This window comes from Patiria miniata, unplaced genomic scaffold (genome assembly GCF_015706575.1).
Source record: "Patiria miniata isolate m_02_andy unplaced genomic scaffold, ASM1570657v1 HiC_scaffold_1, whole genome shotgun sequence".
Classification (NCBI taxonomy): Eukaryota; Metazoa; Echinodermata; class Asteroidea; order Valvatida; family Asterinidae; genus Patiria; species Patiria miniata.
This window is the reverse complement of record NW_024037047.1, coordinates 26,322,460-26,378,051: the sequence shown is the minus strand read 5'-3', so window position 1 is coordinate 26,378,051 and position 55,592 is coordinate 26,322,460. Positions and strand designations below refer to the sequence as shown.

At 42.2% G+C, this 55,592-nt stretch overlaps 4 protein-coding genes across 11 annotated transcripts; 2 read left to right on the top strand and 2 right to left on the bottom strand.

Moving 5' to 3' along the window:
- Positions 1 to 1,447: 1,447 nt before the first annotated feature.
- On the bottom strand, positions 1,448 to 7,873 carry LOC119726936 (gastrula zinc finger protein XlCGF26.1-like). 4 transcript variants are annotated; one of them, XM_038198806.1, is made up of 4 exons: positions 7,800 to 7,873; positions 4,517 to 5,054; positions 3,325 to 4,432; positions 1,448 to 2,417 (listed from the first exon to the last, which is right to left on the bottom strand). In XM_038198806.1, exons 2-4 carry the CDS (start codon positions 4,898 to 4,900, stop codon positions 2,326 to 2,328), a joined length of 1,584 nt encoding a protein of 527 aa, XP_038054734.1. In that variant the 5' UTR covers positions 4,901 to 5,054; positions 7,800 to 7,873; the 3' UTR covers positions 1,448 to 2,325. The 4 variants fall into 4 exon arrangements, with proteins under 4 accessions (XP_038054734.1, XP_038054711.1, XP_038054725.1 ...); XM_038198783.1 differs by having other exon boundaries at positions 3,325 to 5,054; XM_038198797.1 differs by having other exon boundaries at positions 3,325 to 5,054; positions 7,807 to 7,871.
- Positions 7,874 to 10,705: 2,832 nt separating this feature from the next.
- Positions 10,706 to 27,869, bottom strand: LOC119726914 (uncharacterized oxidoreductase YjmC-like). Of its 3 annotated transcripts, XR_005270863.1 has the most exons (12): positions 27,633 to 27,869; positions 26,481 to 26,635; positions 25,537 to 25,725; positions 23,786 to 23,901; positions 22,209 to 22,307; positions 19,861 to 19,926; positions 19,260 to 19,340; positions 18,573 to 18,680; positions 15,090 to 15,185; positions 13,767 to 13,877; positions 12,232 to 13,107; positions 10,706 to 11,641 (listed from the first exon to the last, which is right to left on the bottom strand). XR_005270863.1 is itself a non-coding variant. In XM_038198768.1 (11 exons), exons 1-11 carry the CDS (start codon positions 27,740 to 27,742, stop codon positions 13,057 to 13,059), a joined length of 1,182 nt encoding a protein of 393 aa, XP_038054696.1. In that variant the 5' UTR covers positions 27,743 to 27,869; the 3' UTR covers positions 10,706 to 13,056. The 3 variants fall into 3 exon arrangements, 2 of the variants coding, with proteins under 2 accessions (XP_038054696.1, XP_038054703.1); XM_038198768.1 differs by having other exon boundaries at positions 10,706 to 13,107; XM_038198775.1 differs by lacking the exon at positions 27,633 to 27,869 and adding an exon at positions 27,375 to 27,393 and having other exon boundaries at positions 10,706 to 13,107.
- Positions 27,870 to 28,923: 1,054 nt separating this feature from the next.
- Positions 28,924 to 31,951, top strand: LOC119726894 (gastrula zinc finger protein XlCGF7.1-like). 3 transcript variants are annotated; one of them, XM_038198760.1, is made up of 2 exons: positions 28,924 to 29,002; positions 30,558 to 31,951. In XM_038198760.1, exon 2 carries the CDS (start codon positions 30,708 to 30,710, stop codon positions 31,635 to 31,637), a length of 930 nt encoding a protein of 309 aa, XP_038054688.1. In that variant the 5' UTR covers positions 28,924 to 29,002; positions 30,558 to 30,707; the 3' UTR covers positions 31,638 to 31,951. The 3 variants fall into 3 exon arrangements, with proteins under 3 accessions (XP_038054688.1, XP_038054683.1, XP_038054675.1); XM_038198755.1 differs by having other exon boundaries at positions 28,964 to 29,063; XM_038198747.1 differs by having other exon boundaries at positions 28,964 to 29,118.
- Positions 31,952 to 41,009: 9,058 nt separating this feature from the next.
- Positions 41,010 to 50,102, top strand: LOC119732368 (zinc finger protein 850-like). Its single transcript, XM_038205827.1, has 4 exons — positions 41,010 to 41,028; positions 42,336 to 43,072; positions 47,341 to 47,414; positions 47,825 to 50,102. The coding sequence occupies exons 2-4, from the start codon at positions 42,514 to 42,516 to the stop codon at positions 49,649 to 49,651; spliced, it is 2,460 nt and encodes an 819-aa protein (XP_038061755.1). The 5' UTR covers positions 41,010 to 41,028; positions 42,336 to 42,513; the 3' UTR covers positions 49,652 to 50,102.
- Positions 50,103 to 55,592: the final 5,490 nt, after the last annotated feature.

Genomic DNA, 55,592 nt, shown 5'->3' with positions numbered 1-55,592 from the left:
TCCTATTTAAACCATTGCTATGACGTCACACTATTGTTAAAAGTGTGGATTCGGATCTACAAATCTCTTACACTGGTCACAAAGTGTGGATTTGGAACGACGACTCTTTAGTAAAGTGTGGATTCGGAATTACGAATCCACACTTTTAACACGTCAGACAATTGTTCTCCATAATGAGCCTGAATAGGACCGTCTGCGTGAAAATTTGCTTTCCGAAAATTACCAATGCATCTTCACTGTCAGATTCTCAGCCGTCACTCTGCAAAAACTACTTTTAGTCAGAAAGAAATCGTCGTCTGAACTATCCATTTTGATGTAAGAAGCCTATACACAACAAAATGTTGCAACCCTTCCGCCACTTCCGCGCTTGTGTACAAAGTCTATGGAGAGTCATTTCAAGTATTTCCTAGCAAAATTGGAAACATTTCGCAGTCCCAGATTCATGTCTTATCGTCATTTTTGCAACTAATGACCTTCATTGAGATGATATTTGAAGAAAAAAGTGGCGTCAAGTTGCAACACTCTTTCCAATACTTCTATTGACGCAATGGTTTTAGTCGAAGAATACACTCTGAAGTGTGCATTCTTAATTTACGAATTCACACTTTCTCGTTTATTCTCCTTAACGTAAACCCTAACCCTCACCGGGAGTAACATAATCTTATGTGCAGGTAGTGGGAACCTATGAGTGTCGGAAACTAGAGCAGTCACCTGGTAATAAAGCCAGTAGGCATGGGCGTTGCCAGGGTTTTTTTTCTAAAAAGTACAAAAAATTTCCCAAAAATCCTTGTGCTTTCTCTAGCATATTCTCAATTTATTCATTTTTTTTAGATGGTCGAGGGACATTTACCCACTCCACCCCCATTGACACCCCTGCAGACACCCATTTTGTTAAATAAAACTATTAGCAAATATGATTTTACACCTCTTTGGTTTTTTTCTTATTCTTCCTTTTCCCCCTTTTCTTCCTTTTCCCCTTTTTTTACTTTTCCGGAGGGGGAGGGGGGAGGGGAATGCCCCCATTGCTACATCCTGGGGACGCCCATGTCAGTAGGTGATCGGTATTGAAGTCACCTAGCCTGTGCATGTATTATGAATACATTGAACCACAGCCTAAATGTTTTCATTTATTCTTATTTTAAATAAAATTGGTTATAACTGATATTAATTGTGCATGTCCCTTTTTATTTTGGGTGCTTAAAAGTTTGTGAAACTTTAAATTTAAATTTTATGCTGACCACTTTATGACAAAAATTATGTATCCTTTTAATGTTTTTTTTTTTAGAATTATATTTTCATTTAAATTCTTTGATTTTATTTACATGCATTTGTTATTCATATTGACAAATTTATGGCAAGCTTCGTGAAAATAACCACTAGGCCCATCTAAAATGAAGGTGAAATAAAAGCAGTGAAATACAGACAACATATAAAGTATGGAAATGAATATTAGTGCATGGACATGTACAGATGAATATTATTCGTGTGTGCCATGCCACGAATGATTCTTATTTTCTTAAAAATATTTTCTGTGAGGAATACATGTAATATATATAAAAGGCATATTTGGTGAACACAAAATAAAAACCGATTGCATGTATCTCCTCCATTCGAGGTACATAAGATCATTGACGGCCTTTGTGTATTTTGTTTTCGTTTGAATTAAGCAACAAAATAGCTAAAACAAACGTTTTTGGTTCACCCCAAAGATAAGATGTACGTACAAAACAAATGCAGTGTTATCTACTGTCCTGATTGCCCACAAACATTATGTGGGCGAGACGAGCAGATCGCTGGGCACTGGGTTCAAAGAACATTCAAGCCTGAGGCTAGCCCCAATTAAACAGCCGTTCGTGAACATATCAAAGATCACCAACCCTTCATCGGCTTGGAAAATGTCCAAGTCATTACCAGCGAGGACCAGTTCTGGAAAACGAAAATGGTGTGCTGACATTTTTAAGTACATGTAATTAGGCATTTCCACACTGACGGGGTACAATTAAGTGCGACTACCCCTCTTGCACCCTCGCACACACTCAGAAAGTTAGACCTAGTTTCTCCACTGCATGGGAACCGGGCGAGTAACTTGATTACTCCAATACTCACGAGTAGTTTATGCTACTTGTTCTACTCATGGCTTTTCATCTACTCAAGTACTACTCATCCTGGCGAAAACAAGGCATAGGCATAGCCAGCGGGGGTTGGAGGGGGTTGGGTTAAGGGGTCTTCTGAAATCCTGAAGTGTTCATGTTATGTTGACCTTGATGGTCAACTGAAGTTTGCATGAAATTCTGCAACTATATGTCTTTAAAGGAATGCTGCAGACTATGGGCTGGATGTTTCCTCCAGTTCTTCTTTGACCGATTCAAGATCCTCACATTGAGACTGGATACCGCTGTCAGGGTTGTCAGTGGAGACTGTATTAAAAACACAAACAAATAAGAAACATTGAGAACAAGCTGCAAAATGGTGCTGTATACTTCTAGAATTCTGTACTACAAATTTGGACATCTACAATGTGTTTGGTGTGCACTCGTAAGTACTCGACTACTCACGAGCAATTTCTTTGCGAGTTCTTGTGAACAGAAGTCTACTACTCAACCAGGCCTAAAGCCGGCCTCAGGTGAACCCATGATTTGCTTGCGCCACGACGGAACTGTCGGCATCAAGCACAACAATTATGCTCAGGTCACAAAACTGAGAAATCGTGTGATTGTCGCGGGAACACGTCGCAGAAGTTGAAATTTTTATACTCTTGCGACTGTTGATTTTTTTTTTAGCGCTAACTGATGCCGATCATCTCAATATCGTCGCAGTCACACTCAGGTCGCACAAACTCGGCGACTGAGTTGTTCCGGACGATCGTAGCTCAGACGCAACTTGAACCTGAAAAGTCAGTCGACTGATCCGTGTCATCTCAAGGTCGACCTGAGGCTGGCTTAATGAGCACAGCAGAGGATTTGGTGAAGATTGTCAAAGGGAGGTACAGTAAACGCATACATAGAACATACCCAAGAAAATATCTCCCAGGACTGAAGTTCCAACTGATCCATTTCTATTGATTTTCTGTATAACTTCCACACAACTAGGCAATGCCCAAAAAAATCTGATCATAATTGAACTGAGTGGAGTTAAAATTATTATGAAAAGTTCATAAAACATCCTGGCAATTGTTTTCTCCAAATATTGGTTTATCATGAGCCATGTGGGCCTATTTACCACAGGTCTCCCAAATGAATGCTTTCTCGCCAGTGTATACCCTGTCATGTCTGTTGAGACTGACAAATTCCCTACCACAAGTCCCACAAACGAAAGGCTTCTCACCAGTATGTATCTTTCCATGTTCGCGTAGATCACTTTGCCAAGAGAATGCTTTACCACAGGTAGCACAAAGGAATAGTCTCTCCCCCAAGTGTGTCCTTTCATGTCTGCGTAGATCACCTTGCCAGCTGAATGCTTTGTCACAGATGGCACAAACGAACGGTTTCTCATCAGTGTGTATCATTTCATGAGAGCGTAGACAATTTGGCCAGCTGAAGGCTTTACCACACGTTAAACAAACGAAAGGTTTCTCTCCTGTGTGAACCCTGTTATGTTGGAGCAGATTACTTCGCTGATGAAAGGCCTTACCACAAGTCCCACAAACGAAAGGCTTCTCATTAGTGTGTATCTTTCCATGTTCGCAAAGGTAACTTTTCCGAGTGAATGCTTTACCACAGGTTGCACAAACGAATATTTTTTCACCAGTGTGTATCCGTTCATGTTCGTGCAGAGCATCTCTCCGAGGGAATGCTTTACCACAGGTAGCACAAACGAACGGTTTTTCACCAGTGTGAATCCTTTCATGCGCGCGTTTATCACTTTGCCGAGTGAATGTTTTACCACAGGTTAAACAAATGAAAGGTTTCTCTCCTGTGTGAACCATGTAATGTTGACACAGAACACTTCGCTGATGAAAGGCCTTACCACAAGTCCCACAAACAAACGGCTTCTCACCAGTGTGTATCCTTCCATGTTCATGTAGCTGACTTTGCCGAGGGAATGCTTTACCACAGAATACACAAACGAATGGTTTTTCACCAGTATGTATCCTTTCATGTTCGCGTTTATCACCTTGCCGAGCGAATGCTTTACCACAGGTTGCACAAACGAACAGTTTTTCACGGTCACCAGAGTGTATCTTTTCATGTAAGCGTTGATTAGTTTGCCGAATGAACCCTTTACCACAGGTTGCACAAACGAATGGCTTTTCACCAGTGTGGATCCTTTCATGTTGGCCTAGATTACCTTGTGTAGTAAAGGCTTTTCCACAGGTCACACAAACGAATGGTTCCTCACCAGTGTGAATCCTTTCATGTACTTGAAGACTTCGTGATGTTATAAAGCCTTCACAACAGATTGCACAAACGAATGGTTTCTCACCCGTGTGTACCCTTATATGTATAACTAGACTTTGTTTTGAAGCAAACACCTTATCACAGGTCTCACAAACGAATGGTTTCTCACCTGTGTGTACCCTTATATGTATAACTAGACTTTGTTTTGAAGCAAACGCCTTTTCACAGGTCTCACAAGCGAATGGTTTCTTATCCTTGTGTATCCTTTTATGATGGCCTAGATTACCCTGTGTAGTAAAGGTTTTTCCACAGGTCACGCAAACGAATGGTTCCTCACCAGTGTGAGTCCTTTCATGTAACTGAAGACTTCGTGATGTTTTAAAGCCTTCACGACAGATGGCACAAACGAATGGTTTCTCACCCGTGTGTACCCTTATATGTGCAACTAGACTTCGTTTTGAAGCAAACACCTTTTCACAGGTCTCACAAGGGAACGGTTTCTTATCCTTGGCCCCCCTCTCGTGACAAGGTCCTTTGGTGTCCATTGTTTCTGAAGTGCTCATGTTATGTTAATGGAACTTGCGTCTTTAAGGTGCAGGATATCCTATCAAGGAGTTTGTACAGTATGTTACGGATGCTGCAGACTATGGACTGGATGTCCTTGGCAGATTTACAATCTTCTCATTGGATACCACTGTTAGAGTTGTCACCTGGAGACTGTGTTGAAATCACAAACAAATGAGAAACATTGAGAACAAGCTTCAAAATGGTGCTGTATACTTCTAGAATTATGTATTTCATTGTACTCATTTGGACATCTACAATGTGATAGGTGTGGACTGTTTGAGTACTACTACTAGAGCAGAATGCTTAAAAGCTACCTATCCCAGTAGGCGACTTGCTTGCCCCGCCTTGTGTGGCCGCTGTATTGCTGCACTGTAGTCACGTCTACTGAGCATGCGTCAACTTTGGCAAAGCGCACCACAGCTGTTGCCTGTCATTCCAAAATCTATGAAGCCCTCCGCAGTGAAGCGCCCTCTTGTGTGCGCTCTTCTCCTGGGGCCGCGTATTTTGCATCAGGGTACTTCACAGAGCGCCAAAGATTTTGGAATGACAGGCAACAGCCGCGGTGCGCTTTGCCAAAGTTGACGCACGCTCAGTAGACGATTAAAGCTCTTGTCTGGTTCCCTGACCCCGTTAGCCTCTTGATTATCATTAGGGTGGCCGGGAAACAGTCATGACAGTCTGGTAAATATCACAGACGCCATGCTTTTTCAAAACTGTCTGCATTCTCTGCCGAATTAACTTGATTTTTGGATAACTAGACCTCTGAATGTACCGAATTTAACGATTTTGTGCTATTTAGCAGTCATACTAAAGCTGGGTTGAGTTTCTGAATAACAAAATATTTTCGATCTTTAATTAATTTTCGGCTCCCCTAGCAACGGGACGCTCCGTGTTTATAGCACATGTTGGATATGTGTGACGTTAAATACGGAGGTAGTCCAGTATTTTCGTCACATTTATGGGACTAGCCTGACGAGAATGTTGCACTTTGCCGCTGACCAATAAAGCGCAGCGAGTTTTCGTGAGCAGACCGGGCTTGTACGCACAGGTCTCTCCTCTGGTCAACGTGACCGTCCGTGGGACGGTGAAATCATCTTGTGCCGGCATATGTATCACGCGCGCACGGTGAAGCCTGGCGGCGCGATTCGGCTCAAAATTTGGCGGATGGTTCCACTACTCTGCGCAAAGCACTCGCGAGGAAAGGACCCACCCTTTTACATTGAAACTGGATACCGCTGTCAGGGTTGTCAGTGTAGGACTGTATTAAAAACACAAACAAATGAGAAACGTTGAGAATAAGCTACAAAATGGTGCTGTGTACCTCATGCGCGTGCCAATTTAAAAAAAAAAACAACAACAACTTAGGCCTACTATTAAGACCAGGAAGTATTAACACCTATGACGATTTCAGGGACTTTTCCAAACAAAAGTGGGACAATTAACATTTGGTACACTCCTATTTGGTACTACTGTCCTCCAGCCCTAAATGACACTTGACTTATTGACAGCCCAATGATAAAATTTAGGGCTGGGTAACTCCAGCCATGCTCCAGCCAGGGACGGACCGTGATTTGGGAAGGTCAGGTGCCGAGTTGGAAGTCGGGAGAAAGAGGCAAAATTCGGGGTACAACTATAGAATGCAGGGCCACTTTACTCTACATCCACGCCTCCGTACGGCTGCGTGGAGGCGTGGAGCCGCAGTCGACCTACCTCCGAAAATCAATCGTGGAGTCGTGGAGCCGCAGTCGATATCTCCGAGAATTGCGCCCTCTATCGGTGCGCGTCTCTGCGACTCCGCGACTCCGCGCCTCCGCCACTCCAGTGCCCCGCGTCTCCGCGACTCCGCGCCACCGCCACTCCGAACAGTGCCCCGTCGCCCTCCTCCCTTCCTAATTTGCGAGCCCATTTAAAATGGATACGGATGCTTCGTTCTCAAAAAAATTCCGCCGAGAATTGCCTTTACTCTACATCCACGCCTCCGTACGGCTGCGTGGAGGCGTGGAGCCTCAGACGACCTACCTCCGAAAATCAATCGTGGAGTCGTGGAGCCGCAGTCGATATCTCCGAGAATTGCGCCCTCTATCGGTGCGCGTCTCTGCGACTCCGCGACTCCGTGCCTCCGCCACTCCAGTGCCCCGCGTCTCCACGACTCTGCGACTCAACGACTCCGCGCCTCCGCCACTCCGAACAGTGCCCCGTCGCCCTCCTCCCTTCCTAATTTGCGAGCCCATTTAAAATGGATACGGATGCTTCGTTCTCAAAAAAATTCCGCCAAGAATTGCGCCCTCTATCGGTGCGCGTCTCTGCGACTCCGCTACTCCAGTGCCCCGCGTCTCCGCGACTCTGCGACTCCACGCCTCCGCCATTCCGATCCGTACCGTGCCCCCAACACATTTACAAGCACGCGCTCCCTTCCGATCCTTCATGAGAAGCTTAGAAGACAAGTGCATTCGCTGTACTTAGCACTTTTTGCAGGTATATTACTCCTAGACCTAGTCCTATCCACGCCTCCAAGCAAAATAAAAAACCTTGCTCCGGCGTGGCCCTGCATTCTATAGTTGCTCCCCATTCGGGTGCCGAGTTGGCTAAGTGCCGAGTTGGCAAGGTGCCAAGTTGACAACGTGCCGAGTTGGCAAGGTGCCGAATTGGCAGGTGCCGAGTTGGCTAGGTGCCGAACCGAAGTGACCGACATCATTCGGCCCGACATGCATTTTGTGCATGCCCTCGCGAGGACAAAAGGCCCCCAAAAAACTGATAAAGAGAATACAAATGAGAAAGAAAGTAACCCTGGATAGATCCACACATTCATGATATTCCATAAGACCCCTTGAATTGTTCCAAACAATCGGTAATCTTGAAAAAAAAACGAACAAAATAGTCTGATTTTACGCTTACCGCTCACCTGCTCACAATTACACGCATGACATGCAGTTCCATGACGTGCTGCCGAATTGACTGACGTATTTTGTATGTATAACATGACTGATGCTTAATTCATGCGCGCGCAGGGTGACCATAAGGTCAGAGCCAAATTCTGCTAAATGCACTTCAAAAATATGTCAGATTTATCAAAAATCTGCCAAATTTCCCAGAATTACTCGAAATACACTATAAACACTTAAAATCACATGCAGATTGGTAATTTTGCCTTAATTAAGTTTCAAATTACATTATAAAGTATCTATACTCTCATAAAGATGTTGTGAAATTATCGCGTAAATTTTGGGCAAAATGCGGATCGGCCACGACAAAGTCCGTTTCCCAGTGAACCTCAAGGTCTCAGCATCTAAACCAGCCAATATGTCCCTTTATGCAAGGGTTTTTAAACAAATGTAGCATTTTTTGATTCAAATTTGCTGTTTTTCTGTCAAATAACCATTTTTGCAGAATTCTGCCAGAAATCTGCCAAAAAATCCAGTCAAATTTTCTGTCAAACTCTTTTTTTTAAACAAAAATGCTGTCAAAGTTAGCCGAAAATCGGCTAAAACGGTCAACCTGTGCGCGCGCGTGTGTGACGTCACTATTGAAGGAAAACAAGTTGCGCCTAGTCATTGACTGTTTTATGTAGTCATAATTATGTGCCCCGCGCCGTCTGACAGTGTGGGTTTTGGCACGGGACACATATCAGTACATCAAACAGTCATTGATTAAGAGTTTGAAAATACATGTAATTGGAAAAAGTTTTCGGCAAAAAGTTGTTCCTAGTCTAACAACTAAGTCAATTCCACGTGAACGCCCAAATTCAATTGTTTTTATTTTTATAACGAGTTTAAATGTGACTTTCAGTTAACCATTTAATTAGAGTCTGATCCCCCCCCCCCATGGAAAGAATATTCAGCTTTGATCCACGGTAATAATAAATAGCCCATTGATGGGTCATATTCTATAAACCGGGGTCCACTTTTTTCCCGTCCCTAGCTGTTACATCTGACATCTATGATTGTATAATTCTGATGCACTCCTTAATGCAGTCATCCTCCAACAGTGATTATGAATAGCAAACTACCTACCCAACAAATAAACAATCATTTGAAGTCATTCTTAATGATGCTTGAATGGCAGACTACAAAGTACCAAGGTAACAGGGACGGGGAAAATGTCAAACTTTGGACCCCAAATTTATAGAATGACCCTAATAGCAGCTAGTTGGAAATATTCCAGCCGTAATTTCCCTTTTTAGGGAAAGAGGTCTGAAATATTCCATTTTCCATTATAAAATCAGGAAAACGCGAACAACCCTCCATGCAGAAAGACGCATTGTAAGTCCTGATGACAATGTAGAAAGTTGATTGATAAATGAACATGTTATCACAAACTCTACAAAAATGTGTCACTTAATTTTCATTTCAAAACTAAGTTTATTGTTATTAATGTTCTGTCTTATAGGATTGATATTGTGAATAAAAATACAAGACAAGAAGTCCTTTGTTTTTAACACTGCATGATTTCCAGATGGTTCACTTTAAAAAAAAAAGGCACGGGGTGACAATGGACCGATCCAGTGAATACAGGTCAGCTCGTACGCGAGCCAACTCGTACGCGACCAACTCGTACGCAGGACAACTCGTACACGGACAAACTCGTACGCGGGCCAACTCGTACGCGTGATAACTCGTACGCGGACCTACTCGTACGCGAGCCAACTCGTACGCGTGAATATAGACTAGACTGAAACCGTTGGTTCGGGCGTGTAGGAAATTAGGGTCGGTCAGTTGTCCGGCACATTCTTGTTTTTCTTAAGTTAAGGGGATAATTTTGCATGTTTTGTGTTACTGAGTGGTCCCAATTAGTTCAGTTTTAAATCAGCTTTTTTTGCTCATAACAAAAAAGTTATGATTTGTTTCCCCGGACCACTCGCACACTGTCGATGTCTGATCCTGGCTCACACCGTAAGCTTTACGACAAGATATTGCCACGTAGTGAGAATTTAAATCGTATAATGTCCGCTGCATTTGTAGACTTCCAACAATTCATTGCTATAGTGGCCCCGCGCTATATGTAAATCAAATCGTTGTACGTTTTGACAAATTCTCCACACTAGCTGCGTGGTTGGAAGCGCATGCCGCAGCATTGCACTACACATCGGTCGCAAAAAATGGATCATGTTTTTTTGTATCATTGAAACTTTTGAACTTGACATCGTTGCATTTATGGAATTTTAACTGTTGAAAATACATATGGCTACAATCATAGTTATTCAGTCATACAATGATCGTACTGTGTACTGTGATAAATCGATAACTTTTGCGTGTGTTTTGGGGTAAACTTTTGGCGATCGTAAACATCGTTCAATTTAAATTTGCTTATTTCGGTCCGCGTACGAGTTGCCTGGCGTACGAGTTGGTTCGCGTACGAGTTGGTCCGCGTACGAGTTGTCTTGCGTACGAGTTTGCTGGCGTACGAGTTGTCTCGCGTACGAGTTGACCAATCCGCGTACGAGTCGTCTCGCGTACGAGTTGGTTCGCGTACGAGTTGACCTGTTTCCGATCCAGTAAGCCCCTCCCACCGCACGTGGGGTGCTCCTCTCCAATGCCACGCTGCATTTTCCTGCCGCGCGCATTATACGCGCGTGCAGGCATGTCGGACCATATGTGTCGGACTTTTGTGCACGCACGTCGGACATAAATCACGGCTGTGATTGGTCAGAATACCATGGGGCGGTGCTTACTGGATCGGTCCATTACAGTCGAACACCTTCATAACCAAGTCCGACTTTACAAATTACCTCGTTATAACAGGTACCTTGTATCAACAGTAATGAAAAACGATGGAAAACATAGAAAAACAAAGACTTTGGAATGTTGCTTGTTAGAAGCAGGATATTGTATTAACAGCGCTCTTATTCTTATCAGGGTTCGACTGCATTAGTCATTGAAATGTTCCACATAAATAAATGCACTGACAATGTAATCAGAGGAATGTATGATGAAAAATGTCAGCATTTTTTTTTTTTTAATAGATTTGATGGTTTTTCCATGCAAATCCAAACTATTTTTATCAAGAATTTATAGATTCAAACAAACAAATCAAACTGTTAATTACTGCAGCTGTCAAAACAAATACAAATCTGACTGTACTGTAGAATATGATACAATTTAGCTGGTTTTTTTTTTTTAAATCGGCATACACTATGCCAATAAAATAGTTGCTATTTTTTATTTAATCGAAACATAAAATCAAAATGCATCTCAAAAAAATAATCATTTTCAGGCAAGATAAATTTTCTCACATGATAACACTATACTCGTGTATCTTGGAAAAGTGCCCCCCCCCCCCAACACCAGTGTTCTGATATAAAAGCCATATTAAATACCTACATTAAAGAGGAAAGTTGTGAAACAGAACAGCCAAAATTCAATGAGATAGTTGTGCACTCGATATGCCTTTAAAAGACCCAAAACCGCAGCAACTTGCAGTTCTACTTATTATAGTAAGACATAGGCCTAGAGAACATTTTATTTCTAACTAATTCTGCTGTATCATGTATGGTTCGCCATCATGTATACCATGGTAAAACAAAACGTTCATTTCTAGGTCACTAAAATAATACAGATATGAACACTGATGTAAATGAATACTGATTGCATAGATCAATGATTTATATAAATCTAATATATAGTACTGTAGTACCTTGAACACCAGTTTAGTTTGTTATTAACTCAAAAAGAAAACTACTATTACATTTACATTGTACATCTAAAAGTGAAGAATCTCCAACTTTTTAAAAACCCACATTTCTTTTTTAAATGATTAAAATCCACGATTCATTATAAATTTAAAAAAACAATCAAATGACAGCAAATTTGCTTAAACATGTCCGATTTTCATACGAGTTGGTTTTTCGTACAACACCGGCCCGTGATTGAACCACATCAACGTGCGTATGTGGAGTTGACATACCGAACTGGCTTATTCGTTAGTCACATTTAGCCTGTTTTTCTGGGGGCCAGTCACAATGCTTAAATTGCACTTCAATCAATGGCTGCTTACCGATTAATAAGCCTGGTGCACACCTTCTCGATTTTACCAGTTTCCCGGATCAACCCATCACCTGATATTTTTTTTTTCACCGCTGCATTAAGACAGCAATGTTATCCGCTTACATGCCTGATTCCTTCCTTTAATCGGTTACATGGTGATCGGTCAGATGACGACCAGTCACATGATGACAACCATGTGACTTTCTTTGTGAATCTGATTGGTTAACATATTGCTGCGGCGGGTGAAATCGTATCCGGTGAATTCGGATGCAAAAAAACATCAACATGTTTGATTTCATCCGGTCGCCTGGTATACGGTCAGATCGGTCCAAATTTTCAGCGCACACCTCTGTGCGATATGCCAATGATCTGGTGAGCCGGCAAAATCGGAAAGGTGTGTGTGGCAGTCTTAACAAATCAAAGAGAGCGTTTAGGCCTACATGGCTTTAAAGCTCTGCGGACCAGCACTGGACACAACAGCTGTAGGGACCGTTGTAAATGGTGCGGGTACGGGATACGTATGCAGCTCAGAAAAAAAAAATATCTAAGTACATCACCATTTTGGATGGTTATTTCATCTGTTACGCCATGGCCAATGTGAATTTCACATCGAAATGTTACGAAGGAATATGTGGGTTTCAGGCATGAAAATGAATTTCAATGAAAAAAAACACAGGAAACTTGTGCAAAAACAGAAAAAAAAAGATGTGAAATAAAGAAAAAAAGCCCCAAAACAGGCTCAAAATTTAAAAAACAGAAACAGAAATTAGGGCAACAAAACCCCAGAAATTCCTGTTTAACCCTAACTCCGGTCCCCAGCCTAATTTACTAAGAACCATACCCATTCTGGCAAATATCAACACCCACATGGGAAATTGTACACACACACTGTTGGTATGCCAACCTCAGTGTAAAAGACCATCAGTTTAGGGGTACTGTAGGGCCTACGCATCTCAACAGATTTAAACAAAACCTGCTGTTGAACTTTGATGGGTTGAGTTCGGTTAGGGTTAAACTGGAAGATTCTCATGCGTGGGGGTTGGTGAAACCACACAAAATGGTGATATACATGTACATGTAACAAGCCAGTTTTTCCAAGCCGCATACGCATCTCACACATACATCCAATTAATGGTCCCCATTATGTTGAGGAGGCAGGGGTTTCTCTCAGATTACGCCTTGGGTTTCATGGGCTCAATTGTTAGATCCTTTGCCAACTTGTCCTGTGGAGGAATGACAACAAAAACGTCAGTTTGACTATCAGGTGAGACTTCATTCTGTAGGATCAGTGTTGCAGCCCATTCCCTATCCTGAATCCAAAGTATACAGAGAGAATAAGCTAGGTGCAGATAGATCTGTTACGGCAGTTTGAATGAGCTGCAGACACATATGTGATGCGATCAAGCTACATGAGTTGTTTGTCGGGAATTTTCATTTGGAGATATACAGGCCAAAATAGGACCACTTCATCACATCCGTGACATCACATCTCTTGGTGTTCCGACTTCCATAATTTTTTAACTAAAGATGGTATCAGCATACGGTTTTCACATGAGTAATGCTGAGATTGTGTTCTTTTCAAATCTGTAATAAAAAAAATTGACCACGGTCGCATCACATATCCTGACATACAATGGCATGTGCAACAAAAAGCATATATACCAAAAGAGCTCAGACTCGGAACTTGAGTCCGTGTCCTTTCCCAACCAGCCTGCCCTTTTGTCTAAATATTTTCAAAACAAACCAAGAGCATAACTGTACCGGATTTTGTTCAGTAAACTTGTCCCACTCGGGAAAAAGACTGGACGATGACACTGGTTCAGTTAAACGTATATGGGCTATATAGCCGATTACAGCTATAGCCTTATATAAGGCTACTCACCATCAACTGAATAAGATTGCGGTGGTAAGTGACTCCACCTTCCTCATCTACTTTTTTCATGTGCTGCCTCTCTGGGTCTCCGGCTACGAGCACCTCTGTCTCACCTTCTGCCTAAATGGAGTCCAAAACAAAAGAAACATTTATAGCCTGCATACCTCATGCTAGTCTATGTAATAGACCCTGGCGCATTACTGGACCGAGCCCAGTCTAATGTGGCCTTCTTAGATGTAGGTAGCTCTCCAGCAATTCGTCACCGACACCACGAAGTAACACTCTACCGTGTTAAACCACATTTTTTTCGATTTTCAGTTTTTTGGATTTTTAAACATTATTCATCAAGGCCTACCATTGCACGAAGTTTCAAAGCTTCAAGAGCTTTACTTTAATAATTACGCTAAGTATCCATGGCAACTTTTGCGCAAAAGTGACAATTTTCGTTTTCATGAAGTAACACTCAAGTTCCATTTTCCATTGCAATGCATGGCGCGCACTCTGCTCATAAGTGAGCAAAACCGTTTTCACGAAGTAACACTCTTCTTGTAACAAGTTGTATGAGCGCGCGCGCGCTGACCTGAAGTTGCACTCTTCTCGTGTTAAATACATTGAAGAGTGTTACTTCGTGAAAACGAAAATTTACAGTTTCGCAGCTTTTTCGGTTTCACGAACTAACGCTCATCTTTTTTCTCTTATTTCTTGTTTATTTAATACACAAACGAGTGATAAACAGCAGATTTAATAAATTCAATTCATCAAGTGTCCACAACGAGAAACCCAACTGAAAATACTCTGTCGTTTTGACGCAAAGTGTTGTTTTAGAAGGCGTTCAACTTTAGTTGCCGTTTTCTCCGATTGCTAGTTTTTACTGGTATGTAGATGGGTGTTACTTCGTGGTGTCGGTGACGAATTAACTGGTTCGTCACTCAAATTCTGATGGGAGGCAGGTGGCTCTGGACAACGACATACATACATTGGGTATAGCCTGACTGTATGATCAAGCATGGAGCTATGAAAAAGGCTCCATGGTATGATCGAGGACAAACCATGCACTCTCGCAGTATGTGCGAACATATTTATGGCCGTTAACTGATTGAGAAGCCATCACAGTAGGGTGCTCATTGGCGAAAGCTACATTAGACTGGGCTCGGTCCAGTAATGGAAGCCAGCCATGGTATATATGTAAGCAGTACGGCGATTAATTATGCAACTAGACTGAGTATGACATCAAGAAACTGACCAATCGACAGGCGCTTTTTATTATTATGAAATTGGGTCCTGTACTGTTCAGTTGCAGAGTGATGTGCAAGTACGTAGCAGTGGACTTACTGGTTCGGCGGTTCTGCATTCCTTCATCAACGTTGACATGCGGCCTGGGAAACCAGGAGCAAAGGCTTCTGGGTTGATAGCGATGAAACACTGGCCCTGTGTAACGTAGAATATTAAACGCAATATTAGGATCTACAATGCAGGGTGCGAAATACCCATGGACCACTCGACCTTAGTCCAGTGATTAAACCCTGCTGTCAGATCTACATGTCTGGTAAAACACTGACCTCATGAAATGCAAAAACATATCAAAGGGAACATTAAAATCTCAAATGCAGGGTGCACAATACCCGTGGACAACTTGAACACATTTGTTACACCTTTCCAAATCCTCCAAAATCTTCTCTGCATAAGTGGAGGATTACGAAGGATTGAGGCTGGATATGGCAATATTGTGTCAGTTGATTTTGGAGGATGCATCGTGTCAACGTCTTTAATAGGTTGTACCTTGTGTTGTTTATGCTTAGACATATGCATAAATTTATGCCCAGATGATTATACTTAAATCTTCCTCACTGCTACTGAACATCATCGGCACTATTTTTTTTCTTCTTTTTTTACGATTATTGGGCACAGTTGACCAGGATATAGCACACTAATAAAGTCTTTCGAATTATTTCCAGTGGGATGGGATCCCTTGGTAGAAGATATGAAAGTAAATTACACTTTTGAGAGAAAAATCTCAGAATGATATTCTGGGGAAAACCCACAGAATCAGACAGGGACTAATGAAAACCCATCCACGTATTGCCCAGGCGGGATTCCAACCTGGGTCACAGCGGTGAAAGGCGAGGAAAGTACCGATAGACCAACATGCGTTTGAGGATTTTGCAGGATTGAGGCAGCGGTCGTCCCTCCAATGAATAAACTCAAGAAATAACGGAAGATTTTGGAGGATTGATCAGGCTGTTATACAATGTTTACATCGGGGCTGTTGAAGAATTTTAAGGATCGAGGATGCATCCTAACAAAAAGGCCTACATGTAGGGGTTAGGATTAATATGTGATGCGATCAAGCTAAACGAGTCGTTTGTCAACCCTGGCAAATTTGTGTTTTTATTACAGATTTGGAAAGAGCACAATCTCAGCATTACTGCTGTGAAAACCCCATGCTGGTACCATCTTTAGTTCAAAAATTATGGAAGTCGGAACACCAAGAGATGTGATGAAGTGATGTGTGTGGTCCTATTTTGGCCTGAATCTCCAAATGAAAATTCCCGACAAAAGACTCATTTAGCCTGATCGTATCACATATAATGATTTGATGTGTGCTAACTATGGCTCTATAACTAAACCATTGGTCAGGTAGTTCTTCACAATGACCATGCATAATAGTTAACTCTTTCAGTGCCAAACTCGTACATGTACGAGGTATATTTGTTAGTATGAATGCGCCAACCTCGTACATGTACGAGGTAATGTTCGTGATTAAAATCGCCAAACCTCGTACATGTACGAGGTAGAGTAAACATGTTATCAAAAGGGGGCACTCTTGCTCTTTCTAATGGTACCATTTTCATGCATGTACGACCTGTATTTATTTTTTTATTCAAGTTCTTGCGAGAGGGCGCAGCACTAAAACTCGTATTTTCTGCAAAAAGTGTGGAATTCCCCTGTGTGCAGGACAGTGTTTCAGGGTGTATCACCATGTATGTGGCTACTATTGACTTTCCAATATACCAAGGATATACCAGAGAGCAACAACAATAAATGTAGTGAGTAAAACTTATTTACTTTTTTTTTACAGAATTTTGAACAACTAACAAAAACGCTCGAAGTTGGGCACTTTAGGTTAAACTTTTCAAATTTCGCAGGCACTAAAAGGGCTAACTCTAAAAAGAATGCCAAGTGCTCCATTTGAAGTCTCATTTGACTAATGGGTTCTAATTATCATCTTTGTAATATACAAAGCATTTTTGTTTTCCAATTTACCGCAACAGTGAATCAGAATCTTCTTGTAAATTAATTCAGCTCCACCTTTTCTGACAGCGCATGTCATTTAAAAATTCATCTGGTCTTGAATTATTTTTTAATTACTCGCCTGCAGACTACATCAACCGGAAATTGAGCTCTGCAGCCGTATTTCGCCAGGCATACAACACAAGATTAAATATCATTAAACTTTAGAATGCAATTACCATTTACTGCCAATTCAAACTACTGTCGGTTTTCCGTTTGGATCATCATCAGCCTCAAATTTATGATGGCAAGAGTATTATAATCCAACTATAAGTACCGGTAGTCCAATTTTGCCTATTCATTATTATTCATGAAATCATCAGATGATATTTAGAGAATCAACAGCTGGCTAATTTGAATATTTAAGATTAACAAAGTAATGTCATCCATCTGCCGACTTCCAAAGTATTCAGAATATCTTTTCTTGCTAATACTGCTATCTGGATGAACTACACGCACAAGTACCCATGCACGGTCTGGAGAATATACACTGTACTCTGCACAGGGGTGTGAGTGACCACTGATAAAAATAGCTGAAAACAGCTGAAAAAGGTGTAAAAAAGCTGAACTTTGGAAATCTCCTATACTTTTTTTACACAGCAAGTGAAGGAAAAAAGCTGAAATCCACAACAAAAAAGCTGAAATCAGCTTTAAAGCTGAGATTTCACACCCCTGACTGCAGCGCTATACATATGTACTGACAGTCTCTACCTGATGTTTTTTACCATGTTATTGGGGGCGTGAAGCCTGCATATAGATATGAATGTGACTCATGATCAGAGGGTCATCAGGGGTTCGAATCCAGCTTGCTTGCCATGTGTTGTGTCCTCAGGCAAGCTACTTGACCCTCACTTACGGTACCTCTCTCAAACCCAGGGTATGAATGGGTACTGGAATTATATTCCTGTGATGGACTGACATCCTTTCAGGATGGGTAGTGGGGGGGGGGGGAGAGATAGAAATATTCTCAGCCGTTTCTACCACTGAAACCATTGATAATGGGCCTTATTCACAAGTCGGCCATATTGAATGGAAAGTTAGGTAAAATCTTTAAAAAAAATTAACTTAAGAAGAGAAATGAAAGCAATTATATTTATAATCAATTCCAGTCTGCCACAACAAATAATTTTAAATTTGTAATTAAACATTCCATAATTGTTCAAGCCATATTTAAAAAATAATGACAGTAAAATAAGACTGCAGTGTGCCTGCATAAATAGTCTGGCGCCATCCAATTCAACAGTTAACAATTAATGAAATACATGCAGGGAACTTGACAACAATGGCCAACTCGTGAATGAGGCCCATTTACCAGCCTGATAGGCCATATCGGCTATAGACCGCTTGCAGATGCGTTCGATAATCGACGCGCGAAGGCGCGCGACGCCATGTTGTGGGACAGGCGTATATCTATCCATGCACATTTTGTCCCATAACATGGCATCGTGCACCTTCGCGCGTCAATTATCGATCGCGTCTGCAAGCGGTCTATAGTCACAGACTTTCTGTTTGAACTTCACTTACTAAATTAGCTTCCTCCTCTTTCTTGGTCCAATGCCTGACGAACGGTCCAAACGCTGAGCCAGCAAGGATTCCACACAGTATCTCCACTCCCATGCTCAGACCATAGCCCTACGAAGAGGGCAAATCAAATCCGATTTCATTCAATACAATACAATACAATCCTGGTTTATCTTTTGTAACATGGTCTCGGAGGGGCCAGCCTATAGCTCTTTTGGTGTCTGATTGTCTGACTGACTAGCTCACTGACTAGCTCACTGACTGTCACAGGTGCGTTCAATTTGCTTAAGTTACACAGTGGCCCAAGAGTCTGAAATGCGGCCCATTGTCTATGACTGTACAGGGTGTGTAAAAAAAAAACTAAACCCAAATGTCGGGACTGTTGTTTTAGTGAAGTTCTGCATGTAGCAATTTTAAAATCTAGGATATGAAAGCACAATTCATAAGCTTTCTTTTAGTACAAGAATCATTCAAATCACTCGTGTACTTTTCAAGTTACGGCATTTTAAACAAATCCCCGTTTTAAGGTTCTCTCCACGGATCACAAAAAAGTTCAGTGTTCTTTCAGTAAAAAACGACGCACACCTTTGTTTTGTGATCCGTGGACAGAACTTTAAAACAGTGGCTGTGTATAAAATTCCATTAGTTGAGAAATTAGCTGATTAGGAAGAACACAATTTCAAATTTTACCTTGTAACCTCCTAAGACTTCTGGGCCACCGAGCGCCATCAAACCCCCACCTTGCAGTACCTCTGATGGATTTTGTGTCAACTACAAAGAAAATTCAGAGTTGAACAAATACATGTAATCACGGATCGCATGTGTAGCATTTTTTTGCGGTCGATCCCTTTTGTGTTCTTAAAAAAAATTCAGTCAAATTGTGTCCAGTGTGACCTCAAATGACCCCTAGATGACCTTTGACCTCCAATTTCAGAAGAGTTGTGATGAACCCCCGCCCATGCATGGATCACTCCATCCAAGTGACGTTAAATCCCATCAAATTTCTGTTAAACCCATTAACCATGGTCACTTATAGCTGAATAAATTTCCAGGGGGGGGGGCCATTTGGTAATATCATTATTAAGCTCATTAATATGGAAATTTGTGTTAGAATAAAAACCCAAATGGCCCTGACCTTCCTTAGAAAATGCAAGATTGAAAATGAAGGGCAAAAGTGTTTTAAAATGCTTTTTTTAAGGATGTACTGATAATTGCAGAGTTTATCTGCATGCTCCCTTTCATTTCAGAGTAAAATATGACAAGAAATGTTTGGAACTGGTTCGAATCCTACCTGGCCATTTGAATCAGTTCCCCAGCCACTGGGTATGGGTATTTCTTTCATATTATTCAGCTCAATCTGTATCAGACACAAAAACAACAAGTGTTAACCATTAGCAGCACTAGTATTACATTGCACAGCACTACACTGTATGAGTATTAGGCAGGGGACATTTGGGTTAAAGCTATAGTCCATTATTTGCAGCAGTCCGAAAAGTAACTAATTATTGTTGAAAAACATACTTAGTTGAAAGATAGCTAAGTGGACTAAACTCCCTGTGAAATTATTCTTTCTGGCAAGCTGTCATTTTGAAGTAATCAACAAAAGAACGCCTTTCCAACGGTGCGTTTTAAGATGCACCGTAGGAAAATTTACATTAGTAGTTCGTTTTGTTATTCGGTGAAGCGCACAAGCATTGGCACGACGCACACCCGCGCGGTTGCTATAATTCATTGGATCAGTGCGTGACATCGCGCATAGCTGCAATCGGCTCAGTGAGAACGTGTCTCGGATGCTGAATTCAGGCCCAATTCAAAACATGATTCAGCAACTTTTGATTTGAAATTGAGATCATAAAATGCTGTTTTTCTCGGAATATACAGCTGAAGCTGAGCTGAAACTTCATCAGGTTAGTTGTTCAGTATCCTTCATTAGATTTTGAACACTTTTGTTGCTTCAAACGAACAAAATGCACAAATTACAAATGATGGACTATATCTTTAAAATCAAACTCTCAGAATTCTTTCGAGAGACTTTGTGTTTGAAGCACAAAGCTATAATTACAGTGCCAACTCGCTGTACAAATGAAGCCTACTGGGCGCATCCATGTTTGTGGACAAACCTATGGAAAACTCAAAATTTAGTACAGCTTTAGTATGTCTCTTTGCATATCTGCATCCAGTGCATTATCAAAGCTGATACACCTATGAAACCAAATGCATATTGAGTAAACGAGCATTTCATTTGTTCTGCGCAAACTTACACCAATTAACGCAATTGCGTGCATGTACATGTAGGCGCTACAGACGATTTTTGCTACATGTACGACCTTTTTTAACTGTCATACTCACAGAAAATGCGCTGACGTTGTCCGCGTATGTTGTACATGTACTTGCGTGTTGCATTTAGAGTACATTATCCGAAACCTATTGCGTGTGATTTTATTATGTTCCACAATCCAACACATGAATTCAAAATGTCTGCGCCCAGGACAGCTTCAAAGTACTTCCACGTGGGGGAATGAGGAGCTAGCGCTCTAGTAATTTACCATAGCTCAATGGTTTGAAGTCAGTTGTGTTACATAGGCCTACGTGTCCCTGGGCAAGACACTTCGTCATCACATACAGGGTGAGTAAAAAAAAAAACGAAACCCAAATGTCGGGACCATTGTTTTAGTCAAGTTCTGAATGTAGCACTTTCAAAATCTAGGATATGCACGCCCAATTCATAAGCATTCTTTCAGTACAAGAATCATTCCAATCACTCATGTACTTTTCAGGTTACGGTGTTTTAAACACAACTACCGTTTTAAAGTACCTGTACTGTCCAAGGATTACAAAAAAGGTGTGCGTTCTTTCAGCAAAACGAAAACAAATTTCACACACATCCCTATGTGAATCTTTTTCGTTTTGCTGAAAGAACACTGAACTTTTTTGTGATCCGTGGACAGAACCTTAAAACGGCATTTGTGTAAAAACTCCGTAACTTGAAAAGTACATGAGTAACTTGAAAAGTACATGAGTGATTTGAATGATTTTTGTACTAGAAGAAAGGTCATGAATTGGGCTTTTATATCCTACATTTTGAAAGTGCTACATGCAGAACTTCACTAAAACAATGTTCCCGACACTTGGGTTTCGGTTTTTTTACTCACCCTGTACATGTATACTTTGCTCCTTTTATGAATAAAAGGCCAACTAGATTTTGTTTCTTTGAATTTGAATTTTCTAAAAGCCCACAAGAATGTTCTGTACCCCGATGAGCATGGGTAATAATAATGTAGCGTTCTGATGACATAATGGTTACATGTGCAATTCATCAACATACGCGTACTTTGTTAAAGGCCTGGTTGCTAGTAATGGCGGAGCCGAAGGCGGGAGCTGTCTAGTGCGATTATTGCATTGCATGTAAGCCCTTTATAGTTATGATATACTTACTGCAAAACACTCATGCTTCTCATATGCATTGATTGCCGCACGCAAATTTTATCTAGCACGCTCTGATCTTGTGTGACTTTTTAACGGCGCAGAAAGCAGAACAGCTGTCGGTTTCGAATATCTGAGTATTATGTCAAACGCAGTTTCGAGTAATCGGATACTATATTATTCGAAAACGGACAGCCCTAAAGAGTACTAGTGTACCTTTCCAAGGGCCACTGTGGATGTCGCCATGTCGAGAACAAAACTGTCCCCTTTTTCTGCTGGTGCTGCTAAAGACAAAGGATTCGTTCCCAAAACAGGCTAAAAAGAGAACCCGAAATGGAATACAATTTGAAACAAAATTATAGCAATATTAATGTGTCAAACATATAAATATAGCACAAATTTTACCTTTCCAAATGCCACGGTAGATGTTGCCATGTCAAGAACAAAACTATCCCCTTTTTTTAGGCTGGTGCTGCTAAAGACACAGGATTTGTTCCCAAAACAGGCTAAAGAGAGTTGAAAATGGATGGCAATCGCAAAGGATATGTAAAAGCATGATTGTTATGCCATGTTTTGTGGAAATTATCTACAGCACTTGCATGTTGCATTATGACAATAATGGGTGATGGGGTCATGATGGTGGTGATGATAGTGGTGATGATGATCACAATCATTGCAATGATGGTGGTGATGATCAAAGGGATTGTGGTGATCGATAGCATACAGTGAATGAGATGATGGTGGTGATATGACAGTGATTGAGGTGATGATCAAACAGATTGTGAAGATGATGATGATGATCGCAATTAATGGCTGTGGTCAAGTACACAGTGAATGCATTGATGGTGGTGATATGACAATGTTTGTGGTAATGGTGATGGCCAAGGGCGTCAATCGCTTTTCAAAAGTGGGAGGGGGGGGGAACAAACGATATGATATCCCGTCGATTGACGCCCATCACATGGTGATGGCCATGATTGAGGTGATGGTGCTGATGATCACGATGATTGTGTTGATGGTAGTGGTGATCTAAGTGATTGCCATGATGATGATGATCGGAAAGACTGTGGTGAAGTACACAGTGAATGCATTGATGGTGGTGATATGACAATGTTTGTGGTAATGGTAATGGTGACTACAATGACTGTGGTGATGGTGATGGCTATGATTGAGGTGATGGTGCTGATGATCACAATGATTGTGTTGATGGTAGTGGCGATCTAAGTGATTGTCATGATGATGATGATTGCAATGATTGTGAAATGATGATGGTGAAGATTGTGCAGCTGGTTTTGACGATCGTAATGATTACAATATTAGTAGTAAAGATGGGGATGATTGTAGTGATGGTGATGGTGGCGATATTGACGGTGATCACAGCGATTGTGCTGATAGGGGAGGTCCACACAGGGATGTGCAATGTTTTGCGAATTCATGCTGCACGCTACATGTAAGTCAGCCCAATGATTTATATCATGTGTTTGGATACTGTAATATTTCATTGGTCGAAATTTTTCATTGGTTTTCAATTTTAATGGCATACATGGCAAGTAAAGAAAAAAAAGAGGAAATCAGCTGATCCGAGGAAAAGTTGCATGCCTGATGTTAGCAGCCGGCCATTGGTCATCGGACACTGTCGTCGAAGGCCTTGACCAAGGCTAATGAATGCAATGTTCATAAAAATCGACAGCAGCAGGAAATATAAGCACAAGAAGTCTCACAATCGGCACAGACACTCCACCACTCCCCCCCCCCCCCAAAAAAAATAACGATTACAAATTGACAGGACACACCTTTTTCGCTCTAGTAGGCACAACGAGGGGTGAAGTGTTTGTGAAGGACATGCCCAGCATGCCTGCTTCTGCACAACGCATGGTGTACCAGCCAGCAATTCCAAAATGGTTGGAACCTGAGGGGGGAAAAATATGAGAATAAGAATAACAATTGGTTTACAAAAGCAAACGACTGAATAATAGTGAATGGGAATAAAGTGGCTTGTCACGATATAGACCAATCCATCATTTCTATTGCAAAGGCCCCCTTGCACAGCCAAAGCATTTTGCTGGTTATTAGGCCCCCCTAAAAAATAGTCGGTCTCTGGTCAGACCAAAGTTCCGGAATTGATGCAGCAATGCGTTTTGGGGTGTTTTTTTATTTGGATTGTAGGCCTACAGAAAAGGAAAGGAAACCTGATTTCAAAATAATTGGAGCAAGAAAATATTGACTTACTTTTTTTAAATTTCCATCATGGAATATGAACTTGTACATGTAGACCCAAAAGTTGAGAGATGGTAGCCAGATATAGATTTTGTATTTTTTTCTGACTTGGATTTTTGCTTTTTGAGGAATAATGGGTATACTTCAAATGAGCAGCCAGAAAATGGAGTCTTACAATGTATCATGCACTCTCACGACAACAGTGAGTGGTAACTGGTAAGAGTGTGTGAATTCAATGCTGGAAAATCAGGTACAACTACAACTATGTACTCTTTCTCCAAAATATTATCCCAAATTAAAGAGAAGATTGGAGTCGAAAATGTCACTAATTTGGGGCACCTCATTTATTTCAAAAATAAAAAAAATCCTTCAGTTAACGCCCACAAGGGTTGGCTAATAAACTATACAATCAACGAAAATGGCTGGCCCTAATTGCATAAATTGGTACTTACTTTGCTTTATGTGCGTGACTCAAATGTCAACATTTTGGCTGGTCTCGATTCGAGACCAGCCAAAATATCGAGACCAAAGGGGACCGAGACCGGACCAAGACCGAGCCCACAGCTCCCGATTCCGAGTCCAAGACCGAGACCGGTCTCGAGACCTACAACACCGCACGTGGCCCCCTTCAATGGAGAAACCACTGTGCATGCTATTGTACAAAGCAACTGCCCTGTGACAGATTAGGCAAAGTAAAAAAAAAAACCAAGTTTCTCGTCCCCGCCCCGCCCGCTTCCTTTTTGGAGGCCGCCTGGATTTTTTTATTATTTTTTATTTTTGAAAAATGTAGTAGAAACACACCGAAAAAGTCTACAAATTCATCGGAAATAAATACCAATACCAATACAACTCTAAATGACACTGTAAATATGGTCAGTTCTCTTGTCCAACTTGTCTTTCATCTTTAAAAGTGTCTTTGAACAGTGGAACACCAACGGTTGCAGGAAATTTTGAAAAGGCGGTCATCTTGAAAAAAATAAAAAATAAAAAATAAAAAGCCCCGCTTCCTCCCTTTTTTCAAAAACCCCGGACGAGAAACTATTTTTTTTTTTTACTCGGCCTTTTCGGAACATTAGCCTACCTATCTAGAGCATTACTTCCACCGCCGAAGGTGGCTGTTGTGATAAACCTGATACAGGGATGTGAGTGACCACTGCTAAAAAAATAGCTGAAAACAGCTGAAAAAGGTGTAAAAAAACTGAACTTTGGAAATCTCCTATACTAAGTACACAACTAGTGAGGAAAGAAAAAAAGCTGCAATCCAAGACAAAAAAAGCTGAAATCAGCTTTTAAGCTGAGATTTCACACCCCTGCTGAAGAAACTCACCCTTGGCGACCACCATGCCAATCCCAGCCTCTTTAGCTTTCTTGATGGCCAGATCGGTGCAGAATCGACCAACCACCGGTCCCAGCACATTCTTCCCGTCCACCCAGGCCGTGCCGCCCATCTCCTTGAGTATCACCGGTTCCCCGTCCTTGGCATTGGTCCCACTCCTGATGTCCTCCACATACATCGCTAAGAATGATGATTGGAGTAAAGATACATACATGTAAGAGAATCTCAGTGGCAGATCCATGGGGGGGGGGGCAGAGGGGATGTCCCGCCCCGCCCTCCCCTCCCACTTCCCCCTGTAGTGACCAAACTTTTCTCAAAGACCATTTTTTACTTGTGAGAGGGCCCCCTCTCCTCTGTGGCAGTTAGCTCTCTGGATCCACCTTTGAATACGTGTACATGTGTAGTACATGTACCTACTGGGCAAAATACAACCACCCCATAATTTCGTCCATTTTTAATCCAGTTTTTAATCCTCTACCTCAAAATCACTGGATTTGTTTCCAAGGCCTATAACCAAAAAAATGGGTACTTGCGGTAACCCGACGGGATTTTGGGGACGCAATTGCTGGCTTTAGTTTTGTTGCCACATTAGGTCAAAAATATAAAACAAATTGTATTTTGACAATTAAAAAAGTTTCCCCATGCAAGTTTCTGTGTGCAATCAGTTCGGGCCTACTAGTTCAACAATGAAACATACTGATTTAACAAACTACATTCAAAGAACCCCAAAAGTTACACTTATTAACAAAAACAATCAGCACAATACCAATACACACACACAAAGTAATGTTGCCCTTCACTCAACATGCTCAAGGCCCAGTCTCCCACTGAAACAAGGCCCCCCTCCCCCCCCCCCCCCCCCCCCCCCCCCCTGGCCAGCCTCCCCTTCCCCTCGCCAGCCTTCCCCACCTTTGACGCCACCGATGATGACTTACAGAGTCTGTTCATGCCATGACTGAAGTGCCCCCTGTAGTCAGCGCACACCAGCAACGTAGCCAGGTCCTTGGCGTGGCTGGGCTTGGCCCCCACAGCCACCATGCAGCGCTCCACAAAAGACTCCGCCTCCGAGAGGGGAACCAGGACATTGTCACTGTAGGTTGAAACCACAAAATGATGTGTGAGTTCAATTTTCCCTCATCTCCGTAGCCCATGCACAGCTTGAGTGGCAGTACATGCATAGAGCTAGCTCTATCTGTCTATGGAGTATGGTACATGTACTATCTTACCCCTAATACACTAGTCTAGGGAAAGATTCCCATAACTGGCCATCACTAATTGTCACGCTGTGCACAAACTGTATTTCAACTTGTTTTCTCAGTAAGTAGGCCTATAGTTTCCCTGCTAAATTAGTTTTAGTTTTACTTCATTGGGCCAAAGGGCGGATCCAGAACACAATTTTTTGGGGGGCCCAAAAATTTTTTGGTCCCCCAAAAAAGTGGGTCTAAAAAATTACGGCGTGGGGTTCGGGGCCCGCTTAAGGGCCCCGAAATTTTTTTGGATTCTAGATGCTCTGTGGTGCGATCTGAGGCAATTTCTGACCACTTTAACCAATTTATTTTGAGGAAAAGATGGTGGTGTACTCATTGCCTGCCTTTATTGCGATGTCACATTAAAAAAAAAAAATTGGTTTCGTTTTTTTGGGGGGGGGGCATGGCCCCCTTTGCCCCCCCCCCCCCTGGATCCGCCCCTGATAGGGCCTATTGTCAAATGATTGTCACCTTCTGATCGGGCCTATGGTACTACTGTCCTACAACTGGTAGGTCACTGAAGGGAAAAATTAGTGATGGCCAGATATGGGAATCTTTCCTACAGACACAATTGCAGAATACCCCGCAACTCAATCTCAGAATGCACCTCGCTCGGCGCCGGCTACGGAGTACGCTTGATTGCCCTCAACAAACCCTTTCAGTGCAACCTGTACATGTACATTTGTACATCCTGTACGTAGGCCTACAAAAGTTACAAAGTCAGAAGTTGGAGATGAACTAGCCCAGGCATGCCAGGTGGACTCCTTTCCTCCCTACATGCCCTACGTTAGTCGTAATGCAATGAAGACTTCGTCCAACCTGGGCTAGAGATGAACTTACTCTTGTTTTGTTGCCATTGTGAACCTTCTCAATCTAAGACAATGGTTATAAAGAACGATACACTGCCGCCTAGCACTAGTAGTAGTACTCAAGTAGTAAAGATTAAACATGCCAATCGCCTCCGCCCCTCATGTATGTCATGCATGTCATGTGTGTTTGTACACACTAATTCTGTCATGTCCGTGGCTGTGTACGGCGGACGTGTGTGCACCTGCACTTCGTACTTGCAGGTGCCTCACATGTAACTACCACGCCGTGCAGTGGTGCATGCAGCGCGCGCACGCACAAATGGAAGGCAAGGCTAGGTAGGGGGTGACCGGTTTAGCCGATTTTCGGCTAACTTTAACAGAAATTTTGTTAGTAAACGAGTTTGACAGAAAATTTGACTCAGTTCGCCTCAGCAGAGAGAAAGTGTGGATGAATCGTCTTCGAACTATTCAACCACATGGTCTCAACATCCAACTTGGAAATGATTAATCCTTTTCTTCCTCCATTGTCTTCTGTTACAGATAATCCATCTGGTCTCCCTTGTTTGTGTTTACCCATCTTCCCCCTTCTTTCATCCCTTTGCACCTCAATACTGTTCCCCCCCCCCCACATCTTCCCTTCACTCTCACACTCTTTTGTCCGTTCCCACTCCCTGTGTCCTTTGATCCTTCCCCTTTCTGGTCCCTCCCCTGTTTACACAAGACCCCTTGTGGTTTGCCATCTCCCTTTGTTTCTTTGTTCTCTCATCCACCCTCCCCTGCATCTTTCCACACCTTTCACACCTAATCCTCCTTTTGTGTTTCTTCTTTCAGCCCTACATGTTTGTGTGCACCCCATGTTAATGTATGTACCTCTGTCATTTCTGTTTTAGCCTCTGAAGAAGAACTTGCTAAGTTCGCAACGTCAGGCCACATTAATTTAAGAATGGATTTTTGGCAGATTTCCGGCAGAATTCTACAAATATGGTTATTTGACAGAAAAATAGCAAATTTTAACAAAAAGTTTAGATTTGTTAAAAAAATCCTCAATCCTTTCAAACAAACCCTTGCATAATGGGACAGGTTGGCTGGTCTAGGTGTTGAGGTTCACTGGGAAACAGACTTGATCCTCGTGGCCGGATCTGCATTTTGCCCAAACTTTACTAATTTCACAGCATCTTTATGTGACTAGATTGTTTATTATGTCATTTGAATCTTATATTAAGGCAATACTACCAATCTGCATGTGATTTTAAGTGTTTATAGCAGATTTTTTGATAAATCTGACAGATATTTGATGTGCATTTAGCAGAATTTGGCTATGACATTACGGTCACCCTGGCAGTCGGGCTAATCACAACCATACAATGCCATATAACGTTTATGAATGAACGCTGTATGCAGGTATGATGTCTGTGCAATACTAGTGGTTGACTTTCACGGATTTTCAACCCAAAAAATATTCGTGAGTATCATTGAAGCCCTATTACTTCGTCTTTGACATGTTGAAATGCCAGTAGGTAAGCAAGTAAGCCAGTAACTTTGAAATTGTAACATTGTCATTGACAATACTTCCGTAGTTAGTTGGACCATCATGACCATGGAGGAATAAGAACGCTACCTTCGGCACCTTGCCAACTCGGCACTCACCAACTCGGCACCTGTACAAAAACCAACTCGGCACCTAGCCGACTCGGCACCTGACCAACTCGGCACCTCCCTCCCATATATGCAAAATTCGAAATGTTTCTCAGCTCAGTATTGATTTTACATTTACTGACATGACTGATTTTCATTGAGCTGTCTACTCTAGCATGTCAGTCTAGTGATGTATTTATAATGCCAATGGAACTAGCGATAATTCCTCCAATATTTTGAGTACCCAGTACGTGCTCCCCATTATTATATGGAAATTTGTTAAAAACCATTTTTGTAACGGACTCCAGTCTGTGACATTCTTGCACAGCACAGCCCATGCATCGCCACGGTGCACGGCCGGTGACGGTGCCGCGCCTGGCCGCACACACCCCCCCCCCCCCCCCAGCCATCGTCACCATGGTGCACAGCTTTTTAAATAACTTTAATTTGTATGCTGAAGGTGTTTTTTGTCCCTATTTTTTCAATATAAAACGTGTTTTGATGTTCCAATACATAATTTGTTTATGCTGCATATTGATTACCGTTGATAGTTGACGCCAGTTGACGCATTTTGGTAGGACCCCCAACGTCTGCTCTAAAAACTAATTTTTTCGAAAAATGTCTGCACATTTCAAGAGCTTTATGGATTTGTCGTGGATGAAATCACAAGGTGAGGTGAACATTGATGTGTTTAACTGGCAGATAACTGATGTAATAGTGCGGAATTCATTCCCAGTGAATTTCATGAACATGGCCTTGTGAACGTGTTGTTTCTCAGAAAATATGCTCAGTATGATTGAAATGTTAAATTGAAATGGAAGAGGAAATTCTAAACTTCATGTCGGTGAAAAAAATCCCTGTCATCGATGCCGAAACCGCAATACTGGTAATGGTAAAGCTGACCTTCAAGTCGGTAAGAAATCTTTCGAAAACGTCCCCCAAACCTTTGTATTTTTTTCTTGGCATTTCCGAAAGTTATTATTTCAAGAGTACATGTAGTTGAACCAGGCCCGTCGCCAAGGGAGGGGGGGGGGGGACCTGGTGGGGCCGTGCCCCCCTTGTGGCGAGCAATTGGCCCCAACGGCAAAAAGCCATACATATGTTTTTTTTAATTTTTATGGTAGTGGGTCCCCCCTAGTTGGTACTATGCCCCCTCCCCCCTCCTGACGCTCAGGGCTAATGACGGGCCTGAGTTGAACACTTATATCATTGCAAATCTTTCTCACAAAAAGGTTGAATTTGCAATTTTGTTGAAGAGCGAGGAGAGTACATGAACATGTTTAGTCATTCATTCAGTTTTCCAAATTTATCTTTAACACAGGCCACAGATGAAACCACATGTGCTCACAACGGAGGCCTGTCTGCAATCTGACGATTTTGAATCAGTTGGGGAGAGACTGCAGGAGGGTGGCATCCAGCCCTGGTGATGACGAGGCCGTCATTTTGTAAAGACGGATGATAGCAAAATGTGATGCACTTCAGAAAAATGGACACAAAGGAACCCGGGCTGAATTGTCACCAGAGAGTCAACAAGGAACCGTTCATTTGTGTTACCTGTGGTAAAGCCTTTACATGGCAAAGTGATCTCAGCAGACATAGGAGGGTTCACACTGGTGAGAAACCCTTTGTTTGTGGGACGTGTGGTAAAGCCTTTACTGCCAGAAGTAATCTACGCAAACACGACAGGGTGCACATTGGCGAGAAACCATGTGTTTGCGAGACTTGTGGTAGAGCTTTTTCCCTGCAAAGTAATCTGAACAAGCATAAAAAGGTGCACACTGGCGAGAAACCTTTCGTTTGTGAGACCTGCGGTAAAGCCTTTTCGAGGCGAAGTTATCTACGCGTTCATGACAGGATCCATACAGGAACAAAACCATTCGTTTGTGAGACCTGTAGTAAAGCCTTTTCTCAGCGATGTCATCTTGACGCACATATCAGGGTGCACACTGGCGAGAAACCATTTGTATGTGCAACCTGCGGCAAGGCGTTTTCTCAGCGAAGTGAACTACACACACATAGCAGGGTTCACACTGGCGAGAAACCATTCATTTGTGCGACCTGTGGTAAAGGCTTTTCTCATCGCGGTGATCTCCGTGTACATGACAGGGGGCACACTGGTGAGAAACCGTTTATTTGTGCGACCTGTGGTAAGGCCTTTTATCAGCGAAGAGATCTACACACACATAGCAGGGTCCACACTGGTGAGAAACCGTTTGTTTGTGAGCCATGCGGTAAAGCCTTTCCCAAACAAAGTTCCTTACGAAGACATGAAAAGATTCACTCCAGAGAGAAAGCCAGTGTTAAAAGCTCTTCTAACCAAGGATGTGTAATTGAGGTCAACAATAGTGAAGTTTTGTTTTCAGTACCTCTTGCAAACCCTTTGCGTAAAGAAGATCTCTGAACATACCAAGAAACTCAATGCAGCTAATTTGTGTGAGTTGGGTGGAGTCATATGTACGACCTAGTTTGGCAGACAGGTTGGCCTTCCAAATTGTGTTAAAGCCTTTATGTCACTAATAGTCTTAAAAGCATGACGGGGTGCACACCGATAAGAAACTATTTGCTTGTGGGACCTGTGGTAAAGCCTTTACGACACTAGGTTTTCTTCAACGACATGACAGGATTCACGCTGGTAAGAAACCATTTGCTTGTGAGACCTGTGGTAAAGCCTTCCCTTCACAGAGTAATCTACATGGCCATTAAATAAAGGACATGGATAAGAAACCATTCATTTGTGAAACTTGTGGAAAGGCCTATGCTCAGCAGACTTTACTACGCCGACATGGCAGGATGCACACTGGTGAGAAACCACTTGTTTGTTTGACCTGCGATAAAGCCTTTACTTGGCAAGCAAGTCTACAGCAACACATGAAGATTCACACTGGTGAGAAACCATTCGTTTGTGAGACTTGTGGTAAAGCTTTTATTCGACAAAGCACTCTAAACAGACATAACAGAGTGCACACAGGTGAGAAACAATTTGTTTGTACAACCTGTGGCAAAGCCTTTTCGAACCAAAGTTACCTGCGCATTCATGACCGAATTCACACCGGTAAGAAACCATTCGCTTGTGCAACCTGTGGTAAAGCCTTTACTGAACTAGGAAATCTTCGAAGACATGACAGGATTCACACTGCCGAGAAACCATTTGTTTGTGTGACCTGTGGTAAAGCCTTCAACACACAAAGTAATCTTCAACAACACAACATGATGCACACTGGTGAGAAACTATTCAATTGTGGGACCTGCGGTAAAGGCTATTGTCAACAAAGTAATCTACGTGCACATTATAACAGGGTGCACATCGGTGAGAAACCATTTAATTGTGCGACTTGTGGTAAGACCTTTTCTCAGCGAAGAGATCTACGTCTACATGTACACACTCATACGACGTAGCCGGGTGCATAGCATACTGATGTTTGTGCGCCCTATGGTAGAGCCTTCCCTAAACAAAGTTTGCTACAAAGACATGAAAAGATTCACTCCAGAGAGAAAGCCTGTGTAGAAAGCTCTTCTGACCAAAGATGTGTAATCAAGGTCAGCAATGGGGAAGGCGTTATGTTTGTGTACCTCTTGCAAAACCTTTCCCGAGATCCCTGAACACATACATGTCAACTCAACCCACCTCCTTACCTGCGTGAGTTGGGTGGAGTTATACATACATGTGCAACTAAGTTGGGCATACCAGTTTGCCTAAGTTCCATGTGTATAAATCACAGCAAGTTACACGTTTTAAAGATTCAAATATTTCAGTGGTGAGTTAGGAGTGTCTCAAAAGTTAAAATGTTCCTTGAGGAACACTGTGTATTCCAATTGGGAACGCGTTGTGTTCCCAGCATGTTTCGAACTGGGACAGGCCGTTCCCAAGTAACTGTGCACGCTCATAGACCAACATTCGGATCCCACTCAGTATCAACTGCCTGTTCCCAGTGGGAACAATGCATGTCCCTGTTCCCAACACATGTTCCAAATTGGAACGGGTGATGTTCCCCGATGGAACTTTCCAAGCATTCAGACCTTTGAGACATATAACAACAGAAAAGAGGTTTGTAAAGGATAACATGCTGTACTGAATGGCAAACTGTAGCCTGTGCACTTTGATCAGAGATGAACCTTCTAGGGATGACGGTCTGTGGGAAAAATGTCCCTGCATGCTCTAGCTGTTGAGGGTACATAACCAAAGTTGAAAATCATATGTACATATCCACAGTCATGAGGAAATCCTGAAATTAAAAGCTATCACGAAAGTCATCAAATTTTTTTATTGTACATGGAGTCATGGAAAGATCCTTAAAAAGGTACATAAGGCATGGGAACTTCAACATTCCACGAGTAAATAGTATACATGTAAATAATTATTTGTAAATTATGTGTGGTAGGCTTTCAGTTTGTACAGTATGTATTTCAGTTTTATATTGTAAATGTACAGTGTGTGATCTTTAAGTATTGTTGTTTCAATCTTATTGTTTCAATGTACCATTGTGATGCTTATGTGGTGCTTATAGATCAGCGGATCATACATGTAGATTTGTGGTGCTCATAGATCAAATAGATTTAGTGTTCATGTAGCTCAAACTGGGAGGTTGAAAGGGAGTTCTCAAATTTCCTCTTGACCAAGGCTCAAAAGATGTCAAAACGCTCTGGAAAGTGGTCTTGGAAAGCCCATATTTTGTCCTGGAAAGGTGGATGAAGTTCATTTTAAGATTTATTTGGGACCCCAGGCTGTGTTTGTGGATTCCAGATGCTCTGTGGTGCAATCTGAGGCGATGCCTGGTCACTTTCCCCTAGTCACTTTCCCCTGATTTTTTTGAACATAAGTCTTTAGAATTATAAGAAGAAATTTTGTTTTGTTTCAAATACATACTCCTGCTCTTGTAAAGTTTCTTCTGTTTTCAAATTTAGAACATGTATTTAATGTTTCAATTGTTCCAAGATCGATACCCTCTGATGTTTAACCATTTTTAACAGTTCCTAAATGTCTTATCAAAAGTTTAGATTTAGTGTTAAGTGCGAGAACAAATTGCATGAACATTTCATATACATGTAGCTATTCATTTAATTCAAGTTTGAAGTCAGCGTAATTCAACCAATCTAAAACTAAAACAGGGAGTACTTAGGCCTACATGTACATTGCACTCAGCCCTCTGCCCAATGGGCTTAGCAGTACCATTTAGGGACGAGGTTCCTGTACGCTACAGTTGCAAGCAGTGGATGACTGACAACTCCATGCAGTGAGAGTAGTAGACAAGATTTTCTTTTGTTTATGTTTGGCCGAGCGTACACAACCAGACTACTAAGTACTATGTATGGTTGTATTTTTTTTTTGTGACCCGATAAAAGTGGGGGGGGGCATGCCCCCCCCCCCTAGTGGAACAAGTGTGGGGGGGGGGGGGGGGGCAGTGGCCCCCCTGCCCCCCCCCCCCCCCCCTCCGGTTCCGCCGCCGGTGGCCCTAACACTTTGTGTACAGTATTGATATTTTTTAAGGGGACAAAGAACAAGAGAAAAGGGTCCAACAAATAGTGGTATCCCATAAACCCCATATGCTAAGTGTGGGTGACCATGCTTGTGTCAAGGCAGAACCTTTATCAAGTCAGAAGACCGAAGCAACCGACTCTAGAATGTTGAATGTGGCTGTCAGAATCCTGTTGTTACATGTACAAAATAACATTTAAAATTATCATTGTTTCTTCTGAACGAGTGTATAACGCTTTCAACAATAAAACCACCTATGTTGCAGCAAACAAAAGTGTTGTCACCGTGTTTTGTACTACCTCGGGGCAATGAATGATAACCTCAATTTAGGCTCTGATCCCATTTCCAACTTTTGGGGTAACACAGACCACATGGACAACACTATGTGTACATGTATAAATCACAGTAGACATTAATTGTATAACAACTCTCTGTGTGTGCAGGGGTGGGGAGGGGGTTACGGGTAGCCGGGGTAGATGTGCAAAGAGGTCTTGTTGTGGGGGTTTTCCCAATTAAATAGTTTTCAGTCAATCCATTAAAAGCTCTAGAAAAAATTCTGTAATTCTTGAGCCATGATTTCGAGTACCTTATTATCTTGTTAACTATACAGTATAGATATTCGGACGCTCTGTTGCCAGTCATGGCCGTCACCAATCCAGTAAGTTGAATGGGGGAGGCGAGTGTGGGAGAAAAAAAAAAGGTTGACACGCCACTCCGTGCTGGAAGGAAGCCAGGATTGTTTTTCCAGTTCAAGTACCCTCTGCGACTTTATCGGACTGCCAATTGGGGTGGGAGGGGGTGACAGGTGTCGTGCCAAAAACCGTCCGGTGCCAAATAGTGTCCGCTGAGCATGCGCAGTAGGCGCCAGACACTATTTGGCATGTAATACATGCCAAATAGTGTCCGGTGCCAAATAGTGTCCGGGCGCCGTCGATCGAGCGAGAACAAGGGAGCACGTCCTGCCGGTAGTTGGTCAAATCACTGATCGAGAAGGGTGCACGCCTGCCGTACGATGTGAATAAGCCAAAAATCCGTCCGCCGACCTCATGAATAAAATGAGTTATCGTGACCCTCAAAAACGATTTTTAGAGCCATAATGTTGGAGACATGGTAATGAACCTCTGGCCCGGACTTTGGGCTTCCAATTCTGAGCATTTTGGATGGTATTGGGCTCGAAAGTGGCGCTATTTTGCCATGTTGTGGATCAAGGGATCTTTTATGGCTACTAAATTTTCTGCTTTGGGGAAAATAGGGGTCGTCTTCTTTGGGTGAGAATATCTCAAAAAGTCAACGGTCAACCCACCAAAGAAAAGAAAATGACAGATGACATGTGGAACATCATTTGTCTGTGCAACTTAATACCCGTGAGAGTTCTACGTATTTTTAAAAGAATTTCGAAGTACAGTATTATGCGCATTATAGCGCTGTGTCTATGGCAGTACAGTATTATGCGCATTATAGCGCTGTGTCTATATGGATATGGCATGCAGGGTTGCACGCCGCACCCCAGAGGATCCGTCAAATGCATGAAGAGAATTTAAGCGCCCTCATGAGTCGACGGCAAACGAGATGTAAGCTAGCTAGCTAGAGACGGCCGAGTCGAGTGCGACTGCGACGACAGTGCGAGTGACAAACTTGTGAAGTTGTGTACGAACATCTGGTAAGTTTCACATTTTTGTTTGACATTGAAGGGATTTCAACGCCCCCTAGAGTTGCCAATCCACATCAAGATAAAACTTGTGAAATATTGAGGCCTTACATTTCGTGACGGGAGAGTTTGGAGGTCAGTAAAAAATTGAGAATTTTCTGCTACAGCATTAGCCCCACTAGTGTGGCCGTCGGGGAAACAGGTCAACTCGTACGCGAACCAACTCGTACGCGAGTCAACTCGTACGCGGATTGGTCAACTCGTATGCGACACAACTCGTACGCGAACCAACTCGTACGCGTGCCAACTCGTACGCGAGCCAACTCGTACGCGAGCCAACTCGTACGCGAACCAACTCGTACGCGGGCCGTTTTAGGAGTGGTTTCGAGGATTGGGTTGGCATAATAATGATAATAAAGTAACTGATTTTTGTAGTTAGACGAGTGTTGTATCGTTTTGTGCATACCTGTAGCCTTGTCACGTCAAATTTAATTCCATATATTAATGCAACGATGTACCAGTTGCATTTTTCGTGTTTTTTTAATCAATGTACCTGTCAGTCAATTAATTGTCACCATTGTCAAACTGACCCAATTGCAACGCTCTGGACTACCATGGATCTGTTCTCGCAGTTCGGTGTCCTAAAAGAACCGGCGGGTTTAGAAGATCAAAAGAGATCATCAGACTTGTCAACTGCCTGTCACTCAACTTTCATTGTGGTTCACAACCATTGATCAATTAAAAAGCAGACACGCGGGGACATCCGTAGGCCTAGCAATTTCTATTTACAACTGAAATGCTTGGTATAACCATGGAGGTATAACACATAACACATCAGGGTTCGAAATTAGCGGTATAGCCCGCTAACCATATGCTTGTCAAAACAGCGGCGGCCGGGGCTAGGCAAACTATTCCTTAACCAGGCCGGCGTGCGAGTGAAAAAATTCATATTGGGATATGGCAAAGATCAACGAACAGAAAGAAAAAAAAAATCATAAAATTCAAAAAGGAAACCCCTTTAATTTGTGTCTAATTATCAACTGTTTTAAAGGATTAAATTATCTGATCTGTTCATCAAAAACACCAACAACAGAAATGGTAAAATCATGCCGACCTACCGTACCATAGAGCAAGGACCGTACCGAACCTAATTTCATCTGTCCACATGTGAGCTAAACCAATCGTCTAAACTCACGCGTACGAGTTGGTCCGCGTACGAGTCGGTCCGCGTACGAGTCGGTCCGCGTACGAGTCGGTCCGCTTACGAGTCGGTTCGCGTACCAATTGACCCGCGTACGAGTTGGTCGCGTACGAGTTGGTTCGCGTACGAGTTGACCTGTATTCGCCGTCGGTATGGTTACGGTATGCTGCGCCTTGGGTTCAGCGCAGCATACCGACGGCCACACTAGTGGGGCTACTACAGCATCAATCATGAACATGTACAAAAATGATGTAACCATGTAACTTCCATGACTTCAATCATTGTCAATTGGCCTTTCTGTTTGTAACCATACTGAGGAGATTGTCATTTACAGGTGCACAAAACTCCACTTAACAATGTTTTATAGTTATCGTCAGTCCACCTAAAATGACGAGGATATGTTTTGACGCACTCTGTCTCCATTCAATTTGCGTTGGACAACGTGCGCGCGTTGCAAATGCAAGCGCTACCTGCGTCAATTTATGGTGACTCGAGGATATATGCTTTCCCGGCATGCTTGCACCTAGCCCCATAAATGTGGCCTAATTTACTGGACTGCCTCCGTAAACATAGGCCACACATCCACATGTACAAAAACGTGTCGCACTTTGCCAAATTTTGATTTTCACATTTAGGCTTAGTTTGTAGGATTTTTTTGCTTTAGAAGCATACTCACCCTCTTTATAGGCTAGTCAGAAAGTGCTGCCTTTTTCAGATGTCTAATTTTTGTGAAATTTCATGTTGAAATTTTGATACGCAAACGTGTAAAAATGAATCTGGAAATTTCACGAAAAATATACATCTGAAAAAGGCAGCACTTTCTGATTAGCCTATAAAGAGGGTGAGTATGCTTCTAAAGCAAAAAAAACCCTACAAACTAAGCCTAAATGCGAAAATCAAAATTTGGCAAAAAGCGACACATTTTTGTACATGTGGATGTGTGGCCTATGTTTACGGAGGCAGTCCAGTAAATAGGCCACATTTATGGGGCTAGCTTGCACCGTGCAGTCATCGCAGTGAAGTCATGGTGCGTTGATGTGAAGCGGGCACAACAAACTGAAGCCATTTTTTATTCGAAGTGGCTATCGTTACGGCAGCCGTTGTTTAGCGCCCTCTACGATACTTTTTTACGCACGCAGGTAAATAATTATTTGTTTCCCCATGTTTTAGCGAGCAGTGCAACAGCTCAGTCGATAGACGGTAGGATTCTCAGTTTTGCACTCGAATTGTTTTCCTTTTCTAACCTGAGGCTTTGGAGGATTTTTTTTAAAGGGAAATAAAGTCCGAATTTCATTACGTTCAAATTCGCTTTTTTTCCTTCTAATTTTATATTGTCTTCTCATCTATATATATAAGAGAGAGTTTAACTCGGCCTCCCAGACGATGTTTGCTCATGAAAGGATCCGAGACCGCGGGCTCCCGCGGCGCCAAAATCGCTCCACATCCATGGAAAAATGCGGAGGGTGTCTTCCGCCGGGTCGGACGCTTTGGGTCGTCCTGATTTTCCCGTACGGACCGGCGATCCTTTTCGTCTATTTTTCGTGACTGCATTTTGCGCAGGAATTTGCCGTCGTGTGTGCTTTCACGTTGACTGCCTGGCCGCCCCCTGTCCTGGCTTTTCTGCGTGTCTAGACTGTGCGAGGTCAGCGGCTTCGACGTAGGGGTTCCGTTTACGTGTTCTACTCGGCCGTTCTGCAAAAGCGTTCACCAAATTGTGGTATGGGGTGACCTTGGTAAAATATTTTTTGTCCATGGTGCGTGGCCACCAAGTGCCCCTATTCTTTCATGTGCTTCGCTTGCCGCCCCTGCGCCGAGTGCAACGAATACTCAGAAGGACTACACATTAAGTATGCCTTGCGCGGTCTGACCAATCGAAAGTCTACACTGCGTAGTATTTCCGGGCTATGCAAAACTATGCAAAACTGTCGATGGCAACGCGTACTGCAGACTGCTCCACACCCTGGAAACGAGGTTGGGTCTACGGTGCTCGTTATTTGAAGCGCAAGCATGTGACGTCGCGTGATAGAGTGCTGTTGCTTCCATAATGTGTTTACAGCTCCATGCTTGCGCTTCCACCACCAAGGCTGAGCGTTGTGAGTTCGCTGCCCGCCACGTATAATTCAGTGTCGTGTTATAATTTCGGGGGCCTGTTTGGGGTCAACGAAGGATCGATGCATTGCTTCAAACTCGCGATCTTAAACGCAGTCACAAAAAAATCGACGAAAAAGTGTCCGACCTGGCGGAAGACACCCACATTTTTTCACGGACGTGAAGCCGCGGTCTCGGATCCTTTCAGGAGCAAACATTTCTCGGAGGCCGAGTAAAACTTGCTCTTATATAGATGGTTGTACCAACTTCAATAAAAGTTACCAACTTTTTCCTCGCAGACGGTCTCGCAAATTGTTAGAAGTTAAAGTTTACGTTTGTTGAAGAGTCCAATACTGAAACTTAATTATGACCTTCCTCCATGATTCAGACCGTTTGTAGTTTTATGGTAACACTCAACATTTTCATTTCAAATGACACCTTCACGTTTTATTGCATTATGATTTAAACCAGCCTTCGCCTGTCTACAGTAACCTTTTCACTACGTTTTCCAAATTCGACTGCCTCACAAAAAGCCAATTTAACAGACCAACGGCAACATTTACAGACAGTTGCCACGGTACATAATTATCATGTGCGTAAATCGACGGGGGACAGGGGAACCCCCCCCCCCCCCCCCCCCCCCCACACACACACACACACACACATTTTGAGGCGGGGGCATTTTTTTGGTGTCCCCCCCCCCCTCCCCACTTTTTCTTCCCCGAAAAAAAATATTCTAGCCTACAATAATGATTCTTGCTCAGAATACATGTAGCTGATTCAATTACTCCAAACTGAAAACTTTAAAAGATGATCTTTGATTTTAGTGGTCAGAAATTGCCTCAGATCACACCACAGAAATTGCTTTTCTATAACTGCATGTCTCCCCAACTATATCCCCCATTTACATTTAATTCCCCACATTTTCATCCCCAACACTACGCCCTACCCGATCTATGATCGGGTAAATCAGCTTGTGTTTTTATAAAAGTTGCAGTACTACCGTAACGATAGAAAATGGGAAATGCGTTACGGCTGCCGTAACGATAGCCACTGCGTTTTTTATTTTATCACAATCGGTGTTTTGTTTACCCAGTATATTTGCTACAGAAACTATAACATTTGATTTTGTTCTCTCATAGGAAAGGATTTCCAAACTACACAATCGCAGAAAATTTTGGCATTTTGGGGACACAAGCAAAACAAGACCGACACCTGAAAAACCAGTCCAGCAACCCTCACTTCTGTAGTGCATCAATCCACCTTGCAAAAACAGAGGCATCTGGTACTGGTCTCTATTTCTACACATAACTCCAGTTTAAATTCCCTAGATGGAATATTTCGGAGGACCACCAACCAAGTACCAAGTAACTAATGACGAGGTAAGTCTTTTAAAACAGTTGGACTATGTTGGACATGGACCAATCTAGTCTTTGGCCTCAAGTTGATAGCACTTGACTTCCCTCTCAGGTGCAAAATATTGACAAAATCTTGGCTGGTGAATGAAATAATGAGGACAGTGTCTTAAACATGTTTGGAGATTATGTCAGCCAAAGAGTGCAGTGGTGGCCTGATTTCATTTTCATGTTTTTCAGCACTCAAGATCCCAGTCTGGCACTGAGGTAGCCTTTAGTCACGTCCCACACGCTTACCCGGATGCTGACACGTAAAAAGACTAGCATGAGCGGCAGAGCCGCGAGGGCCTTTACAGGCCTTTACAGCACGTGCTGTCTGGCGCCAGACGATGGCTGATTTACGTTAGTAATTCTGCATTTTCATTGGTCAATTCACAACGGGTAATGCATTATGCATGTCTACCAAATCGGTAGACAAATGTAAAGAAAAACATAAGCGTTCTCCACGAGATGGTAAAGGCCCTCGCGGCTCCGCCGCTCGTGCTAGTCTTTTTACGTGCGAGCATCTGGGGTGCGTTACGTGTCCGGATGGTCCGGGTATAAGCGCGTGGGACTTGACTAAAGGCTAGCACTGAGGCAGCACTAGTGCAGCCATGGCAGCGGTAGAATAAACCATTTCCGCTTTTAGGGGATTTCACTAATTTTCTCACCATTGGGGTGAGGTGGTGGCAACCATCTGTAGCAAGCTCAATTTGGATACTAGTACCACAGAGGAAAGAAATAGGGCAATGGGTATCCGTGCTGAAAGTTTTTTTGGTAGACCGATGTATTCCTAGTCTGAGTATCACCCGTTATCCATAGAGCCAAGTCTCCTGTATAACATCTGATATGTCTAGATATGCAAGCCACGCACTAGCCAATCAGAGTCCACTTTACTAAATCGTGACGTCATTTCATTCCCAAATGAGGATGAAATGGTTGGATTGGTCAATGCACAACAACAGCCGATGTTTCAACCAATCAGAATCAAGATTTTCGACTCCTCTGGGCCTGGCGCCGTTGGAGGAATTTTAGAACATTTTTGTGCTGTCGAAAGCTTTATTTCTTTATGAGGCTTTTCTTTGGCCACTTTTTTTCCGGGGGGGGGGGGGGGGGGGGGCTGGCCTAGTAACCTGTCGCCTGCTGTGCTGGTGAGTGGCCCACTTTGCTTTACATTAAAGCATTCAGTGCACACAAGACATTGTACGGGATCCAAATGCGTGGCATACAAAGCAGCATTTTGACGCTTGCAGTATGTTTTATATAATTAACATGTATTTCTGTTTTCAACACAGTCTCCAGGTGACAAGTGATGGGAGAGCTCTGTCTGGAATCTAAGGACTTGGATCAATGACGAAGAGACTTCTGAAGGGTAACATCCAGTCGTTGTGGTCATTCTTTCGTAGCCCATAGCATTCTGCAGAGACGGATGTTTTCAGAATAATTGGCCATCGAGATAAGCACTCCAGAAATATGGACACAAAAGAACATGAGCTGATTTGTCAACAGAGGGTTGACGAGGGTGATAAACCGTTTGTTTGTGCAACATGTGGTAAAGCCTTTCGTCAGCAAAGTAAACTACGCAGACACGACAGGGTGCACACTGGTGAGAAACCATTTGTTTGTGCAACTTGTGGTAAAGCCTTTGCGTTACTAAATAGTCTGAAACAGCATGACAGGATTCATACTGGTGAGAAGCCATTTGCTTGTAAGACCTGCGGTAAAGCCTTTACAACCCAAAGTTATCTACGCCAACATGACAAGATTCACACCGGTGAGAAACCATTCGTGTGTGCAACCTGTGGTAAAGCCTTTACCGAACAAAGTAATCTTCGACGACACGGCAGGGTGCACACTGGCGAGAAACCATTTGTTTGTGCCACCTGTGGTAAAGCCTTTTCTTTACGATTTGAGCTACGCGCACATGATGACAGAATGCATATTGGCGAGAAACCATATATTTGTGCCACCTGTGGTAAGGCCTTTTTCCAGCGAAGTGAACTACACACACACATGCTGGTGAGAAACCATTAAATTTTATTTCTGCGCCCTGTGGTAGAGCTTTCCCTTAACAAAGTTTGCTATCCGCTCCGTTCACGAGTACCCCCTCACCGGCAAAGAGAGTACAGCTGGGGGTGACCGACCGACGCCATCTTGCCTGACTGCAATTCATTTGCCGCGAAGTGCGGCCACTGCGTGTACGGTGTACATAGTACAAATCCCTGTGTGTACGTGCGTCACACACAAGGAACAGTACGCGTCAACCAATGAAATGTCCCGCCCATGGGACGTCGTTGCTAGGTAAAAGGGCGCCCTCTTTTGTCGACGCACAGAGCCCAAAAACAAAGACATGAAAAGATTCCTCCAGTGAGAAAGCCTGTGTAGAACGGTCTTGTGACCAAAGATGTGTAATTGAGGTCAACAACATTGAAGTTTTGTTTTCATTAGTCATTACCTCTTGCAAATTCTTTTCCTAAAAAAGGTCTCTGAATACTTTTTTTTTTTTACTGGGAAACTCAAGGCACCTTACCTGTCCCAACTCACCGATTGTATGGAGTTATGTACGACCATAGAGCTATATTAAATTACTAGAGCACTAACTCGATGTACAAAGTAATGCCTAATGCCTTGTGCACAAACCTATGGAAAACTCGAAATTTTGTACGGCTTTTGTATGGCTATTTGCGTATCTGCATTTGTATTCCATACCGGTGCATTATCGAAGCCGATACGCCCAAAGCCGAAACGCATGATCAGCAAATTAGCGTTTCATTTTGCTCTACGCAAACAGCGCAACGTGTGTGCATTCCCTAGCCCTCCGCTGCAGATGCTTTTCGCCATGACGTTTTTTGAACCGTCATGATGCGCTTAAGTTGTTTGCGTATCTTCTACTTGCGCGTTGCATTTAGAGTACAATTTGAAATTTCAATCCATCTATTTTGATTGTGTTCTGCAAACACGCACGTAAATTCAAAATGTCTGTGCCCAGAGCGTCTTCAAAGCGTCTCCGCGCGCAAGAATGAGGAGTTAGCACTCTAGTAATTTAATATAGCTCTATGTTTACGACCTAGATGGGCAGACCAGTTTTCTATTCCATGTGTATCACAACAAGTTTGAAGGATTATAAAGGATTACAATATTTCAGTGGTGAATTAGGGAGCATCTCAAAAGTTAGACCTGGCCAAAGTCTGGGTTGCGCTCTGTCTGTGCCTATAGTAAATGCACACATTGATCTGGGTAAAATTCGCTCTTTTCACACTCCGCTATTTGGCGTGCACAGCCTTATTTGGCAACTTTTCACTATAAAAATAGCCGGTTCAGTGGTCTGAAACCCCGACACGGGAATCACTGAACCGGCTATATTTATTGTGCAAAGCTGCCAGATCAAGGCTCTGCATGCCCATGACAGAAGTGTGAAAAGAGCAAATTGTAACATTTCCCCTCTTGAAAGGTCCAGACCAGTAAATAGGCCAAAATTGCCTACACCAGCCAATTCACGATTCGCATGCCCTCAATTTCTTTGGTTTTAGAGCACTTTATGGGCCATGAACTTGAGGGTTTGTAAAACAGAAGGGCGAGAGCACTGCACAGGGCTGTGAGCTTAATGTATTTTTCTGTGAAATTGAGCACTAGAAGCACCATATTTTGCAATTTGACATCGTTTTTCAAAATGCGATGGGTTTCAGGACTATTTTTAGGGGTGATCATCTTCGAATGGGAATTACGGAAACATTTCCATATACGAAGTTCACTCAACACCCTGTGTACAAACCCTATGAGATTGGACTGAAAAATTCTAAGTGTTTTCTAAGAAAATGCTTGTATTTTCTCACTGCTCAAATTGACTTTGATGACATGAAATTGCTATCTGGGGGCATGTTAGTCAATACAGAGGAAAATTAGTGAACTTCTTATATGGAAATCTTTCTGAAATTACTCCCAAATGTATAACCCACCGAAAATTGAACAGAAAATAAACGATGATGCATTAAGTTTAATTTGATGCATGTGTTGAACACCTTGGAGAGTTGTGAGTATTTTTAATGATTTTGGGAAGCATGTCATGTAATTACCACAGAGGCCTATGGCACTGGTCTGGAACCTTAAGGTTCACCCAGTAAATAGGCCAAAAATCTGTGTTAACAAAACTCCATCAGTTGCATTAAATATCATTTAAAGCAATCTTGAAATTTGTTTGTTTTGGGGTTTTTTTTAATAATTTTTTTCAGTTAACTTTTATACATTGTAAATTATTTTGTGAGTGTAAATTGTGTTTATACTCATTAAATGATCAACCCCTTATTAAATTGACAGTGAAGATCGTAATAAAAAGAAAACCAGCAATACTGAGAAAGTGTGCTTCCGTTCAAAATTGAGGTGAAATTATTGTGGGAAAATGAAAGTGCAAAGTACACACGATTTTGTATTGTTCTGAGTATTCCTTGCCTTGCTTGTCTGTTTTGTCCATCCAATGCAGGATGTAGCCATACTCCTGGAACATGATTGCTTTTGTTGGTTTTTCCAGCATCTACGAACACAAAACTGTAATACTAGGCCCCCCCCCCCCCCCCCCCCCGCCAATCCATTTCTGAAAATTGCAGCAAATTCCCTTTAACCGGCCTACCAATTTGGAACCTATAGAGGGCGCTGTTTTATTGTACATGTAATGGATATCGGAGCCAACTCTGAGAAGAATTTCACTGAATCTACAAACACAGCAGGTAAATACGATTGGAGCTCTTTCATATTGGACTGAATGCAAACTCTTGATTCCTGACTTTGTTTTGATAGGAAATGATGGTTTAGGCCAGCCCATTGCGCCTAGTTTTAACCTGATGACTGCATTAGATTAGTGCATAGCCGGCCACTATTCATGTTCATCATATTCATGGTGACTGCATAGAGCTGTATTGTATGGGTGACTGTGACATTAAAATAAAATCTGCGTTGTGCCTGCATAATCTGCGGTTTAGGCTATGCTGCGCTAGCTGAGATCAGTTCTAGCCGAATTTCGGCTAAATTTGACAGAACATGTGCATACAAATATACATAAATAGCACAGAAAATTGTAATTTTTTTTAGCATGTTGGGGGGGGGGGGCAATGGCCGCATGCATTTTACATGTTTAGCTGTTATTAAAATTAAATAATATTAGGGGAATTCTGCCAGCTAACTGAGCGAAAGACGAGGCATGCAAAAACTGAATGAGCCAATGTTATATCAGTAGTATCAGCCAATCATTGCCAATCAGATTCAGAATCAATACTCTTTAGCTGTCATCCAACTCTGTCTTACCAAGAACAGAATCCTCTCGGCAGCTGGGCCTGATGGCAGTGGCAGTTCTACGGGGGTGGGCAGGTGGGGGGGGGGGGGGGGTAGCCTTCCCAAAATTTTATCTACCCCCCCCCAAAAAAAATCCATTAAAAAAAATGCACTAGCAAAATGTACAAATTTGACGTACATGGGAACGGTTTCCCTTAAATGAGAAGGGTGCATTTGTACCTTTTAGTTAATATAGTGTTCCTGATTGTAGGATTTTAACAGGCACGAGAACCCCCCCCCCCCCTCTTTTCCTCTGCAACTTTTTAGAGGGGGGGGGGGAGGCCGGTGACCTCGTAACTTGCCGCCAGCTGTGTGAGCATGTACTTTCATGACTTTGCTTTACTAAGGTTAAGCAAAAAAAAAAATGAGTTCTGCTTCCGATTGAATGGTTTTTGAAATAGGGTAGGAACAATGTAGGTAGGGAATTTGTTTTGCAATGTTTTTGTGTCTGATCATATGGAGGCATCTGCGTGTAATCAGGGGTAAAAGGGAAAATTGATGTTCTTGGGGTTTTTTCTCAGTAGGGGCTTTCAAAATTAGGGTTCGGTAGGGAAACCAGAAGCAGAATTATTTTTCTGGGGGGGGGGGGGGAGGGGCGCCTTAACCCTTTAACACCCTAGTGGCTTTTACTATAAGTACATGTAGTAGACCAAGTCCACCAAAATCAATCACGACCCTGCTTTAAATAATGCTGCAGGACCAAATCCGCTGCAATCCACTGCAATCCACTGCAATCCACCACAAGACCACCACTACTGTACAATGTAGGTGGATTTTGATTGACTTGGTAAGTTGGTACTCATTGCTTGCCTACCAAATTCCCCCCATGGGAGTGGGGGGATGGATTTTGATGGAGTTGGAATGGTTAGAGCATGCAACAGTTCACACCGACTGAGTTGTAGACGGGATCCAAATACATGGTAAAGCAGCATTGTGAGGCTTGCAGTAAACTCTGTATGTTTTATTTTCTATTTACAGCACAGTCTACAGGTGACAACACTCACAGCAGAGCCCTGTCTGATCTGAAGAGGTTCGGATCAATGAAGGGGAGGGTAACATCAAATCCCGGAGATGATGCTTCCTCAGTCGGACAGATAGTCGCAGGATTCCATGCAGTATTTCACTTGGCCGTAAAGATAAGCACTTTTGAACAGGACCAGAGCAATCATACACACAGGGAACAGACCCTTTGTATGGATGACCTGTGATAAAGCCTTTGGTTCACAAAAACTTAGTGCAGTCGTCTTCAACAGCACAACAGCATTCAAACTAGTGAGGAATCTCTATTTGACAGGATACTTGATCATTGATGTGCTAGCACATAACGATGCACGTGACGGAGAAGCAATTATTCGTGCAACCTACCTGCGTTAAAGCTTTTACTGGGCAAATGGGCTACAAAACCTTGAAGGGTCACACACAGGAGAGAAACCTAGATGTTTGTTAGTGTAACCTTTGGTGAAGGCGTTTCTCAGAAGTGTACTCTGCATCAACATACTGGTACCTCCGAGGTCCTGTGGAAAGGCCTTTTCTCAGAAACGTACTCCGCTATCATAAGATGGTGCACGCTGGGCAGCAGCCATTTGTTTGTGAAAAATGTGGTAGAGCCTTTACACGGCGAAGGGATGTACGCAGACATGACAGGGTGCACACTGGTGGAACACCATTCTATTGCGACTGGTGTGGAAAAGCCTTCACTTATCAAAGTAATCTACGTACTCATGAGAGGATTCACACTGGTGAACTCGGATCATTCATTTGTTCATTATGTGGTAAAACTTTTAATAGGCAAACTGATTTAAAAGGGCATTACAGGGTTCACACTGGTGAAAAACCATTTGTTTGTGTGACCTGTGGTAAAGCTTATGCTCACCAAAAAAGTCTAAACAGTCATCGCAGGATTCACACTGGACAGAACCTACGTGTTCGTATCACCTGTGGTAAAACTTTTACATCACAACTAGGTCTGAACAGACATGACAGGATTCACACGGGTGATGAGAAACCATTCGTTTGTGAGATCTGTGGTAAAGCGTTTACTCGAAAGTTTGGTCTACGCCAACATGAGAGAGTGCACACTAATGAGAAACCATACGTTTGTCAGACCTGTAGTAAAGCCTTCACTAATCAAAAAGGTCTAGATTATCATGAGAGGATTCACACTGGTAAGAGACAATTCGTTTGTGAGACCTGTGGTAAAGCTTTTAATCGACAGTCTTGTCTAAACATTCATAACAGGATTCACACTATGGAGAAACCATTCTTTTGTGCAACTTGTGGTAAAGCTTTTACGCGCAAAAGTAATCTTCAACAACATCAGAAGATTCATACTGGTGAGAAACCATTTGTTTGTGAGACTTGCAATAAAGCCTTTGTTCGGGAAAAAGATCTGTGTCGACATGGCGTGGTTCACACTGGTGAAAAACCATGTGTTTGTGTGACCTGTGGTAAAGCTTATGCTCACCGACAAAGTCTAAACAGACATGGCTGGGTTCACACTGGTCAGAAACTATTTGTTTGTGTCACCTGTGGTAAAACTTTTGCATCGCAAAACGGTCTGAACAGACATGACAGGATTCACACGGGTGAAAAACCATTCGTCTGTGAGATCTGTGGTAAAGCTTTCACTCGAAAGTTTGGCCTACGCCAACATAAGAGAGTGCACACTAATGAGAAACCATACGTTTGTCAGACCTGTGGAAAAGCCTTTAGTCAACGAGGCAATCTTGACCAACACAATAGGGTGCACACTCGTGAGAAACCATTTGTTTGTGAGATCTGTAGTAAAGCCTTCACTTATCAAAAAAGTCTAGATTATCATGAGGGGATTCACACTGGTGAGAGACGATTCCTTTGTGAGACCTGTGGTGGTAAAGCTTTTAATCGACAGTGTCGTCTACACCAACATGTCAAGGTGCACACTGGTGAGAAACCGTTCCGTTGTGAGACCTGTGGTAAAGGTTTTACCCAAAAAACTTATCTAAAAACTCATAACAGGATTCACACCGGGGAGAAGCCATTCGTTTGTGCAACTTGTGGCAAAGCTTTTACCCATCAATCATATCTTCAACCACATCAGAGAATTCATGAGAAACCATTTGTTTGTGAGACATGCAGTAAAGCCTTTGCTGAGCAAAAAGAACTGCGTCGACATGTTGTGGTTCACACTGGCGAGAAACCATTCGTTTGTTCCACCTGTGGTAAAGCTTATTTTCGGCAAGGCAGTCTTAAAAGACATGCCAAGGTTCACGCAGGTGGCAAATCATTCATATTCAAGACATGTAAATAAAGCTCTTTTTTTCAACTTATTCATGTGATCACAAATAATCTGATCCATGAACATGTGTACTTTAATTGTAGCTGACAATTTAACAGTATACTTGAGAAAAAATGCTGCCTGAATGCTTAAACTGTTTATTTGAACGCAGTCTAATGAGCAGGAAGTTATTTTTGCTGTTCTAGGGGTTTTTCTAAATCTTTGCTTCGTCTTCGGCTTTGCCTTCGACTTCTTAATCACTGAGAGGCAAACTACACAAAAATATTCCAACTTATGGCTTCACATCAACCGATTGAATATGTTCCTGAAGCATAACAGGCACCAAAATGTAGCTGGAGTTCCAGAAGTTGGGGGCCTAAAATCTCCTTAAGCCGAAGCCAGTCGTTTCGAAAACGCTCCTAGTCTACTTTACTTGGGATTTAAATAGAAAATAGATGTGAGTGGATCTTCAATCTCACCACAATATGCAGTTTGCCCTACGGTTCTATGCAATGGGCCCCTTGGTTTTTGAAAATTTAAATATTCATAAGACCAATGTCATGTGCTCGGGGATTGCTTTGCAACATGTTTAGTAGTTTGTCCAGTAGAGGTCAGAACATTTGTATTTCTTAACCCCTAACTTCCCAGCCTAAGTTATTATTATTATTATTATTATTAATCATTTCTGGTAATGAAACCAAGGATTCCTCAAAAGCGCCCTAGGCACTGTAGCTCGCAAGCCTGAAGAAACCTGTGGAGAGAAGGCAATGAGAAGAGTTACAGTTTAGAGGTGGGAGGAAAAGCCCAGAAGAATATTCTGGGGAAAACCCATGGAATCAGGCAGGGACTGAAAACCCAATCCACATGTTGGCACAGGCGGGATTCGAACCCGGGTCACAGTGGTGGAGGTGAGGAAAGTACCACTACGCCAACCTGACTCCCCTTACTAGGAACCATACCCATTCTGGCAAATTCCAACACCCACATGGGAAATTGTACACACACACACACACACACACACTGTTGGACTTAGGTATGCCAACCCCAGTGTAAAAGACCATCAGTTTAGGGGTGCTGTCCCAACAGATTTAAACAAAACCTGTTGTTGAACTTTGATGGGTTGAGTTCGGTTAGGGTTAATGAGTATGCAGAATCCCTTGCTATTTTGTCGATGATTTAGGAAAATTCCATACATGGACATCACTAAAGAAAATTCTGTGCAGTGACCGAAAGTCATCCGAAATGCCCTAAATGTAGGGAAAATATTGAAGCATTTGGAATTGTTCAGACCAGTCTCATAGGGCTTGTGCACAGGATGTCAACTGATGTCCAGGTCTGGAACTCTTTCCGAGGATTGTTTTCATTCCAGATCAAACTGTGGAAAGTTACATCTATGATCTAGAATGATATGCAAGATTCAATAAAAAGATATCTTAAACAGTTTTTGTCGAGTTTGGTGATGTTTTTCCATTGAAGCACAGACAAGTTTGTCCCTTAATTGTTCTATGATTGGAGGGAGGTCTGTGGGCGTAGGATGATAATGTGCCCCTTATTAATTTGTCAAAGTTTTGGGAATTATTCTTTAAAAAAATATTCTTTACTTATCTAAAAAGTCATAACAGGATTCACAACGGGGAGAAGCCATTCGTTTGTGCAACTTGTGGCAAAGCTTTTACCCATCAATCATATCTTCAACCACATCAGAGAATTCATGAGAAACCATTTGTTTGTGAGACATGCAGTAAAGCCTTTGCTGAGCAAAAAGAACTGCGTCGACATGTTGTGGTTCACACTGGCGAGAAACCCTTCGTTTGTGCCACCTGTGGTAAAGCTTATTTTCGGCAAGGCAGTCTAAAAAGACATGCCATGGTTCACGCAGGTGGCAAATCATTCATATTCAAGACATGTAAATAAAGCTTCTTTTTTTTTCAACTTATTCATGTGATCACAAATAATCTGATCTATGAACATGTGTACTTTAATTGTAGCTGACAATTTAACAGTATACTTGAGAAAAAATGCTGCCTGAATGCTTAAACTGTTTATTTGAACGCAGTCTAATGAGTAGGAAGTTATTTTTGCTGTTCTAGGGGGGTTTTCGAAATCTTTGCTTCGGCTTCGGCTTCGGCTTTACCTCCAACTTCTGAATCACTGAGAGGCAAACTAAACAAAAATATTCCATTTTTGGCTTCACATCAACCGATTGAATGTTCCTGAAGCATAACAGGCACCAAAATGTAGCTGGAGTTCCAGAAGTTGGGGGCCTAAAATCTCCTTAAGCCGAAGACGAAGCCGAAGCCGAAGCCAGTCGTTTCGAAAACGCACCTACTAGTCTACTTTACTTGGGATTTAAATAGAAAATAGATATGAGTGGATCTTCAATCTCACCACAATTTGCAGTTTGCCCAACGGTTCTATGCAATTGGCTCCTGGTTTTTGAAAATTTAAATTTTCATAAGACCAATGTCATGTGCTCGGGGATTGCTTTGCAACATGTTTAGTAGTTTGTCCAGTAGAGGTCAGAACATTTGTATTTCTTAACCCCTAACTCCCCAGCCTAAGTTATTATTATTAATCATTTCTGGTAATGAAACCAAGGATTCCTCAAAAGCGCCCTAGGCACTGTAGCTCGCAAGCCTGAAGCAACCTGTGGAGAGAAGGCAATGAGAAGAAGTTACAGTTTTAGAGGTGGGAGGAAAAGCCCAGAAGAATATTCTGGGGAAAACCCATGGAATCAGGCAGGGACTGAAAACCCAATCCACATGTTGGCACAGGCGGGATTCGAACCCGGGTCACAGCTGCGGTGGAAGGTGAAGAAAGTACCACTATGCCAACCTGACTCCCCTTACTAAGAACCATACCCATTCTGGCAAATTCCAACACCCACATGGGAAATTGTACACACACGCACACACACAGACTTGTTTCACATGACTAGTGTGGACTTTCCATTGCTTTCGTGTAGTTAAGAAAAACCAGTGAAAAAACTTATTTTTCTCAAACTGTGAAAACTCTTTCAACCCAATTTTTTTTCTATGATTCCCTTTAGTGTTTCTCTTCATTCTGCTACCGATTAACCTAACCCAAAAATGCCTCTAAACCTGTTTTCCAGAAATGGGGAAACACTGTGTGGACGTGGGCAAGTCCACACAACGTCGGTGCTACCTACATTATGTGGACGTCTTTTGTTCGGAAGTCCACACTGCGTATGTAAGACAAGCTCACATAGGGTATGTAACACACCCAGACTTGTTTCACATACCTAGTGTGGACTTTCCTTTCTTTTCGTGTAGTTAAGGAACACCAGTGGAAAAACTCATTTTTCTCAAACTGTGAAAACTCTTACAACCCAATTTTTAGCTGTTCCCAATTTCAATTGGGAACAGCTATTGTTTTCGTTAAAGTTTTTTTTTTTCCTTTTTTTTTTTTAGCTGTTCCCAATTTCAATTGGGAACAGCTATTGTTTTCGTTAAAGTTTTTTTTTTTCCTTTTTTTTTTTTTTTTTTTTTTTTTTTTTTTTTTCTTTTTCCACTTTGCCCATAGGTTTTGTACACGTTTTTATTCTACAAGCCACTTTGGCAATTATTTTAAATCCGATCAACTTTAAACTCAGCATAGTTATTAATCATCATCTGAGGATGTGTGCCAAAACTTTTCATCATGCTGACGTCATCACGTGATTTATTATAGAATTTTGAATATTTAATTTTTCCCATAGACTTTGTACACAGATTTTTTTAAAAAAATGTCAATTTTCAGGGGGCATTTTCGACTCTTTGCCAGTTATTCATTTACACCAATCTTTGTCCAAGCGAAGACCCCCTATCAAACAACATTGTATAATGATGACATCATGATGACGTCATCCGGTGTTTATTATATAGGCAATTAAATTGTGACACTTTTAATATTTAAAAATGCATAAGAAATCAACCGTACGCGTCCGCAGCATTTTGTTGCCGGCAAGTGGTAGAGTAGGTTGAGGTCTTTATTTCATTCAGTGTGCGTGAAATCACGTGACCCTTGCTTCCGGTCGAAAAAGGCCAAAACCGGAAGTGGCTTATTATTTGAAAGTGGTAGTAGATATGAACTTGCTTTTAACGGTGTTAGTCTCTTGGCTGATAGTATTATTCAAATCATTTACCGTTGACGTCATGCAATCTTCGAGCGCCCTCTAGCGACAGGTTGTAAATTTGCAAAAATGTATTTTGAACAGATGTCTGTGGCGAAGTTTGTTGGAATTGCCTAAATAGTGGTGTATATGATGACCTTGACCGACTTAAGACGTGTGCGAAGTTTTAGGTGTATGACGTCATCAGACCGGAAGTTATAATGAAAAGACCCTTTTTTCTTAGAAAATTCCTGAAAAAACAACCATGGCAGTTTTTATATTGGTTTTTACTTTAATTGTCTATTGAAGGATAGGTCTAAAACATTTCAAAGCTTCGAGGCAATAAGCAAACTCGGACATGCCCTGCGCACGCTTAAAACTTCAGGTTGACAATACCTCTGCTTGAAAACATGCACAGGACGTCCACAATGTACATGTACATGTACATGCACGTACGTTGTACATATCGTATGTCAGTCAGCCCGCGCGCAGCGCAGGTGTTGCTGAGGTCAAATCCTGTCCACAGTGACCGTTTTAGCCGATTTCCGGCTAGCTTTGACAGATTTTATGTTCATGCATAGTCAGGGACGTATTATTGATGACAACATATCATAATGCGGAAAAGCCCTATCTTCTGTTGCAAACAGACATAGATCTCTACTTATATGTCTATATCTCGTACAAACAGACCTGTTCCCAAAAATATGTTTTCAATTTTATGTTTTCAGAACCCAACCAGCTTCTCTTCGGAAAATGTGTCCCGAACAAGTCCATCACCGATTCATATTATAATTTCAATTTAATATGTAACATTTGTTTAGAACAAATCATTGAATCATTTTGTACTCTGCAATAGACAATCAAAAACATGTTGGGAACAGCTCTGTGGTTGTTCACTCACAACCACATAGTTCTAGTTTTCTTTTTTTTTCTTTTTCCACTTTTCCCCATAGGTTTTGTACACGTATTTATTCTACAAGCCACTTTGGCAATTATTTTAAATCTGATCAACTTTAAACTCAGCATAGTTATTAACCATCATCTGAGGATGTATGCCGCAACTTTTCGTCATGCTGACGTCATCACGTGATTTATTATTGAATTTTGAATATTTAATTTTTCCCATAGACTTTGTACACAGAAATTTTTAAAAAAATGCCGATTTTCAGAGGGCATTTTGAACTCTTTGCCAGTAATTCATTTACACCAATCTTTGTCCAAGCAAAGACCCTAATTCAAACAACATTGTGTAATGATGACGTCATGATGACGTCATCCGGTGTTTATTTATAGGCAATTAAATTGTGACACATTTAATATTTAAAAATGTATAAGAAATCAACCGTACGCGTCCGCAGCATTCTGTTGCCGGCAAGTGGTAGAGTAGGTTGAGGTCTTTATTTCATTCAGTGTGCGTGAAATCACGTGACCCTTGCTTCCGGTCGAAAAAGGCCAAAACCGGAAGTGGCTTATTATTTGAAAATGATAATAGATATGAACTTGCTTTTAACGGTGTTAGTCTTTTGGCTAAAAGTATTCTTCGAATCATCTACCAATGACGTCATGCAATCTTCGAGCGCCCTCTAGCGACAGGTTGAAAATTAGCAAAAATGTATTTTGAATAGATGTCTGTGGCGAAGTTTGTCAGAATCGCCTAAATATTGGTGTACATGATGACCTTGACCCACTTAAGACGTGTGCGAAGTTTAAGGTGTATGACGTCATCAGAACGGAAGTTATAATGAAAAGACCTTTTTTCCTTAGAAAATTCCTGAAAAATCAATCCGTACAGATATAATCTTGAATTGCCCATTAAATGATAGCGTAAACATTTGCCTCAACAGTGCCAAGTTCCCAGCTTGT

Coding starts and splice junctions, on each gene's coding strand:
- LOC119726914 (XM_038198768.1), bottom strand. CDS start 27,742: ATGTTTAATCTTTACTACTTGAGTACTACTACTAGTGCTAGGCGGCAG. Junction 26,636..27,632: donor ACAATGGCAACAAAACAAGA/GTAAGTTCATCT, acceptor TTCAACCTACAG/TGACAATGTCCTGGTTCCCC. Junction 13,108..13,766: donor GCAATCTTATTCAGTTGATG/GTGAGTAGCCTT, acceptor ATTCCTCCACAG/GACAAGTTGGCAAAGGATCT.
- LOC119732368 (XM_038205827.1), top strand. CDS start 42,514: ATGGACACAAAAGAACATGAGCTGATTTGTCAACAGAGGGTTGACGAG. Junction 43,073..47,340: donor CATGCTGGTGAGAAACCATT/AAATTTTATTTC, acceptor TTCTATTTACAG/CACAGTCTACAGGTGACAAC. Junction 47,415..47,824: donor TCGGATCAATGAAGGGGAGG/GTAACATCAAAT, acceptor AACCTTTGGTGA/AGGCGTTTCTCAGAAGTGTA.
- LOC119726936 (XM_038198783.1), bottom strand. CDS start 4,900: ATGAGCACTTCAGAAACAATGGACACCAAAGGACCTTGTCACGAGAGG. Junction 2,418..3,324: donor ACATGGAAAGATACATACTG/GTGAGAAGCCTT, acceptor TTTTTAATACAG/TCTCCACTGACAACCCTGAC.
- LOC119726894 (XM_038198760.1), top strand. CDS start 30,708: ATGCACTTCAGAAAAATGGACACAAAGGAACCCGGGCTGAATTGTCAC.